We start from the raw sequence: 69,447 nt of genomic DNA, 5'->3' as shown, positions 1-69,447 counted from the left end.
CAAGGGGACTGGCTCATAGACTTTGTCTCCAACAGACTGATCCACAGAGAGGGACCACTGGCACAGGTGAGGCTTTTACAGCCAGAAAGGGCCACTTCACCCAAAATACTACAAGACATACTGTCACTGCTCTTTTATTTGTTCAGGTTTTGAACTATCTGTCTTCATATTCAGTATTTATGGTGCTGCTGCATCTAGCAATAGTTACAAGGTCACAAAGAACAGCTCAAACAGCAGAGAGTGACTCATGGAGGCCGTGGGTGTCGGCGTCCTCTTCGTTATGGAAAATGTCGGTTTAATTGGGACTATCCATTGTAACACTGTGTGCAGGTGGGTGAGTGGTTGGGAGCCATGTTTAACTATTTGAAACACATGCCGCGCTACCTCATCCCCTGTTACTTCGATGCCATCCTTGTGTCGACCTACGTCACAGCCCTGGATGCAACGCACAAACTCATGTCGAGGTAGGAGACTGCAAAATTGCATTGTTGACTGACGGCAATTGTAAGGCCTGGCTCGGTGCACAATGAGCACATGTCCTGTGTTGCTGGAGCTGCTGATCGCCCCCCCCCCCCCCCCTTCCAAACAGCTTCATCCAGAATGGCTCCAGCTTCGTCCGTCACCTGGCGCTGGGTTCAGTTCAGATGTGCGGCGTGGGACGCTTCCCTGCCCTCCCTCCCCTTTCCACCAACATCGAGGACGTTCCCTACCGCATCAGTCCAATCACCGGCCAGAAGGAGCAGTGCTGCGTCTCACTGGCTGCAGGTAGCCTAGCAACACACACTTTACACATTAAAGTAAACTTAAAAAAGGGGAAAACTGTTCTCCCTTTAAGAATCCATCCATCACTTCATGGTTTTATCTGCTAAAGTAGGCGGGCGGTCGCTTGTGACCTAACTGCCACACTGACTGACATTCTTCAGGTCTTCCTCATTTCTCCTCTGGGATTTTCCGTTGCTGGGGTAGGGACACTTTCATCGCTCTCAGAGGACTGATGCTGCTCACTGGGAGACACACTGAGGCTCGGTGGGTGTGTGTGTGTGTGTGTGTGTGTGTGTCAGTAGGTGTGGTATTCTGGGATTCACCAATATGCTTTTGTGTCTCATCTCTGAAATGAACCCCTCTGTCTCGTGGTCTCCATAGTAACATCATCGTGGCCTTCGCCGGAACGCTGCGTCACGGTTTGATCCCCAACCTGCTGGGCGAGGGTCGCTGTGCTCGATACAACTGTCGCGATGCTGTGTGGTGGTGGCTGCAGTGCATCCAGGTAGGCTGACACATCCATCACGTCTCCTCTGGAGAGCATTTAGATGCTTAGTAACCTGATTATCCAGGTGAATGGAGGCACAGATGTACGATTAGTATCAAGTTCTAACGACGTTTCAGTACTTACTGTGATGATTACTCATGTGGGGATTCTTGAATCACTGAGTTTGGTCTGACCTGCTTGTTATAAATTGGTGCTGTATAAATACAGACTGATTGATTGATCCTGTTCAGGACTACGCTACCCACGTGCCCCAAGGGGATGAAATCCTTGGCTGCCCCGTCACACGCATGTACCCGACTGATGACTGTGATCCCTGCAAACCTGGAGAGGTGGTATGTACAGCACACACACACACACACACACACACACACACACACACACACACACACAGGTTAGCAGTGCGTTCTGCTGTCTGCCACAATCTTTTCTGATTTTAGTTCAAATTGTTCAAATCCTACTCGCAGTGTCAATCATGTGTGTGTGTGTGTGTGTGTGTGTGTGTGTGTAGGAGCAGCCTCTGTATGATGTGATCCAGGAGGCTCTGCAGCGCCACCTGGAGGGAATTTCCTTCAGAGAGAGAAATGCTGGATCCAAGATAGATCAGAACATGAGAGATGAAGGTAGGAGTGTGTGTGTGTGTGTGTGTGTGTGTGTGTGTGTGTGTGTGTGTGTGTGTGTGTACCAGCCACAGTATTTAGCAGCTCTTCCCATCTCTCCCAGGGTTCAGCGTGGCCACTAAGGTGGATCCTGCCACAGGGTTCGTGAGTGGAGGAAACCGCTTTAACTGTGGGACGTGGATGGACAAGATGGGAGAGAGTGAGAGAGCGAGGAACAAAGGCATGCCTGCTACTCCAAGGTAACACACACACACACACACACACACACACACACACACTTCTTGCTGCTCTTTGAATCAGGTGTTATTTTGTGGTCGCCCCATCAGCTGCTCCAAATGTGAGGATTTGTTGTTTTGCTGTTTCACATCATCGTTCTTATGCCGTTATATGCTGGAGTTTCAGACTGTCGGTGAACCAAACATGACATGTGTAGCAGTCTCTTACTGGGATGGGCAGGCCTCACTACTTTCTGCTGCTTTATAGACTAAACCATGACTCAAGATCTGTCAGTAATGAAAATACCCGTTAGCTCAGAATCATCTTCGGTCTCCTTTTTGCCGTCCAGAGATGGAGCAGCAGTGGAGATAGTCGGTCTCAGCAAGTCAGCTGTTCGCTGGGTTGTGGAGCTCCATTCCAAAGGACTGTTCCCCTATGATGGGGCTAAAGTCCTCCGAGATGGTATTACACACACACACACAGGTTTGACATAGATTTCAGACACAGACTTGTCTCCTGCACTTGTTGTGACTGACAGCACTCCTGTCTCTGGGCTCCAGGTGCAGAGGTGTTTGTCTCGTACTCCCAGTGGAACCAGCAGCTCCAGCAGGCCTTTGAAGCCCATTACTGGGTGTCTGGGGACCCAAATGACCGCAACGAGGAGCGCCCTGACCTGGTGCATAAAAAAGGCATCTATAAGGACAGCTATGGAGCGTCCAGCCCCTGGTGTGACTACCAGCTGAGACCCAACTTCACCATTGCCATGGTGGTGGTAAGTAGACAGAGCTGTGTGAGGACTCTCTCCCGACGTCACCTGAGTCCTAATTGGCTGGCTGACGTGCTCTGTGTGTTGCAAGGCTCCAGAGCTGTTTACCGTGGAGAGAGCCTGGAGGGCTCTTGAGGTGGCTGAGCAGAAACTACTGGGACCACTGGGAATGAAGACACTGGACCCTGAGTAATACACATCCTCACACACTGCCAATACACACCACAAAGGTTGTGTGGAGACACGTGGTAGCCGTACTGTGTCATCCCTGCTGGTACAAGTCACTGAGCGTGCGGTAGCAGCAGTGGAAGGATTTCAGGCTCATACTGACGGAGCATCTGTGTCGTCCTCCTAGTGACATGGTGTACTGTGGAGTGTATGACAACGCCCTGGACAACGACACCTACAACCTGGCCAAAGGCTTCAACTACCACCAAGGACCAGTGAGTGTGACGCTCTCCTGAGTTAGGCTCTCACTGCAATAGCTTTTCAAATGAATGTTTAGCTTTGGCAGTGGAGTTCAATCTGTGTGTGTGTGTGTGTGTGTGTGTGTGTGTGTGTGTGTGTGTGTGTGTGTGTGTGTGTGTGTGTGTGTGTGTGTGTGTGTGTGTGTGTGTGTAGGAGTGGCTGTGGCCGGTAGGCTACTTCCTGCGTGCTAAACTCTACTTTGCCAAGAAGCTGGGAGAAGACACCTACAGCAGAACAGTCACCCTGGTGAAGAACGTTCTGTCCCGTCATTACACCCACCTGGAGAGGTAGGACGATCCACTGTGACACTTACTCAGGGCTACTTCTCTCTGCCCCCCCCCCCCCCCCCCCCCCCCCCTTCTGCCCTCTTTTCATGTCATATCCACATTTTTAAAGAAATCACAACTTTCTTTTAACTTGACAATGAAAACAGAAAGCAGCTGGTATTCTGTTGGGGGTGTTGCTGAAGCAGTTCACATGAGTGTCTTGGTGTGTTCTGTGCTACCACGTCGTTCTCTGACCCCCCCATGTTTTCTCAGGTCTCCATGGAAGGGTCTGCCAGAGCTGACCAATGAGAACGGCCAGTACTGCTCGTTCAGCTGTGAGACCCAGGCCTGGTCTGTGGCCACTGTGCTGGAGGTCCTCTATGACCTCTAAATGCTCCCCCCCACCCCCGTCCCCCCCCGTCCCCCCTCCTCCCACACACATACCCGCAACCCAGCGTGAAGCTGTCTTACTTCCTAGTCCTAACCTCCTTGGGCTGAGGTGTCGCTGAAGAGGAAAGTCACTTTCAAACAGGAAACACAGAGCAGCACCCCCACATGGGGTCACACACACCTCGGTGTGGGGGGGGCTACCTCCGACTGGATGCTTCAAACTCCACTTATTTACTACAAATCTATGACAGTCACCATGAGACACTTTTCCCAGAATGCTACCTGTCTGTCCGTCTGTCTGTCTCTCTGCCCTCAGTCTGTAAATGACCAGGACCGCTGACATCACTTCCTGTGCTCAGAGTGGGTTCTGTTGCTGCAGTCATGTCCTTTGAGAAAGATGGTGGGGGCGACGTCACGTTTCCGCTCTTTCTCCTCCGACATGAACGCAGCACGTCTCCAGCTCCAGACGCTCAAACAGCCAAACGAGGGGCAGCTCCAACTGTTCCTTCTCCCCACACCAGCAGAGCCGAGTGCTCCCCCAAGGCCAAATCCACTGTTACCACCTGACCGCACTGACTGTTACTGTTACTGTTACGTAGCAGTAGTCAAAGGTGACTCAGAAAGAAGAGTGAACGGAGTGACAGTGATCCCACCCCCATGTCAGCCCTTTGACCTTCTGTTCCACGGAGGTCACCCACCCGTCACTGTGCCACCTCGTGCCACATGTGCACCTCCTCCAGGTGGTCCCGTCCCGTGAAGCACACAGCGCTGAAGCCTCCACCCGATGCCTTTACACATCCTTAATGTCTTCCAGCTGATCCCACTTCACCACTTTGTAGACCGAGGTCAATATTTCAGCAGTGGATTTACATTCACCAGTTTTGTGCATGAACGTTGTCTTTGTGATTGCAGAGGTTTGTAGAGCAGCTTCCTCTAGTGTGTAGATGTTTGCCCCCCCCCCACCTTCTTCCAGCTCCACATAACACATTTTAAAGGAACGTGACACACCGGTGTTTTTCTCAAGCGCAACCAAGAAGACACCCAGTGTGAACCGTAGACGTCGCTGTGTGTGCTCTAACCTGTTGTCTTAACATCCTCACATCATCTAGTTTCTAGGTTCCCAAGTGGACACTGAACATTTGAAATGGTGCCTCAGTGTCCGGTGAGGAGGCCCAGCTGGTTTCTGTTCAGCGTCCACATGTGGAACACTGTGTGAAGACTGGAAAACATACTAACACTGGTGCTGCACCACAACCAGGGGAACCTAAGAAGGGAAAAACTAAAAGCACTCACAGTGAAGTTGTTTAGTGTAGCAGCAGTGGACAAACTGCATGTATGTGTCACAGAACCGTTCAGTCCAGTCATGTTGGACAGGACAGAGCTGTGTATCAGCAGGTTTATTAAAAGATCGGATACACCACCACCACCACCACTGTGCTGTGTACCTGCTGTCTGTCCTCTGTCATGTTCAACCTGCAGAGCTGCAGACAGCTGTGCTGAATAAACTGTTACAACCTGGACGCTCCTCCTCTCTGTGTGTGTTTGAAGGATCATTCCTTTATTACAGACGTCACAGGGACTTCATGTTTTCTGTTCATGCTGATTTATAGAGCTCCAATTCACATCAGTGTTATCTCCAGACTCTTTAATAAGAGAGAGACCAACGATTCAAGAATCCCCACGTGAGCAGCATCAGATGTGATATTAGGAAACAGTGACAGGAAGAACTCAAACAGAACCAGGCTCATGGGGGGGGGGGGCATTCTGTCGGGGTCCGTGTAGGGTGGAGGTGAGAGAGAGAGAGAGAGAGAGAGAGAGAGAGAGGGTAGCAGGAATTCCTGACACATCCTGTATTAAATGGCTCATGCATTAGTTAACCGTTACTTAATGAGTCAGTGTGACGTTTATTATATAGTATAGTACTGTATAGTTCCCCCCCCACCCCCCCCCCCCTCAAGTTCTCTTGCTCGTTGGTGATTTTTAAGATGCTGTTTTATTAAAACAGGTTAGCTTGAGTTTGCCATGGTTTAAAGTGTCATTCAAACCATTAAACCACTAAATAACATGTTCTACTGAAGAAGTTCTGTTCCCTGAAACGATGAATCTTTTTCTGAGTGTGTCAGCAGGAGGCAGACAGACTGAGCAGACTGAAGACCAGCAGAGCTGAGGAGGAAAAGACCTGAGGGAAGAGAGAGAAACAGACAGTTAACCGGTCAGGCAGGCAGACAGGCAGGCAGACAGGCAGGCAGACAGTCAGCCGGTACTCACCCCGGCTGCGGAGCTCCTGTCCGGCCTCAGAGTACTGCTGTTCAGCTGAACCCAGAACGTGGTGTAGTCCTGGACCAGAGAGGCGCTGCACAGACAACAACAGCAGCACCGAGGACATGAGAGGCTGAGAGGAAGAGGAAGAGGAGGAGGAGGAGGAAGAGGAAGAGTAGGGAGGCGAGCACCAGAGAGAGAGAGAGAGAGAGTAACTTTGTCTACCTGAAGTAGATATCGCCATAGTTACTGTTGCTAGGTGCTTCCCAGGTCAGCTGGACTTTCTTCCTTGAGGTTCCTGAAGCCTGACTGACACTTGAGTTCTGCACACACACACACACACACACACACACACACACACACACACACACACACACACACACACACACACACACACACACACACACACACACACACACACACTAGTTAAATAGGGAAACATTCATTTTAATATCCACAGAGGATTTACAATATATATGTGATGACAGAGGTTTGATTTGATTACACGAAGGATTGTGTGTGTGAGCGAGGCAAGATAGTAACTGTTTGTTACCACAATATCTGTCATCATTATCAGCAGCATGAGATAAGATAAGATAAGATAAGATGAGCCTTTATTTAGCATGCAACAATAATAACAACATCATAACCTGCACATACAGAACACATGGGCTGATGTCAAAAGACTGTCTACACCTGTCTACACCTGTCTACACCTGTCTACACCTGTCCACACCTGTCTACACCTGTCTACACCCATCCACACCTGTCCACACCTGTCTACACCTGCCCACACCTGCCCACACCTGTCCACACCTGTCTACACCTGTCCACACCTGTCCACACCTGTCTACACCTGCCCACACCTGCCCACACCTGTCCACACCTGTCTACACCTGTCCACACCTGTCTACACCTGTCCACACCTGTCCACACCTGTCTACACCTGTCCACACCTGTCTACACCTGTCCACACCTGTCCACACCTGTCCACACCTGTCTACACCTGTCCACACCTGTCCACACCTGTCTACACCTGTCCACACCTGTCTACACCCATCCACACCTGTCTACACCTGTCTACACCCATCCACACCTGTCCACACCTGTCTACACCTGTCCACACCTGCCCACACCTATCCACACCTGTCCACACCTGTCTACACCTGTCCACACCTGTCTACACCCATCCACACCTGTCTACACCTGTCTACACCCATCCACACCTGTCCACACCTGTCTACACCTGTCCACACCTGTCCACACCTGTCTACACCTGTCCACACCTGTCCACACCTGTCCACACCTGTCTACACCTGTCCACACCTGTCTACACCCATCCACACCTGTCTACACCTGTCTACACCCATCCACACCTGTCCACACCTGTCTACACCTGTCCACACCTGCCCACACCTGTCCACACCTGTCCACACCCATCCACACCTGTCTACACCCATCCACACCTGTCCACACCTGTCTCACAGCAGACTGGGGGGTGGCTCAGTACTGTGCTTGGCTTGCAGGAACTCTTCTTCAACTTTCCTATTAATAAAAGTTGGGTGTCATGTTTTTTCAGGTGTGCAGGACTTTGGGATGTAGGCAGCCATTGGTGCATACCTCCATGTTCTGACAGTGCAGTGCGGTGAACAGGGTGCTGTCGATGTTGGTGAACTTTCCGACAGGCCACAGCAGAGCTGGAAGCACAAAGCAGAGATCATTCCACTAAATCATTCCAGTAAATATGAAAGAACAGCGAAGAATCGTGTCCTCGTGATGACCACCAGATCCCTCCAAAGACGGCACGACAGTTACTGCTGGGACTACGAAGCACGCACAACCTGAAACAAACCTGGTTACCATGGCAACCACATCTGCAGCATTCACCGTCAGCACAGACTCACACCACAGTACCACCTCTCCTCTACATGACAGAGTGTTTTACCAGGTCCCTCCCTGCTCCGCGCCTGCAGCAGGAAGCCCTGGAACTGTACGGAGCTGCTCTGCATCACCTCCAGCGTCACTGCAGGAGCACAGAAGACCACGACACTGCTGTTAGAGACATTACACTACAAGGACCCTGTGTGCACAGACCGGCTGCACGGTGCAAACACTAAAAACACAAAAAACAAATGTGCGTCACCATCTCAGCTTGGCTAGTTGACATTTGGCATTAGAATGATTGTACTGATTTATTTAGTGAGATTAGTTCAATGAGGTTCCGCGTCCCTAGAGCCAGTCTGCAGTGCTGGGGCCCAGCCACAAGTGGGGGAGTTGAAGTATCTTGGGGTCTTGTTTGCAGTGAGTGGTGGTGAACTGGAGCATGAGATGGACAGACGGACTGGTGCAGCAGCGAAGGAGCCGAGCCAGAAGGTAAAGCTCTCGATTCACGCTCAGACATCTGGAGGGGCTCAGAGCGGAGAGGCTGCTCCCCCTGCTCAGTTTGGCCGTGCGACCAGCTCTGGGAGGAGTCCCTGCTCTTCCAGATGTCCTCCATTTAGGGACGACGGAGGCCACTGTGCCCTCAGGGACCTTCACTGCAGCTGAAATGTTTCTGTAGCCTTCCCCTGATCTGGGCCTCAGCACGAGCCCCTCTGAGCTCTGCAGGCAGCTCCTTCTCCTCACGGCTCGGACTTTGAGCTGACGTGACTGTCAGCTGTGAGTCCTCAATAGACCAGTCCTCTCCGAACAAGCTGCAGAAACATCTCAAAGATGACCAGAGAAACGGGAGGCACCTAAGCTGAGTCCTTGTGGGGAGTTCAGTGGAGACTGATGAGGGAGAAATGAATTGAGAGGATTGCAGCAGAAGGCTGTAACATACCAAAGTGTGCCACTGTGTTTGTCAGGTCACCTGAATACATCCAGATGAGCCTGTTGACTCCAGAGCTGCAGTCATCTCACATTATTTGACTTGACTGATTGAGGTACTGTGGTAGTTATGCACAGTATCATTTTTCTTTCATTTAATGCATTGATGTATTGATTGATTGTTGCTCCTGGGTGTATTTAGACCATGTTTCAGAAAGCACTTAAGATATTTATGACTAATACACCCTGGTAAGTGTGGCATGTTCACATTTACAGCGCATGACACTGTAACACTGTACACAACTCAGAGCTGTTTCATATGGATGGATTTTTAGGTTGATGCCTATTTCATTGGTGTCCTCGTGATGTCATCAATCAATCAATCAATCAATCTATTTATATAGCGCCAATTCACAACAGCGTTATCTCCAGACTCTTTCCATAAAGAGCAGGTCTAGACCAAACTCTTTAATTAGAGAGAGACCCAACGATTCAGGAATTCAACATTAAGGATTCAAGAATCCCCACATGAGCAGCATCAGATATTAGATTAGGAAACAGTGGAGGAAGAACTCCCCTTTAACAGGAAGAAACCTGGAACAGAACCAGGCTCAATGTGGGCGGCTTCTGTAGGGGTCTGTGTTGGGTGGAGGTTGGACAGAGAGAGAGACAGAGAGAGAGACAGAGAGAGAGAGAGAGACAACACAAACAGTAACCAACATACTAACAGTGACTACAGCACTGACAATAGGACTGTGACTAAAAGATTAGCAGTATGATATTATTGAAAAACAAGACGAGTGGACGACGATCTGCAGCAGTGATTCATGAAGCAGAGAACCACATCAGCAGGACCAGGACCAGGATCCACAGGATCCACAGGATCCACAGGAACCAGAGAGATGAGAAAGCACAGGAAGGCTCCGGGGAAGATAGCAAGTTAGAGGCAGACATTCAGCGGACATGAGACATAATGATGGAGAGGAAGAGGAGGAGAGAGAATAGAGAGGAGCCCAGTGCACCATAGGATGTCATCATTAGACACCCGGCATCTGGCAGAAGCAGAATCTAGTAATAGTGGTAATGCCCACAGCATTACTTGATGTTTCAGGACTGGAGTGTAGATCACCAGACGCTCACCTGTAATGACCCCACCAGGCCTGTAGGTAGCACCAGATGTAGACAGTGTGAAAGGGGGGCTGCTGGCGGAGGGGGTGAAGGGCGGGTGTACGGGCATCATGTCGTCACAGGAGTACGCCACCGAGCCGTTAGGGAAGCACACACCCTCCTCCACACAGCACACACACAGCACTGCTGACAGGAGCACACAGGCTGTCCGAGGCATCTAGAGCAGAGCAGAGGGAGTGTTAGTCTGACATCAGTCCCACCTCTGACACCCAGGTGACACCAAGTCCTCCAGGTTTCTGGACCAGATGGTGGAGTTATAGATCAGATTCTGAACTCCTCCCCTCAGCGATGGGCTTTGTAGAAAACAATGTCAGGACTGTTCTCCTGAGTAGGTGGTGGTTGTCCGATCACATCAAAAGCTGCCCAGTTCCCAGACTGCCTCTCAGTAGAGTGAGGGCAGGTTAGATCCCTTCTTACTCATTATTTCACAGAGATAGTCACTTTACAAATGACTTTAAAAAACAGTTCAAGTTACATTAAAGCTGCTTCAACAGCCCAGTCATTACCACCTTTTTGTTTCTACACTGTTGCCCATAAAGCTGGAATCAAATGTTTTTTACCTCTTCTCATGAAATAATTGTGACTATGTGATTTATTCTTGATAAATAAAGTTTATATCTTCTCAACCTTACTGATCAAACTCTTCCAAACACATCACAGTGAAACTTAAACCACAGTGAACCTTTGCAGACTGTGGATTCAGGCTTTAACTAGATTGGGGGTATTGAACAATCATTCCAACGTTATGGGCAGCAGTGTGTTCCTGTGAAATGAAACGTGAACACACTTCTTGTACAGAGAGAGCAGAAACACCGACAGATGAACCTGAACATCCACTTCAGTCAAGTCTGATTAAACGTCCTGTATTTGGTCAATTATCTTACAACATGGGCGTCAACATCTTTTTCAGTCCAGGTGGAAGTACTCACCTCGTCTGTGGAGCTGCTGAATCTCTCTCGCACACAGTTGGGAATCCTTTACGGTTCTAATAAAATGAGTCCAACTGTTCAGAAATCTTGTCCGAACTGGAACATGAAATGAGGAGAAATCACCTGGAGGTCTTCGTCTGCGACCACAGAGCCAAAGTGTCGACTGGAGAGCAGTTCAGATGACTAATTGGTGAGCAGTCGTGTGTGTGATTTGGTTTCACCAAGGAGGGATCCAGTGGGATCCCATGTCTTGTTGCCATGACGTTGATAATTGTGCACGGTTGGAGGGGTGAGGATTATTCTGAACACACACGCACACTCACGAGTCAGACGCATGCCTGTAAAAACAGCTGAGCTTTAATTCTTTATATGTGGTACAGTGAGCAAAAACAACAACATGAGCATCTCTGTGGGCAACAACAGGTACACAGCCCCCCAGGAGGGACCCACAGTCACACCTGCTCTCAGGTGTACACGGTGTAGCAGACAGGTGACAGTGTTGGTTGGTGTGTCGTGTTTGTTCTCCAGTGATGGGTCTTCATATGCAGATGCTAATTTTCACAGCACTTTCACTACATTTCCCTCCAAGAGGACAGTCCTTGAGAAGTGCCCTGGACTTGTAGTATAGAAAACTGTATCATTTCCAAAGGACGTTCCAGCATCATCAGAAATATCGTTTGTCGGCTTTCTCGGTGGCACGAGATGACAAACCATTTTATCTTTGCGTGTCCCCTAAAAACGTAGATCACCTGGCTGACCCCAAAGACCCAACGAGAGCAGGGCCAAACATCTGAGCTTCCGACTCTGACGCCTCGAGAAGGTAAAGATACCTTGAAGAGTCACTCAGATCTGTTCATGTCTCTGTAGGTGTCCACGGCCCACAGTGGGAGCGGTCCTTCAGATGTGCTGCATTCAGGAAAGGCACTCGGCAGTTGATCATAAAGAAACAGCTCCAGTGTATAATGACTTCCATTTCCACCTGTGGTGGATGTAGCTACACTAGCAGTTGCCCACTTCCTTCAGTCTTTAGCTAAGCTAAGCTAAAACCCTCCCGGACACACGTGTGTCCTGGACACACACAGAAGGAGCTGATGCCTTCTCATCTCCTGCTGGGTGAGTGAACAAACCAGCTCTCTGTGCAGTCTTTTGTCACACAGCAGGTCAGTTTAACAGGCCCAGGAGATCTACAGGCTGTGTGAAAAACATGTAGGGAGCCTTCAGTACCCTCATGGACCTGTGTGATGAAGTGATGTCACTTCACTCAGCGATGGTGGGACTACAGGAGTCAGAAAGAAGTGAGGCGAGCAGAGCTCTGCAGCCTGCTGCTCATCTCTGCTGCAGGCTGCAGAACACAGCCAGACCTGTTAGTGGTTGACAGCACTGTGGCTCATGTGGGCGCCAGGTTTTTGTAAAGATCATCTTTGTTTTGGCATTTTCAGCTCTACCAGACAGCGACAGCAGAGAGAGAGGGGCTGACACCCAGCACAGGGCCCAGGCCATTCCTGAACCTGGACCTGAACCCGGGCTGCCACAGCAGCGCCAGTAGCACACGCTCCACCAGACGGCCCACCGGGGTGCCCCCCCCCCAAAGGATACCACTTTTGATAAAGACGAAAAATGTGTGTCATATAAAAAGAGGACGTCTCTGGTTCTGCTGCATCAGTGTTGATGGTTTTTAGCCCATGAGGTAGACATGTGGAGAACTCTTCTCTCAAAAGAGTGTGTTTGACTTGTTGTTAGTATATGAGGCCCAGCTCCTGTAGATGTTAACAGAACCATCACTACTACAGCCTGTTTAATTTCTGGTCCTCAGATCACTGTTCCAGCTGTTTGGTGCTGCGTTGCAGGAGGAGCAAGTGACCGCAAGAGTTGGCAGTCACTCTGCTGCATAAGTCAGTCCAGGGCAGTTGTTTGAGTGGCAGATAAAAGAGCACACCAGCAGCAGTACAGCCTGACACACCAGGGCTGGGGGGGCTCACTCACATTCCCCCCCCGGTCCAGTCTGTCCTGTAACTACAGGAACCACAGAGCTGCCTTAGAGCTTCCATGGGCTTTGGATGCACCCTCTTCAGTGGAAAATAGCACCTTAAGAAGACTTGGGGGAATGGATAGATTATAGATATTCACTACAGGAAGCATCAGTTTCACTGGGAGGGGAGGTATGGGAGTCCAGGGACGAATGGATGAAGAGTCCTGGAGGGTTTTTACCCAGTGAAAGACCGGTTTCCTCCTTCTATTTTGGAGGTAAGAAAAAGCCCAGTGACGGTGACAGTGAAGCTAATCCATCGTCACAGTGCTGGGGAGGAGGTGTCAGATTTAGTGGCATGCTGGGTAAATGATCAGGGCCTCCGTCACGTGGAGCAGAATGCCTTCAGTACTGTCAATAAACTTCCTGTTGGAAAATCTTGGTAGAGAGCAGCAGCTGTTCTATGAAGCAGGTTATCTTTGGTGGTGATGATACTACATGCAAAAACAGATTCACTTTTAGGAGCAGTGACCACAGCTTGACCTTTGACATCAGGGACAGAAGGAGTGACAGGTTTAAACTGAACGTTAGGAGGCCTTGTGCTGCTAGCAGCAGGCTTCTGTGTAGCACCAGTGTGAAAGCAGTGTGACCTTTGGTACCAGTGGTTTGTGTCAGGGGGTTGAGGTGAAAGGTTGTCGTAAAGACTTCAGGGTCTTGGGGCCTTACAGGACTGGCAGCAGGCCTTTCTGTAGTACCAATGGGAGCACAGTTTCACCTTCAGGACCAGGGCACAGTTGGCCGTTGGTTTGTCTTGACAGGAGTCGTCGGCTGCTACCGATGCTGCTGCTGGATAACACACAAAAAATATAGAGAAAAGGGGAAAGGGCTCCACTTAATTCATTAGGGCGCTGCAGGAACAGACATCTCAGTGACGCACGTAGAAGTTCATTTATCCCTGAATGTTGCATCACCTACAGGAAGTGTGTTTGTTATTGTACCTGGTGCCTCCGTCGGACAGCTCTGGATTTCACAGCTCTGTCTGGCTTCTGGCTTGAGGGCAGAGTCGCAGCTGTGGCCCCTGGTTACCAGCTCCTCCCCCTGGTAGCACTTCACTTCTCGAACCTGGACGCCACTCCCACAGGTCTTACTGCACTGGGGGGGGGGCACGAGGAGGTGGGACTTTTCACTTTTCTCATATCATACATATAACTGATGATGAGACAGACAGATTCACTACAGCCGGACCACAGACGGCAAGAACATCCACTCATGATCTGAGACAGACAGACAGGCAGACAGACAGGCAGGCAGGCAGGCAGACAGTTACCTGGGACCAGGATGTGGTGAACCATTTGGAGCAGGGTCTCTGGAAGCAGGAGGAGCTGGTCTCTGGTTTGTTGGGTTGGTCACAGCTGCTGTCAGGAAACTCTTTGAACACACCCCCTTCCAGCCCAGCACACACCACCTGACGCTGCCGCTCACCACGCCCACATGTGGCATTACACTAGCACAACAAACACATGGGCAAATACACACATATAAACACACACGTACACACACGTATCGCGCTTACATCGACTGGTTGTTGTAACTGTTACCTGCTGCCATTCCTGTTCCACCCAGTGGGGGGCGCAATCTCTGTCGCCACAGGGGTAGATGGCCAGCGGGCGCAGCGATTGGTCACACTGCTCCTCTGACATCACGACCCCACCTGACGATCGACACATCACTGCACGAACCATCCTTCCCTCTCCACACACACCTGAGCACTGACACAGAGACAGACATTTGGAAGTGGAAGGTAAAAGTGGAACTCGATAAACTAAATACTGAGTGAGCTGTGTGTGTGTGTGTGTGTGTGTGTGTCTGTGTCTGTGTGTGTGTCTGTGTGTGTGTGTGTGTGTGTCTGTGTGTGTCTGTGTGTGTGTCTGTGTCTGTCTGTGTGTGTGTGTCTGTCTGTGTGTGTCTGTGTGTGTGTGTCTGTGTGTGTCTGTGTGTGTGTCTGTGTCTGTCTGTGTGTGTGTCTGTCTGTGTGTGTCTGTCTGTGTGTGTCTGTGTGTGTGTGTCTGTGTGTGTGTGTGTGTGTGTTAAACTCACAGGTCCCCAGTCAGAAACCGTCCATCTTCTGTCGCAGGGAGGACCTTCACATTCCTGGCTTTCTATTGGCTGAGACGACTTGTTACACAGTTTCATTTCCATGGAGCAACGAACCTCCCGAGTCTGGACCCCCCGAGAGCCACAGCGAGCTGAGCACTAACACACCCAAGGACACATACACACACACATACAGTATGTCCACACACGAGCAGTTCAGTGATCCTCACTACTGGAGCCCTTTTGTTCATGATCCCAGTTTTGCACATGTGGTGTCACTGCCTCAACTTGTGAGAAGGTGTGTGGAGAACATCCTCCGTCTCCCCAGTGGTGCACTCAGTCAGTCAGTCAGTGTAAGAGGGAGCGCTTCCTTCATTCCCACTGCAGTCAGACTGTACAAACTTTCCCCACTGAGGGATCAAGAAAAGTTTTATCTTTATCTTTATCTTTGGTCACAGTCCAGGGTTCGAATCTCCAGGCGACCAAGTCCTACTTGCCAACCATGCAGCGTGTTCTCATCATTTCAATCAAGTCAGCGGCATCTTTGCTCATCTGGTCTTCTTTTCTAAAAATCTAACATTTTTGATTGCTTGTGATCAGTTTTCCTATTTTCATCCTTTCGTCAGAACCCACTGAGCCAAACCGTCCCCTCACCGATCTGGAGGAATTTTAACACATCAGTCGGTTTTCATCCAAGAAGCTACAAATGTAGCCATGAGAAACAGTCTTCACTACATCAGATGTTTCTACAAGTGGTCTATATGAATAGAAAGACCTCGTGTATATACGGTACATTAAAACCTCAACAGAGCATCAGCATATAGTGATAAGTTTTGCTTCTGGACAGTTAAATAAGAAATGACAGAAATTTAGGTTAAAAGTTAGGTTAAAAAATGTATTTGTATTTTGGCTACTGAAATGATGTGCTCCAAGATTTGTACTTTATTTGTTATTGTTTATTGGCTCCTCCCTGCAAATCTGAGTATGTACAATGCCTGGAACAAGTCTTGATTCTGAGGTGGAAACCTTAGAAGCTCGGTTAACAGGATGCACACTGGCAGTTGGAGGGCACTGGTTTATCTGTCTACTTATCTTTTCGCTGCTTTGATGTCTTGAAACCTGAAATTGTTGTAGTCAAAGTTGAAGATGGTATCAAATCACCGTCTCTTGTTGGATGTGAGTGCAGACAGTACCATTTGCTCTGTGGCTTGCTGCATTACCTCTGACCACTCAGACACCTCCCACTGGGGTCCGCAGCTCTGGCCAAGGCAGACCTTCCTGCTGGCCGGTTTGTGAAGATCATGCGACAGACACAGTGAATCGTAGACAGAGGAGTCCAGCCCGGGTGACAGCATCTTCCAGCAGCGCACAGTACGATACTGAACGCCCTCCCCACAGGTCCGAGAGCACTCACTCCAACCACTGGTCTCCCATCTGAGGAGAAAGAGGTGGGATGGGGCAGTTGGTAAGGACTTCGGGGGAATGTCATACACTTCCAGCGATACTTTGTCTAGTTATTCTTTCTTTTGTCTGTAGAAAAATGAGACAATGCCAGTGAAACTTATGTGTTATCGGTCGTTGCAGATCAAAATTCCACCTTGGAGTCCTGATGCAAACTGTTCTGCTCTCTGATTTCAAACCTATTTCCACTAGAGACCTCTTAATAGATTAACGACGTTCTGCCTGTCAGGGTCCCCTGTCGTCTCTCTCCCTGTCTCATCAATCAGTCCCTCTCCTCTAGATGCATACCTGACTACTTCAACACAGCCAGTGTCTTCCCGCTCCTCAAAACCTTCCATAGATTTAGCTATTTACAGGCCCATGTCAAAACTTCAGTCAGTCAGCCTGTCATTCAGCCAGCCAGTTAAACCAGTCAGGGCAATACCTTGGAGGACATTCCTTCCCAGTGCAGAACTCATGTGTTGGCTCAGGTCTGGTCAGAGAGTCACAGTAGCTGTCGTCCACCTCAGTACCGTCGTACCGTACGCAGAGGGCATAGCTAGTGGTGATACCTGCCAACACACACACACACACACAGACACTGTTCACACACGGCCCTGCACACACACATCGACAACATGAAATCTTTGTGCAGCACAAAGCCGGTAAAGAGGGGGATGAACAGCAAATGAAGATAACACAATAAGAAATGAGTGAGCAGAGATACAGAACCTTGGTGGACAGACTCATGGCTTGGGTAAACAATAATGGTCTGTTAGGACATCTCACTGTGCACCATCACACCAACACAACGGACACTTACCAAAGAGAGAGAGGTGTCTTCAAATTGTCCACCATGTTTGAGCTTTACAAATCATTAGTGTTGCTGTGGTTACTTGAACTTTGCACACTGACTAAGAACTGGGTTTTCTGTGTCTGAGGTGTCCTGCTATGCAGTTGTAACAGACACCTGCCACATCGACCTCATGCACTCATATTCTAGAGCCATGGTAGGCCAGCTTTGAGGCGGTGGATTCATAGAAAAACCAGAATAGATATGGCTATTATCATACTGGTGTATGCGTTTACCTGTTGTACAGGTGGAGCTGCAGGGAGCATAAGCAGAAACCTTCCAGCGATACATGTCTGCCAGGCTGATGTCTGGGTCCAGACCCACATCAAAGTCATTGCTAGAGAGAGACAGACACACAGACAGACAGGCAGGCAGGCACACTTTTCAAGCCTGATATTTTCCAGTTCATTCTATAAAAGCCCATGATCAATCAATCAGTCTATATTTCTTGACCATGACATGACATCTTACAGCATGACAGTACGGCTGTACAGCTTTTCCCTCATACCTCACTGTGTTGGCTGCCTGGACGGCAGAAACCTGCTGCAGCTGTACCAAGATGGCAGAGTGTGTGTCTGAGTGGATTTCCAGCTGCGGATCTGTGTGTATTTCTGCGTCTGTAGCAAACGATGCATCAGCTGCTGACTGCGGACCAGTGAGTGTGTGTTTAGCAGAGTGTGTGTTTGACGGCATGAGGGAGTGTGTCTGGTTGTAATGGACATCCTCCAGTAGCAGATGGGGGGTGTCTTCTGGCAGGGCTGCAGAGTGGACACTCTGACTGCCTGTGAATGGATATAAACAAATGAACTGAGGCTTTCAGAACATCCTGACAGCTTTGACAAGAACTGAAGCATGTCAATGAAAAAGGTTATTGCATACACATAATCATTTTACAAAAACCTGCTGCATAAAAAACTCTAATATTCTATTCAGATATAATGTAGTCTGTTTATGGTCGAGGCACAGCCACAGAGCAGCACACTGGAGGAGCTGCTGAGTCCTATCCCACACCACTGAGTGGTGATGCTAACTCCTGCACAAACAGAAGCAAAAGTCTCTGTTCTTTCAATCAGTTGTTTTTAAAGTATCATGGAAAAACATCTGTACATATTCTAGGTAGAATGTCTTATCTCTATTGTCATAACATTCCCCCTGTGTATCACAGCATAATATTTCCAGCATAAAGCACAAAAACACAAGTGTTTTAGTTCTGCGTATTAAGATGAGGTTTTTAAATGCTAAACTATGAAAAAAAAATGTTCTTTGTCTTTTCTACCTGGGAAAGAGAGCAGTAGAGTGTTGTCATCAGTACTGGATGGCTCGTCAATCAAGTTGGAGGAACTTCCTTAATGAACAGAGAAACAGATGATGAAACATATACAGCTGCACTCAAACTTATTCAAGCCCCGCTGCAAATTAGGTGGATTGGCAAAATATACAAACACTCAGCTGTGTTCGATGAACAACTCAAACAAGAACAAGTTTGGCAAACTAATATTACAGGTGGTTTCTCCAAATTCAACACAATCTGCCACTTTTAATGACTACTGCAGTCTCACCCCCCTGAATAGAACCCCTCATAAGAGCACTCATTTGCAAATCAGGTGTCTCAAGCACACCTGATGTAACTAATCAAGACCCTCATTAGCTGCATCAGGTGTGTTTGCGATAGAACACATCAGATACCCAGACTGGCCAGAGGTTTGTTCACAGTGATGTTTGGTTGCATGTGAGAAATATTTGTAAGTAGATTGTCCAAAAGGTTAAGAGAGGAGATCACTGCCCACTACCTGGACGTGGCAGAAAGAGGACGGCTGCCACCACATTTCTGAGGAGGCAGGAGGACAAAAACCCTCAAGAGACTGTAAAAAACCTGCAGTAAGACTTGGTGGCAGCAGACACTGAGGTTTCAGTTTCTACAGTAAGACACATACTAAACACTGAAGGCCTCCATGCCTGAACTCCAAGAGGTACACCACTACTGACTCAAAAGCAGGAGACAAGTAAACTTCAATATGCTAAAACCATATAAATAAGACACAGAAGCCTTTGGAGGACAAGATGGATTCAATCAAGTGTCAGGAAATCCAGGAGAAAACCTCATGCTGTCTGTGAGGAAGCTGAAGCTCGGCTGTCACATATTGTATTGAATTTGGAGAAACCACCTGTAATATTAGTTAACCAAAATTGTTCTTTTTTGACACGAGTTGTTCATTGAACACAGCTGAAAGTTTGTAAATGTTGCCAATACATCTAATTTACACCTAATCTGCATATGTATAGACACAGTATGTTAATGACACACAGACAAGCACTGAGAAGCTAAACAGAACACAACACAGTTTTGCCATTGTAAGGGCCCAAAGTGATTTGTTTGTGGAAGCATCACTGGGGGGCTGTGTCAAGAAAGTTGTAATAACTTCCCAGATATGTCCAACAGACAAATACAGCAGCTGTCTGCTGGCACTGGCCAGGCCTGCATCAGGGCTACACTGATAAATCAGCCGGGATGATTTTCTGGCCATAAAAGCTCATCATAGATCATGTCCTGGTTTATATGTCTCATTCCATAGTTTGTCTACCGGAGAGAGATTCATCAACATCAGATTCTGTACATATCATGGATTCATATCTAATGTTTATCAATGACAAAAACTATGTCACCACCAAACTCCACAATCACTTCTAGAGTGCATGAGTGTGACACTTGGCAGGCCGGTGAAGGCATCAGAAACTAATTTTTCAAAGCAGCTGTAGTGGCCAGGAGTCAATATATCTTGTGTCAGACAGACAGACAGACAGACAGACAGACAGACAGATGGACACACATACTGACAATCCCACCCTAATCTAATCATTGTTTTTGGAAAGCTATATCAAATCAATTTTTAACTCTTTTCATCATTTTTGTTCTGAAACACTTCCTGTTGGCAGGTTCTTTGCACCAATGTGTTCTAAGAAGTGAAAAGCTGAGTTATTAGAAGAGAGAGAAGCCTCTGACTCACGGTAGCCAGATAGCACTGGGGGTCCCTGTTCCTCAACATCATTATGGGTGTATACATTACTGGTGACATCGGCCGGCTTGTACACCAGCATGGCAGTTGGCGGGGGAGGACTGGGTGTCCTGATCTCCCACACTACCTCCTCCTCCTCTTCCTCCTCCTCCTCCTCCTCCTCCTCCTCTTCTTCCTGCAGCTGGATGTCTGATTGCTGGCTGTTGTAGTGATGGACGGACACCATACCCCCTCTGCTGTGATTGGTGGCGCTAAGCTGATCCGCTCTGACGTCCTCATTTACCTCGTTATAGGTGAGGTTAAGATGGGAGTGGGAGGGGCCTGAGGTGATGCCTTCTGCAGTGATGTCATGAGAAGTGCGGGGAAGGGTGAACTCGTAGGTGATGTGTGGGAGCTTCCCATTCAGGTTGTAGTACTTCATGTCCAAAGAGAAAATCACAGGTTAACCACTTCATCCTGGAATCAAAACCCTTCTTTAATTATAGTAATAAGAGACACACATACACTTGCCGTGTGTGTGTGTGTGTGTGTGTGTGTGTACTACCATAACATTCAGGCCGTGAAGTGTTGGTCCCTGTGCGATGATATACTCCAGCCCATCAGAGAATACGTTGCTGGGACGTCGGTATTTAAACACCGTTCCTGCCACAGGGAAGTTTTGAGGATTGTCGAACACAGTGTTGCCGTTGAAGAAAAAATGACCAGCTTCATCTGACAGGGCTGGATTGGAAGGGAAACATCAGAGAAGGACTAAGAGAGGGATATTCAAAACTGGGCCAGAAGCCAAAAAACACACAGACAGAGGAGTCGTTTTAAGATGGTGGGAGCTAAATTACTACTGTTTCTGTTTTAGACAGACCAATTACCAAATTAGCCAAAGTTAGGCAAGAAGATCAAGATGTTTGCTGTGTAGTCGGTGCAAACATTGTTGATTCAAAGCTGTTGATTTCACGCTCAGTTTATCGACCTTAAAGAAGTTGTACGTTCTCACCCAGGATGTTCTCAGTCTTATGTCTCTCTATGATCTGAATGTCTGAAGCTCCAGCTGGGATGTTGGTGATGAACACGTAGCCTGATGACAAAAACAGCTACTTTAAACACTGGCACGATTGTCTGTGGTGAACTAACTGTCATCAGGAAACATTGCAACAAAACTGTGTACTAAATGAAACCAGAGGCAGACACCAGCATGCCTGGACTGTGTAAAATGTCCCAAACAAGCGCTTGTGTCTGGACCAGGACACCGAGATCAACAGTCTGCCTCACCATAGTTCCATCTCAGCTTCTCCACAGTTACTCCACCCGATTCACTACAAATATATTTCCCATTGAACTTCTGCAGCACAAAATAGCTGGAAGATACTACAGACCTGAAGAGACACATAAAGGCATGCCTCAGTTAGTTACTGAGGTAACTAACAATACCATTACCTTACCTTTTCACGTGCATCAACTTAGGCTAACAACGTCACAACTGGCAGTGGTGTAACGTTATGTATTAATAGCATTTCACAACAGCAGCGGCTGTGCTGAACTTAAAAGCCAGTAAAGTAGCCAGTTAAACTCGGTAACCTTTAACTTAAGACTGCTTTGTTTAACTGATTAGTTTGTTGAATGAAGTCAGTCATTCACCCAGGGCCCTCATCTGTTCAATGGTGTTGGCTCAAAATCATTATGCATATTAGAAAGCGTGTCTTATTTCACAGCCTGTCATTTTGTGGCTATTTATCCGTTACTTTATTTATCCTACAACCTTTTGGGTGAAATTTTCTTCGAAGGTAGTTTTCTGAACTAAAATGTAATGGGTTACTTTGACTGAGCTGAGACTAAAATATCTACAGGAAAGTCCACTAACAATTGAAAATAAATGGAAGAACTACATGGCTGACAAAACCAACACTACTTCAGCGAGCTGGTGTTTTGAGAATCACCAAGACGAACTGCATCTATGCAGTTCACATTGACGGTAGTATTGCAGTAGTCTTTGTGACGCTCTGTTAGAAACAAGCCATGGACATGAAGAACAGTGAAATCTGGTGAGAGGGCTGCTGATCACCTTCAAAACCAGCAGCTCACCTATGAGTCAAATACAACATATTCAGTACTGTTGTGTCACTGTAGCCAAATTCAATACCAGATAACTTGACTGAATCATAATGGTACATCTGTCTACATGTGTGTTTGTGTGTGTGTTACCTAACTGTGTGAGTGTCTTCCTGTATGACCCAGAGATGCGCTGGCATGACGTCCCGTCGCCTCCACATACTCCACATCTGTCGACGGCCTTACTGCTGTACAGCTCCCCATCACAGCCTACAGGCTGGAGGAGAACACTAGTCACTTATTTGGAGGCTTCGCTCATCCAGACAGTCCGTTTTTCTCATCAACAGGAGAAACTGGCTTTAAATGAGTGAGAATGATTAAGTACATATAGTTTTTACAGAGAATCAAATGACAACATTGTCTTGGAGGGTTACCTGACATATCCCCTCTATACAGACTCCGTGGTATTTGGTATCGTGACAGAAGGTACCATCGTGGGCGGGAACTAGCAGCTGTCGCTCACCGCTGATTGTCGTACACTGCAGGTCACATGGCTTATTGGAGATGCTGATGTAATCGGCTACACAGGAAGTTACATATTCAAAAGTATATTTACTTTATTGACACAACAATATGGGATTTCTGTGGAATCAAGTCTACAACATGCAATTAGTTCATCATTTGGGGTTGTCCAAAGGCAAAGTTGCAGAGTGCACCTTTAACTGAAGACAGGTGAGTACACTCACTCTCTGACATTGATGGATTTAGTAAGACTTAAAAAGTCCATGTGAGCAGTCAGACTCAACGAGGCGCCAACCATTTACTTTTATTTATTTAAGAAAGGAGAACATGTAGGTTGTAAATGTGAAGGTTCATAGACAGCTAGAATAGTGTGGGGAGAAGCACTGTGGTGTTTAACATAATGATGATATCTGAATGAACAGGCAGACACACACACACACAGACAGACAGGTGGATATGATACCTGGGTAAAGAGGTATCCACTGGTAGTGTCTTCTTCCAAACGCTTTAGAATTGAATTGGGAACACTGGTGCTGTTTGAAGCTAACACTGGGGCTGGGACAGGGCTGAGGAACAAAACAAGTTTACTGTTTTTACTCATTTTTCCAATTAGCCTGCGTGCTGTGAGGTCAATGAATCAGTAGAGTATCAATGCGGCTGCAGCATCATACCTGGTTTGGACAGAGCTGGTACTGTTTAGGAGAGCCAACACAAAATGAGCTGTTTACATTGTGGGTGGTGGACAGCCTGAGACACACACACAGGATACAATATAGGATACAGAGTATAACATGGTTAATACACACTGACAGCACAAATGATGCACAGAATAATGCAGTATGTGTTCATGTACAAGAACACTTGACGTTTAATGAGGAATGTTAGTGGCCTGTAAGTGTAGCAGGAGTAGCTAATAACAGTTTCAGTCCAAGTCCAATGTAAAGAAAAAAACTATTTTCAACAGACTTGAGATCAGAGATGTCAGACTGTGGCTCTGTGTTCTAACCTTATCACACGTTAACCAACGCTCTGTAATGAACGCTTTGTTTGGCATGTTTGCCGACTGATTCAGTCACCAGAGGACTGCTGACATTCAAGCAGGAGGAGAAATGGGCAGTAAACATGTATGTAACCATAACCAGTCACAATGTGCCTGAACTCAGGAAGAAAACTACTGACGTTACAATAAATGGTTTGATAGATAAACAATGGTTTAATCTTTTAAATAACATGCACACATTCCCTGACTTCCCAGGATTTGCCCTGATAAATTATCACATTTCCTGACTTCTTCTGCTGAAATAGACTTTTCTTAATTCCATGTCTCTGCAGATGTGACACATGACACCACGTTCTGTGACACAAACGCTGGTTAACAGGCTGTTTTTAATGACGGTTCCAGCCTCTGAGAGCAGGCCAGCAAACAACCTCACACTGGGTTTGTCTTCATCGTGTTTAGAATTGATGAAATATTCTAAGTGAATCACCTCTTAGTGATAGCAAGGGATTGAAGTGCCAGTAACAACTACACGTGAGGGCTGAGGAGAAGGGAAGAATGTTAGCACAACCATCCATTTCCAGAACCTTTCCTCCGGTATACCTTCTGTCATGCCCGCACACAGCGTGTGGGACAACCCCCCCGTTCCTACTGGATTGCTTTGTAGAATAAACAGTGATTCGCTGATTCATTTCGTGTTCGTAATGAAAAGTGAGCTTGTTGCTGCTGTGAGTAGCTGGAGTGGCTGCCACTATGAGCGAGCAGTACTTCAATACACCTCTCAGACACTTGGCACACATTCACACAACACTTTCAGAGTGCTTCACACTGACTCCTGCTAATGTTATCCTGGTTACTGTCTCACACTAACACCAGACTTATTACCGTTACTTGCTCATTTTTTTAACATTAACCTAAGCACCATTATTCCTTAGTACCTTCCAGTTATCAATATTGTCAGTCAATACCATAATAAGAACAATGGGTCAAATGTGTAACACATAAGACTGCCTGACTAAATAAATAAAATAAGGTGTCACTTGTGGTGATAAACCCACCTCCAACTACGAGCTTCATGGCACACAAACTCTGCTCTCATCAATAAACATATATTGCTCCTGTGTTTAGTTTGCTGTTGTTGTGTTCTGTACTATGAAGTATGGTCATTCATGTCCTCAGAGGAAACATGAATGTGATCAACGTTAGCTGACTGTGAAGAACAGTACCAACAGGAATGTGTTTCTTGACGGTAAAAGAGCTAGAACCTCTTCATTCATTTGAAACCAGCTGATGGAAACACATCTAAGGGGTCTCAACATGTGGTAACATGGAGTTAAAGCATCTGTCTTCCATTAGCGTGTTAAGTGCACCCCTCCAGACAACTCCTCTGTCTGTCTCTCTGTCTTTCCTCAGCCCATCCTCCTTCACTGTTTAGGCGGTAAAGTAGGAGGGACGGCAGGAAGAGGTGAGCAGGAGGTCACTATGTGAGAGTGTCACATCTAATTGGTAGAAGGTGATGAGGGTAGGACAGGAGAGGAAGGGGAGCGAGGAAAAAAGCAGGAGGAGAGGAGAAATGGGGAGGAGGTGAATGTGCTTGGGAGGAAGAGGAGGAGAAGCGTATGGAAAAAAAGAAATGGGGAGGAGAGAAAAGGGGTAAAAAATGGAAAAAGAGTAAAAGGAGCAAACATGAGAAGAGAAAATAGGAAGGAGAGGAACAAAGACAGGAGAAAGAATAGGGGAGGAGGGCAAGAAGGGGAGAGACAGAGGGCCAACAGTGAGGGCAGAGTGGCGTTAATCTTAGTTGACAGAAACTTCCGCAGGTCTGACAGGGGGAGGTCAAAGGTAACAAGATGGCTACGAACACACACATTCACACAGTCAGTGCTCCAGCCAACTTCTCTCTGTGCAGGGCCGTGACTCTGCTCGCTCCCCCACAGCGTGTCAACTGTACATATGTTCCCTCTGGGTCTGTGTACGAGACACGAGCCCGTCGTCAGATAGCAAAGCTCTTAATGTTCACTTTTAGCATCAAACTACGTCTTTCCGTCTAAACACTTTGGGCTTTACAATGCCAGCAGTTGCACAAACAATGCAAGTGGCTCGTAGTCCACCTGTGCTGGTTTGGTTTGGCATCCTGCAATGACCGTGCTCATTTTGCCATAAACTTGCTAAGACCACCTCTTATCGCAAACGTATGTGTGTTTGTATTGTATATATGTATATTGTATATCTCTAGAACTCCAGTCTGTCGCATCTACAATAGATAGGAAACAATTTGCCTAATTACACGGACAACGTGTAGCATTACGCTCATAAACCCAACATGAAAGGAACACTGTATTATCTGTGCTTTGGGACTTAACAGTTATTTATTTCTCATAAATTAGTTCAGACTGCATTTAGTTACCCAGTGTAAAAACCAAGATATTCAGAAAGGAGAGTACTGCTAAATATTCATTTGTGTGTGTGTGTGTGTGTGTGTGTGTGTGTGTGTGTGTGTGTGTGTGTGTGTGTGTGTGTGTGGAAGCACATAGTTGTCTCTAAGCACATTACCTCTGTATGAGGCAGTGTCTCTCCTGACTCCTCACTCCTCCTCCACAGCTCCTGGAACAAGAGGACCAACTGGACCACTCCCCCCACCACTGAAACACCTCCTCCTGGCAGAAAATGCAAAAAAGCAGTCGGAAGAAACAAGCCGATCAAGCGTGTCATCTCCACCAGGGAGGGGTGCGACATATCAAATTGCGGTTTGGGATTAGCTGAATATTTTCCAGCCTTCAGTCAAGTCAGACAAGAGAGCGGTCTGAGGTGATGAAAACCTGCGGTGACTGGATATCTCTGCCACCGGTATGTCGGCGATAGGTATGGAGCTTAACGTGGAGCACCTATGACCTAAACCTAAACAGAAGTGTGTGAATGCTGCCTGGCAGGACACCTGGTCCCCCCATCCCTTATCACATGGTGATATTGGCCCTAGCTGCAAAGATGAAGAGTGTGACTTATTAATGACAGTCAGACATAAAGGACATTTACCTCTGACAGGAGAGACAGTGGGACAGATTGGCAGTGTGTGGTTACAGTACCTTGTTGCTTGTCTGTTTGACATTCTGACCTTCAAAGCTCTCTGGTTGTAGATGGATGCTCTGCTGCTCCACCCTCCCTTCACTTCTGTCCTGACAGACACACACCACATACACAGACACATACACATGAAGCTGGAACACATCTACTACCATGTACTAGGGCGGATGCACCGATGGATATCTCCATTTAGCTGACCGGACCCTTTAACTCATCGGCAACAGTAACCTCCCCTGACCATGGAAAATCTATTTGCCGAGCACTGCAGGTGGTTAGCTGCCGTCAGAGCCGTCGTGGTTGGTGAGCGGTGAGGTCAAACAGAGCTACTCCTGTCTCAGCTGACTACACCGCTGCAGAGAAATGAAGATAGTCTCAGTTTGGGGTTTGACAAGGGTCACATCTGTTTAGTCAATTAACACTAAATCAGTTTGATGGGACGCTGGTTGTTGGTCACAAAATCTGTGTGTAAAGATTTCTCAGTGAATTATCTTAGAATAAGGAACTCTATTTTCAGCCAGGTTTCCTCTAAGCAGCCCCCTCCCACCCCGCCGCTACCCATCCATTGGTTCTGTTTACATGCAGAGAGACAGCTGCCTTACTCCGTGCTTCTCCAGTCTCAGCTGTTACCTATTGCTTTAGTCTCTTAGTCTGTGAGCATGTTCGCTTACTTGATAAATGTTCATTATTTTGAGTATTCAGAGACCATTTGAATATTCAGTGCAATAACAAAACAGACTCAAACAGATAAAAGGCAACGACGAGCGGTTTGATTGGACTGTGGAAACAAGCTGATGCTCTCCAGAAGGATTCATTAAGCAGCCTTACACTGGACGTGATGATGTTTGACTTTTTTGGATGCCGACCATGCTGTGAATGCAGCATACAAATGGATCAGTTCATCGGTCAAACATCGGTACCTCAATGTGAACACGGAGGAAAGGTAAATCACTAGAATCAGTGCTGAAACTTCACATCAGCAAACATTAGCAGCTTTCTGAAGCAAGAAGGTTACTGGTGTCTCTTGTGTGTCCATACTTCACTGTGGTGTCCAGCCACCAAATGACTGCTAATGTAAAATCTACAACGGCCCAATCTGCCCCACATCGATCTAGAAGTGGAGATTTGGTTTGCCATGATTCAGGGGGATGTGATCTGCTTCGAGTTGAGTCTCAGTTATGCGGTATTTTTTAATCTGACAAACACACACACACACACACACACACACACACCAAGTCCTACTACTGTGTTGTCTCAACAGGGTCCTTAACAAGCCCACACAGGCTCCTTACTCTGTCAGATCACCCTCTGGCTAATTCAAAACTAACACACACACACACACACTCAGCGCTATCCTCTGAGTGATTTTGAGCTGAAAATGGACAATAATAGCTGCTTACAATCACAGCTGTGACAATCAAAAGGTGTCTCAAAGTAAGGTTTTGAGCAAACTCTTAGAATCTGTAAAGTGTAATGCATTTCTTTCAATCAAATTTGGCTACGGCGGTTAGACAGCCCATCCTGCATGGTCACATTTATGATGGAAATCTACGAAGTCTCGTAAGATAGGAATGTTTACAAATGTTGGGTTCAAAATGACTGGTAGGTACAAAAACTTTTGGAACTGGTCCAGTAGATCAGCACAGCCAGCAGGCGAGAGCAGCCAGCGAGAAGGCTGCAACGTAATCCTTTGGGACAACTGAGCTCAGCCAAAGGAGGTCCAGTAAAAGTGCTCGTTTTAGCCACCGACAGGCTCAGAGAAGTTTTATATCATTTAGAAACAGTGGCACCATGACGTGAAATGTAAATCGCCCTGCACTGCTCTTTAATAACCAAATTTAATAATAATCAAATAACGTTAGCGTTATTGGTGTGAAAGGTCCCTTTATCAGTCAGGCTCTAATATGGTGCCCATTCTGACTTGAGATGCATCAGTCCAGACACAAGGTCGTCGACTACTCTGAAATGTATTTGGTTAAGTGATATTCTTTGATTACAAAAGTTTGTTAGTGTGGCTCTTGGATATGAGGCTTCAATCGAAAAACCAAGATACCTTTTTCACAAATACCAACACATTTGAATGTGAGCAGACATTATTATGTAGTATGTATATAAAGATAAAATATATATATAAAAGTTTTAGATGTTACGCCAGTTGTGTGCTCTACACAACTTTCCATTTTTACTGTCGCCATCAATTCAGTATGTCGACAATTTCCAACACTCGGCTTCCCATTCAGAGACACAGCCTCCTCCTACGAGACACCCTGATGGGCTTCCTGTCCCCATGTTGCTGTCTTCACTCAGTCCAACAGTCAGACCTCCTTTTGGTCAGGCTGCTCACTCAGCCCCCAGTGAACAAGGAGGCAAATGGCCGGTCACTGATGTAACTTTCCAACATTCAAGGCAGAGCTGTTGTCCATCCTGGAATTTATGAGAACAGAGCTGCATGTTTGCTTCCTGGCAGATGATGTTCCTTTGACAGACTTATTTATTAAATCACTTATATGCAACGTGAAGACAAATGGATTTCTCCTACAAATAAAGAGCTTTGTAGTTTAAAATGTTGCCTGTAGAGGGAATGAACGAGGATAAATTCAACATCATAGTACTGAATATGGACCAAAGGTGTCAGTGAAGAAACCCATTGGTAATGTCAACACTGCTTACTGGGGTTTCAACGTGCAGCCGTTCATCCAATTATACTGAGTTACAGTTAGATGCAACTATAATCTAAGAGAACAAATACAGTGAGGAAGACTTTTTCCTGAAGCATTTATTTCTCATGCAAAAGAGAAATATGAGGGTGAAGCAGAGCTCGGCAGAGAAGAAGACAGGTCATGTAGTCTGATGTGGACGGCTTTGAGCTAAATGTGAGCACTTACACAGGGGTGCCACCATTCTTCACCATTAGAACTGGTCTACACCAAACTCCATTTACAATTTCCACAATTTAAGTCATCTCGCTGCTGCCTCGTTTGCGTCCTAATGTTAACACACGGCCGGTTTACAAGCGGTTACCGTTCAGTCGGTGACTCAACACGCGTCCGAGCATCATTGAACTCAGTATCCGCTTTAGTCGGAGGTTCACCGAAGGAAACAGTGACAGTCCCGCATTCGGTAACAGTTAGCTTCCCTTCACGCACAGTTACTCTGCGGTAACAAGCTCTTTCGAAGCCCGAGCTACTTTTGTGACTAACCCTTAGTTCAGACATTGCGCTTGTTGGTTTAAACCTGAAACCTTAAAACCTGAGTGAGCCCCTGACGATAAGAGTGACAGACTCTGGAGAAACCCCTCTCTCCCTCTCTCCCTCTCCCCTGGAGCAAACTACCCAGTCCCCCTTCAGAACCTCCACCCCCTCAGCAAATGGACACCGCGAGCTATTTACCTTAGCGGGCCAGTTGATGGTTAGCGGGAGGACCGGGAGGTGCAGCAGGAGGAAGGAGCACACCGGGAGAGCTAAGCCTCCGTTACCGAACATGGTTCATTCATGACATGGACCGACGGCACTTCCCCTCCCCTCCCCTCCTCTCCCCTCCCCTCCCCTCCTCACTCACTCCTCTCCTTCGGCCCTCCCCCCTCCTCCCACTCAGACCCCCCTCCGATGTAGCCACGCCTCCTCGGCCCGCTCACACGCGCGTGCACAAAACACTCAATTCACCCTGAAGAAGTTCCACTACTAGTACTAGTAGTAGTACTATTACTACCATTACTACTATTACTACTATTACCACCACTACTACTACAACCCTATTACCACTACTACTACTACTACTACTACCACTACTACTACTACTACTACTACCACTACTACTACTACTACTACTACTACTACTACCACTACTACTACTACTACTACCACTACTACTACCACTACTACTACTACTACTACTACTACTACTACTACTATTACTAATACTACTACTACTACTACCACCACTGTCAAAGCAAAAGATGGCTCCTCTGAAGAATCTAAAACATCAAACCTCTTCTGGTGTGCTAAACACTTTCTGGTTTCCTACAGAACTCCATGTGTTCCTTCGTAGGTTTGATGTCTTCAGTATTAGTCAGCAGAGAAGAACATGATATAGATGGTAAAGAGAAGCCATTGAGTGAGAGGCTCTTGTCCAAACGTTGGGTCCTGGTCCTGGTGCTCCTCTGTGCTCCTCTGGCCCCCCATGGGTCGCTGCTGCAGATCATCTTCTAACTAACAGTCATTACCCATTATTAGTCTTCTATCATCATTATCACCATTGACACCTCTTTATTGACATGTTGTTGTCTGTGATCAGTAGTTATTGGGTCAGTGCTGTGGTCTGTACTCTTATACTACAGTCTGTGGTCAGCTGACAGTGACCGGGGCCCTGCTGCACACCCACATGTAGTCACTTCAGTGGTGGTTTTAGTAACCTACAGTTTGAAACACGGTCAGACTGAGACATATTTTGACCTGCGACTGATCAAATCAATCTTTAGCCCAGTGGATCCATTTCTACTGAGTCTGCCAGAGCACCTTTGTCAGCCAACACCAGGGTTGGTACCAGAGGCCCAGCCAGAGAGGAGCCTGGGTGGATGGAGGAGGGATGTGGAGGAGGCCAACCAGCCCTCCGCCCGCTGCCACCTCTTCCTCTGCCTGTAAGGAACGGATCGTACAAAGACAGGAGGTCCCTGATGATCAGAGAACCCCCATGTAGTCTTGTTTCGTGACATAACGCCTCAATTTCCCAGACTGCATTGCTTCTTGTTCAGCCGCCATATTGCTTTCGCCTAAACGCGCTGGCTGGATCGGTTCATACCCACAACTGAAAATGTGAGTATCGAAACATTCATTTTTTATTCAAGCTAGGAATAATTCGATTATCCGCCCGTATCTGCATGTTATGGCCATCCGCGTGCGATTTTTGCAACGGTTTAAATATTGGGAAAAGGGTTTGTAAGGCATGTGTGTGCTTCCACAGGAGGCTGTGCGGCGGCTCTTTCTCTGTTGTTGTTTTTCCCTCTGTCAAAGCGACAAATTACATCCACGGCTCCCTCGCTGTATTTTTCATATTAGCATTTAGTAATGTTAGCTAGAATACGTAAATGGCCACGAAGGAACAGCCTGCGCTCCTCTGTCTTCTGTCGGCTACGTGCACGGACCATTTTAAGCTGATTTATCCTCTAATGTTAGCCTTTCGAAGAACAGCTAGCCTCCGTGGTAGCTAGTTAGCATTAGCCGAGCCCCAGAGATTTTACATGCAATCTGTGCGCTGCGCTCAGTCTATCAACTGCGACCACTCGCACACACCAATAAGATAGACCGGAGAAAATGTCAGTGTGTAGCTGCTCCTGGTCTGGCGTCTTATCCAGAAAAACTAACGTTATATAAACCCCAACAAGCGCAGAGAAGATGTGTCTCATTAGAGCCGCTAACGTTAGTTATAACACACTGGGCTTTGTCGATTGGCATGGAGGGAGGGAGGGAGGGATGGAGGGATGGGTGGAGGGATGGATGGATGGAGGGATGGATGGGTGGATGGATGGAGGGATGGATGGGTGGATGGATGGATGGAGGGATGGATGGAGGGATGGATGGATGGATGGATGGAGGGATGGATGGATGGATGGGTGGATGGAGGGGTGGATGGAGGGATGGATGGAGGGATGGAGGGATGGATGGATGGTTGTGGCACAGAGTTTAACGTGTATGCGTGATGGTCAAGACGTCCCCGGGGTTGCTCTTGTTTTTCTTGACATTTTAAGCTGATGATGAAGGAGCCGTTTGCCTCAGTGTTCAGTGTGGACCACCCCTACTTTGTCCTGCTGTCTGTCTGTCTGTCTGTCACATGTGTGGCGGCATGGCCACACAACTGGGCAGTCTGACAGTGCATTTGGCACTATGGCATTAAGGTTTCTTGGCTTACCTCTTTGTCTCTTCTCAAACACTGGAGGTAGGAATGTAGCACCACCAGGCCCTGGTTGGTGCAGGTTTCCCCGGTAGGACATGTTGGTCACCTCTCAAAGGTCTGCAGGGGCACTGACAAAGAGGCTAAAAACATTTGTTGGAGCTGTCAGGTGAAGTGAAAGAGAGATTTGTATTATTAAAGACAGATTCCAGTCCTAATTGCCTGCCCATACTCTGGCTCAGGAATTTCACTTTCAGATATCTCTGGTCTTTTTTCAGTAATTAGCGTGACCAGTGCAATTTTAAGGCTTAAATCTTGGTAGATGAAGTGTATTAGCAAAGTAGCCCGACTCTTAAAAACACAAATGATCCCAGTAGACAGCCATGATGGAGAACAGCGCTGTCAGATTGAAATGCTCCAGTCTTCTTGACTAGAGTGGTGTCGTCGTAAACTTCCCTCTCCTCATCCGTTTGTGCTTCCACTCTAACTAAAAATCCATTTGCCTATTTTAGAAAATACAAATCGCCACAGATGAAAATCAAATGTGGATGAGAGAAAACAACAATGCAGTGAACGTAGGTTCACTAGGGAAGTCTTTCTGTCTGTCAGAGTGTTTATTTCACAGCAGTGTCATCAATGAAACTGTCCATTCATTGGACAGTAACTTTCATCAGAACGGTCTCAGACAGCGTGACCACAAAGTGACAAAAACAATGTTGTGGTAACTGAGGGAGAACACCAGCGAATGGGTCCGCACTACTTCAGAATATTCTTGTATGACAGAGCTGTAGGTCTATGGATGCAAAACACACGCTCCCAAATGTGGCTCCAGATTTCACCAGCTTTAGAAATGGAAACCTGTTCCTGCAGGCTGTTTGTCTTTCTGTCCAAGACCTGTTCACTTCATTGTTATGCAAGCTGCTGTAATGCTCAAATCTTAAGTAATTCACTCTGGCTCGTGCTCTATAAAATACACAAGACAAAGCAAATGAAGTGGGTATTATGTAAATAAGCTATTACTGAAGTAAATTAGACAGGGCACCTATATAGAACCATGTTTCACCAGTGCTCACACCTGCTAAGTGATCATTTAGTGAAATTATTGACGGGGAGCTAAACTCAGACAGGTGAGCAGGCCGATCATTAGTTGCGGGGCTGGTGCTTCCCATGTCTAAGTGTCCTTGGGCTAAACCTCAGTGTGTGTGAATGATGAATGAAAGTGTTTTGTCTGCTAGCGTAGAAAAGTGCTACAAGTAGAGTCCATTTACCATCTATTAGCAACAAGAAAATCCTCCAGTAATCCTCACCAGGGGTCAGAAATTCATCCTGGATTTCCAAGAAAATCTCTGTTTGTGTGTTGCAGTGTTGCAGTGATGACTCAGACGGTTCAGACCAATGGGGTTCAACCCCTCAGTAAGACCTGGGAGCTGAGTCTGTATGAGCTACAGAGAACACCACAGGTAACAATACATGCCATGACACTTCATTCACACAAGTGTCATGGTACCACAACTCTATCGCCTTTTTAAGCATCTTTTCAGATTTCAATCGAGCTCCCAACATGTGTACAACTGCTTCTGGCAGACAAATACCTAAAACCTAGATCTGCTGGTGGTATAATTATCCCTGTTAGACAGTTATGAAGATCTGAAGATCCAGTGCTCCTGAAAACAGAACACTGAGCTGTGCAATAGGAGCTAAAAACATTAAGTGAGGCCTGTGGGCTGTATCTGTATCAATGACACGCCAGGCCACAGATGGATATGTCAGTCACCCCATGGACCACCACGATCTGACATTACAATGCAGTCTGTATCCAGACATGTTATCTGGATGATCTTGTCTTTGCATCTACACCTGATATTTTGAAGGTGTTCTCATTCCCCTCATTGAGATCAGATCTCTGTCCCCCAGAGCAAAACCTGAGCGTGAGTGATCTGCCGATGAATAATAGTGGGTCCCACAGCTGATTATATTGAAACATGGTGCACATTTGTAAAGAGGGGTGGGATCCTAGCAGTACAACTGCTATCAACATGTCTCTTTTCTGTGGGTCTGACAATCCACATCTCCACTCTGTATACACAGTACCTGCTCAAATGATGTACGTGTTTATTTGCATACAGAGGGGGGAAGAGCATCTGGACACATACACACAGTCAACTCTCACTCCTCTTCACTCCTTTATCCAACAAAACAACGGGCGAGAAGTGTTGGGAGGAAATGTGGACTTTCCTCAGCCGGTGCAGACTATCCATTATGGTTGCTTCACCAGGCCAGCCTTTGTTTTTCACAGCCCCCCTGCTGTTGTCAGATTGCTTTCAGACCGATCTAAGGTCCAAACCCAACGTAAGCCAGACTGCCTCCAGATGTGATCGGTCAGATTTGATCACATTCCGATCACAGCGCATTTACACCTTCCATTAATCTGGTTAATTAATTAACGTGTCTGGATACATAGTGCATTTTAATAGCAGGTGTCAAAGGGTCTAATCTGTACTAACCTTCATCTTAATCTGTTTCGTACTGGCACAGGAGGCTATAACAGATGGACTGGAGATAGCAGTGTCACCCAGGTCCTTGCACAGCGAACTTATGTGTCCTATCTGTCTGGACATGTTGAAGAACACAATGACAACCAAAGAATGTCTGCACCGCTTCTGCGCTGATTGTATCATCACAGCTCTGAGATCTGGGTGAGTTTCCCCATGCAGTAGAAACCAGGAGAGCCCTCTCTGTCTCTGTGAGGGTTTCAGGTCTCTAATGATCTCACCCTGGGGGGAGGGGGGGGGACACACCAGCTAATGCAGAGAGAATGAGTAGTGAAGTAGTGGTCTGCACATCAGACAAGAGAAATGTGTCACCATCTTATTACCTCACTAGCGATGGAAGCTAATGTCACTCTAGACTAAAGTTGATGCTGAGTTGATACTAGAGCGTATAGTTTATATCAACATGACCTTTTTATGTAAGTCTTAAAACGACATGCACATGCCACAGTGTACATTGAATGCACCGTTAGACATTATTCTACTAATCAAATGTTTGAGCCCACATCTACAGAGCCCTGGCTTCATCCCACCTCCCTGTATCAACCTACTGCTCCCGACAGGTTGTACCACTAGGCGCTGGTAAAACCGAAGGGAAATATACTTCTTAAAACAAGACGATTGCCATAAACTATTCGATTTTTTTTTAAATAAACTTACAGCTATTCGAATATTTGAAAATTCAGGTCCACAGAAGGTCACTGTTGAAGTCAGATTCACATCTGCTCAGCTCTGTACAAGCTACTGTCATCAATCATTAGATTATGGCAAGTGACATGTTAATGCATTGTTTGTCATTCAAAAACCACATGAGCTTAGACAGCTACCCCCTTAGTCCCCCCTTATGTAGTTCGCTTGCCCTCTGTCTTGCTAAGTGTCCTCACGCAGCCTGAAGCCCCTCTGCACATTCAGGCTCGACTCCTATCACTTGTTTGATAGTAGTATTCTACATTGTTGGACAGAGGCTACTGTCTATGAGTATGTAATGCTTCAAACTGTCTGTCCCTCCTGTGCAGTAATAAAGAGTGTCCTACCTGTCGTAAGAAGCTGGTGTCCAAGAGGTCACTGCGTCCAGACCCTAATTTTGACGCTTTGATTAGTAAGTAACCACACAAGGGTTCAAGGATGTTAAATCACTGTACGAATAACCTGAAACTGAAAATGGTTCCACTTAAAGTGAGTCTAAACGTTGTATAGGAACATCCCAGAGTCTTGTTTCATTTTCATTCACTCTATTTTAGGCAAGATTTATCCCAGTCGTGACGAATACGAAGCTCACCAGGAGAGAGTGCTGGCCCGCATAAGCAAACACAACAACCAGCAAGCCCTGTCCCACAGCATAGAGGAGGGGCTCAAGATACAGGCCATGACCAGGTACACGCGGCGAGCTCGGCACACGCACAATGCAAATCCACACTTTAAACTCCGTGTGCTGCTTCAATCGTGTTTGCATGTGTTTGTGTCAGACTGCAGCGTGGTAAGAGACACACGGTGGAGAACGGCAGCGGAGCGGAGGACAATGGAGACTCCTCCCACTGTAGCAACGCTTCTGTCCACAGCAACCAGGTATAATAAGAATGATAATAATGTTTAACACAGTATATATATGTACAGCATGTATGCATTTATAGTCAGCTGTTATGGTGCTGCCACTGGAAATATACAATTACACAAGCATGCTTGTCATCACATGGTGCCACGCACTTCAAAATGTACAATATCTACAGTTAATTACACACATCTATACAATGAGTTGTGCAGTTAGTGTTGTCATAGACCAGTGTGACGGTGAGACACTGGAAGAAACGTAGCTGTTGAAATGCACACTGCTTCGAATGACAGCAACAAATCAGAATCAGCTTCATCCACCAAGTACGTGAACACATACAAGGAATTTGACTCTCTGTTCTCATGTCCTCACACGGACAGACAGACAGACAGACAGGAAAACAAAGGACAAGATACAGTGGGCTTGGATTTATGTTTGACCAGTGACATGTTAGAAAGCTGTTTTATGGAACACAAAATCTAACTGTGAAACACGCTCTGTGCAGTAACCCTGTCACAGCCAGCATCCACTGTAGCTCTATATCCTGACACTATGACTGATGTAGTCAGAGCTCATCAGAGGGAAGGATTGTGGGTAGAAACTGTTGGCGTGTCTGGTCGTTTTGGCGTGCAGCGCTCTGTAGCGTCCCCCAGAGGGGAGAGGTTGGAACAGGTTGTTTCCTTTTCTGTGATGGGTCTGGGCGACTGCAGAGTAGGACTGGATCAGCAGGAAGGTCGTCCTCTACTGAGCCTTTCTGAGGATGGAGGCCATGTTGGGCCAATGCTGATCGTCCGGGTGCTGGATGTGATGTTCCCCAGCTTCACCTGCTGCCTCTGGTTTGGAGGGAAGTCTGTGATCCGCTGCCACGTGGGGGCCGGCACAGTGAGCTGGCTGAGTTGGAGCAGAGGACTTCTGGGATGATGGGGGTCGGGGGTGATTGTTGAGTGTTTGAGGCAGGAGGGACTGTGAAGATGGAAGTCTGCGCTGACTTCAGCTCCTGATCTTCTGTCTGTGACTCACGTACTCCTCACAGATTCAGAGTGCAGGTGGGGGCGTCAGTTGAGTGGGGTGAGAGGGAGACGGGGTGTAGGTGGTTGTGTGCTTATCAAACCTTCAGTAAAACCCATGCAGGTCGGCGGCCAGTTGACGATTCTCCAGTGTTTTGGGGGGAATGAGGGTTTTTCAAGCCCCCCCCACAATGATGCCGGGTTATTGGCTAAGAACTGCTCTTCATTTATTCTCTTAATTCATAAGAGTGTTATCTCCAGACTCTTTCCATAAAGAGCAGGTCTAGACCAAACTCTTTAATTAGAGAGAGACCCAACGATTCAGGAATTCAACATTCAACATTCAGCAATCCCCACATGAGCAGCATCAGATGTTAGATTAGGCAGCAGTGTGTCCAGGGTCCTGTTCCCCCGTCTGTAGGCCCCTGAGTTTAGCAGTAAACCAGGGTTAGTTATGCACTTTATGTGCAGGAGGTTTTAGTCTACTTCCACATGTCCTCACTAAAACTGATGGAAGAGATCAGTGTCGGTGAGATTGTCCAGATCTGTAGCTGCACCGTCAGAAACACTCTGCCTTGCTGGTCCATCTCCTCACTGGCACATTTTAGTTTCTGCCTGTAAGTGGGGAGAAGATGAACCAGACCGTGATGACAAAGTCCCAGCCGGCGGGCAGCTGGGGGGGGGGGGGCTTTTAATGCGGTGAAGCAGTGTCTCTGGTCTCGGGTCTGTTGTTCAGTCAGCACACACCTGCTGACTGGCAGCTTCTCTCAGCTTTTCAGTCTGACAAGTAAGCAGCTCTGTTAAGAGCCGCAAACACAGTGTTACCTCGAGCTCTCACTGGGCTCAGAGGCTGAGCACTGTGCCAGTGGGTGGTGTGTGTGTGCTTCGTGCTGGTAACTGCACTTCCTCTGCCATCATTGTGCGACTAGCTGGCTAGCTTTAGCAGCCAGGATGGCTAGACTTGTGGAACACTACACTCCTGTCCTGTGAAGGAAAGAAATGGTCTTCAGCCAATGAAAAGAGTTTCTGAATTAGGGCTGCATGAGTTCTTTAACACAGTGACATCTCAACACCAGCCTTTGTTTATGAAGAAGCACCCCCCCCCCCCCCCCCCCCCCCCCCCCTTTTCCTGGGATGGGGTTTCAGTGAAGTACAGGCAGGTGAATCTGCTAAAAGTACTAGAGTGCCGAGGCTGCTGGCCATCTGAGCGTGCTACTTGCTGGCACATTTGCAGAACTACAGGATGGGATTCTAAGCATCCTAAAATTAGACACTTCACAATCCAAACTCAGCCTAATGGAACTTTTCCCCTCAGGAGGCAGGTCCGAGCATCAAACGCACCAAGACAAGTGACGACAGCGGTCTGGACATGGATAACGCTGCTGAGAACGGGGGCGGGGACTCTGTCATCGATGGCGGTGCCAGTGAAATCGAGCTGGTGTTCAGGCCACATCCCACCCTGATGGAAAAGGATGACAGTCACAACAGGTAGAGTGAACACTAACACCCACCAGGGCTCGTACATGTCTCACAGATGAAGACCAGGGGCGGACTGATGTGGACAGACCAAAGCACAGAGGAAGAGACCGTTCTAACATCTCATAGCTCAGAAATGTGTTCAACGATAGTTTGGATTTTTTTTTTTTTTTTTTTCAGCACCAATGCGAGATTGATATTTGTTCAACTGTACTAGTGCTATAACTGTGTCTGAATAATTACAGGGGGGTTACAGTGGGCTTAAAATGTAGTCATTGGTGTCACATTCAGCAAACATCCTCTGAACTCTGAAACAGAGCCCATGTAGGACACGTGACCCCCCCCTCCATGTACTGGGCCGAGCCGCTCATTTCCACATGTCTGAATGTGTGTGTGTGTGTGTGTCTGCAGTGTGGAGTTTGTGCCTCGCTACATTAAGACGTCCGGTAACGCTACAGTGGATCACCTGTCTAAGTACCTGGCCGTCAGACTGGCTCTGGAGGAGCTGAGAAGAAACGCGGAGGCCAGTCCTGTTAATGTGGAGGCAGCTTCAGAGAAACAGTACACCATTTACATACCTACTGCTGGAAACCAGTTCACTGTGAGTACACTCACTGGCAACACACACACACACACACACACACACACACACACTGATCTACACCCTCCCTACCACTCCCTAAACCCTCATGGACGTCTCCACTGTGTTCACAGGTGCTGAACGGGTCCTTCTCCCTGGAGCTGGTCAGCGAAAAGTACTGGAAGGTGAACAAACCCATGGAGCTCTACTTCGCTCCTACTAAAGAACACAAGTAGACGCATAAAAACACACACACTCACACACTCACACACACACACACACTCACACTCACACACACACACACACACACACACACACACACACACACACACACACACACACACACACACACACACACACACTCACCGGTAGGAAGTGAACACATGGACTTGGCTACACCTACGCACACACAGAAACAAGAGGAGAGGAGTGTGTGTCTGAAGGAGATGAGAGGGGTTGGTGAAACCCTCCAAAGGACTTTTGTAAAAAGAAAAACCTTGTTTTATATTCTCTGTATCTTTCTCTGTGTCTCTTTCTATCTCTTCTCTCTGTAGAAGGTAGCAGATCAGTACAGCAGCCAGCAGGGCGGTCAGATCACTGACTCTGTCCACTTCTGAAAACCAGGCTCCTCAGTCTGAATCAGCAGTGTATTGTTTCTCAGTCCAATCATCTACTCTGCCTGCTCTGTCTTCAGTAAACCCCCCCCCACCCCCCCAGGCTGTGGGCGTTTGCTCTGTAAAACAAAAACAAAGTGAGAGAAACGTGGTGAAATGTTTGGTCGTCCATCCCAAAGGTGCTTTCAGAGAAGAGAAGCCCCAATGACTGAAGGATTCATATAGCATCTAAAAACCCGGTCACTGCTGAGCACTTCAAGTTGGAGTTGAAATCCCACAGAAATCTTTGACTCTGAGACCCATCGGTCTTATTTCTGTGCTTTGATTCAGCCTCTTTTGAAATGTTCAGGTCCTTCTCGCTTTTGCAGTTTTAAAAAGTCGACGTTTCCTCACGAGCTCGGAGTGTGGGACCTTCACCACCTCCGTCTCATGATGTTCTGAGACAGACGTGGCTTTTTGGATCTGTTTGTTTTAGGATGTTTGGATCCTGAAAAAGGTTAAATGGAGTTACTGGAGAAATTCAGTAGTATTTCAAAGTCAAGTGTGTCAGTGTTCAACATCACATGATGGAGTGATTAAATCTCCCAGTTGGCTTTTGGTTTCTTGTGAAGTCATGAAATCGTTGCTGCCTTGTCTTTGCTTCCATAGACAGACGTCCCTGCAGCCTCTTGAGTCATCACACTGTGTTAGGGGCCTTTGACAAACGCTACCTGGTTAAATGTGGGGGGGCATCAGATGACCAGGGCTCCGGTCACTGTGGGACTATGATGCTAACAGTGTGAACGCTAAGAGTCAGCAGGGCGCGTCGCTGCTTGGTCTGCGTGAGCCGGTCAGGGCAGGGTGGGCGGTGGGGGATCGGGCTCTGGGCCCAGCTGGACTCACTGGGAAACCCTGAGGAGTGGTGGAGAAGCTCGGAGCTGTTGTCTTGATCTGCTGCCAGTAGGAACTGTCCTCTAATATCTGTGGCTGCTCTCTAGGGCGCGTCCTTTTCTAAATGTCTTTTTGTAACATGCAGAGGGGGGAGTGTGTGTGTGTGATAGGGGGGAGGGAGGGAGGGGGGGTTTGCAGCATAGACAGTCGGACCAGAAAGTATTGACTCTCCCTTTTGCTGGAAGGTGACTGTCTGTCACAGGAATATGTTCTCGGCACCACCCAGCCTGTGTCCACGACCAGCTCAGACATCACATGACCAGCTCAGACATCACATGACAGGTTTCAGAGGGGAACACTGACCGTTTGTTTCAACTGAGGACAGACGGACACGTGTGCTGTCAGTTTCCATGTAGCTAACTGAGGAGAACAGGAACCGCTGAGTGGTGAGTGAATGTGAAACACATTAGGACCATAAATGTCCTCTTATGTTGTTTTTTTTTTTAATTCTGCATCTGATTTGGTACATCGTCACGCCATAAGATCCCCGACTGGACAAACCACAAGTGTTACAACATGCATGTTTCAAACGCTCTATGTCACCCGCCTGTCTGTCTGTGACGAAGCACCACTTTGTATGTTTTTGTTTTTTTGTTTTTGTACTTACCATGTCAGAGAAATGGAACGTTTGCATGTGTGGAGCTCGTTGTGCTGCTGAGCCGTGTAGCAAAGAGGATGCAAGTTCAAACGAGGTCTGTGGGCAGGACGGCCACCAGAGGGCAGACACGCTGACCAAGAGCATCTGAAGGGAGGCCTCGGCAGCCCACAGCAGTGTGGGAGCTGTGTCCACGTAACATGAAGGGGGGAGTTCTGATAGAAGCCGTTTATTGGATGGAAGAGTCCCGCTGCAGCACCTGAGGGGGGGCAGTGTCAGCTGATGGTGAATAAAAAGATACAGTTCTTACCCACCAACGCAACTCAAGTCATGTTCCTGGAGAAGTCATGAAGTATGTCACTACAGTGTAAGAAACGGAGTCTATTTCAGGACCTCCTTGTACTCAGAAACCACCTTCACCCGAGCACTGCTCCTCATCATCCTCACCATCTCTGTTCATTTCACCTTTTGGATTATTGTGTCAAAGAAGGAACTTTCTCATTTGAATTCTGCTGACTACCAGTTAATGTGCCAACTCAGTGAAGCCTGTCGATGAACTGAATGTCAGTGTAGCTGATGCACTGAACCCGTGGGGGACACCACAAACCTGAGGGGCTGATCACAGTTCTAGCTTTAGGAAGGAGAAGGTTTCACAAAGTAAACTGCCCTGATAGGAGCACGTCACTCCTGTCTCATTCGGTCTTGTGTGTCAGATTTGCCGTCTGTGTGTGGAAACTGTATCCTGCATCTTTCTGTTTGGACAATAAACCTGAATCTGTGTGTTCAACATGGAGCACAGTGCGGTTCCTCATCTTCTCTGTGTCTGCTTTATAATTCACCCACAGTACGTTCACAGCATCTCTGGAGCTATGATGGACTTCTTCTTCTGTCAGCACAAAGGAATTCAAATGTGTGTTTCTGATGTCTGAAAGTGAAACTGGCCTAAGTGCCTGCTAGCACTCCTGCTAGCACTCCTGTTAGCACTCCTGTTAGCTCTCCTGTTAGCTCTCCTGTTAGCACTCCTGCTAGCACTCCTGCTAGCACTCCTGTTAGCACTCCTGCTAGCACTCCTGTTAACACTCCACCTGTGAGTCTGGAACCACAGTTTTGGTACTTTAGCCCGAAAAATGACAAGTGATCACATTTGCCACTTAAAGTTTTGCAACAGTAATTAATTCTTTGATTAGTTAATCAGCCAAACTGAGAGACGGGACAGTGATGAGTGGATGCTCAGCTTTAGTTCTGATGTTTAATTCAGATATAAAAACAGAAGCAGTGAAGCCTGGAAGCCAGGCTACACACAGCCATGTGGAGGAAGTAGAAAACAAATCATTACTGAACAAAGATGTTCAGAGTTAAAACAGTAAGGGAGAAAAGAGCTGCAATCCCAGCATGCACTGGGCATAAGGCTGGGAAACACTCCGTCAGCAGTCTATGATGGTCCATCCATAAGCAATCCTCAACCTGCAGGAGGAGGAGCTGTGACGCAGTCTGAAGGGGTGGGGGGGCTGACCATGTGCCCCAGTGAAGCACATGAAGTGTGTGTTATCTCTGCACAGCTGACACACAGACAGCGTGAGGTGCCAGCACCTCCCTGCCTGGCGGCCAGCAGAGGGTCCGCCGACAGGAGGAACTGCAGGAAAACAGGAGGAAAGAGCTGCATCAAGGAGACACTTCGCTTCAGTCGAAACAGAAATGGGAATCGTGTCCAGAAGCAGAGAAGAAGAGGCTTGGTCCCGTCCTCCGCTCCGGCGTTCTGCCACATTACTGACCAGCGTCTGTGATCAGATGGACTCGGAGACCCTCAGACGGTCCTCCTGGCTGTCAGGACTCGAACTATAGAGCCCACTCCTCCCACCGCCAAGGCCTGTGGGTTCACACACACACATACATCAGGGACAGGGTGCTGTAGCAGTGGGCAGGAAAGGATCAGTTAGGTGATAATTAGAAGACAGAATAACAAATCCCATGATAAGATCAACCTCAACACACAGGTATGGTGTGTGTATCACAGCCTGATGCATTTCTTCCTCTACTGAAACATCACTGTTGCACTGGGTGCCATGTGCTTTTGAAACCAGTGAAATCTGATTTTCACAACCTTCCCTGGTCGATCCTTTGGGGCAAGTGCACTAAAAGTGCGTGTCTTTGCTACAGGTGGAGCCAAACCAACCCTTTAAAACACCAAAGTCACACAAGGTCCATCTCTAATACGATATCTGTCTAACACAACAACACACACACACTGACTGATGGAGGCAGCAGCAGAGCAGCAGCTCTAAAATCCCTGTTTTAGTGAATGTAGTCTGGTGTGTGTGCTGTTTGTGGTTAAACCAAAAGGATCTTCCAGGTCTCTCTCTGTAGGGATCCTTTCCATGATGCTGTCACACACTTAGAATAACACTCTGAGCCTGTCAGTGGATCAAACTAGCTCTTTTAGTGGACCTACTGTGATCAGGTGCAGTTGTCCCAAAGGATCACGTTGCAGCCATTGCAGCCCGTTTGGTGTCTGCTGGCTGAGGTGATCTACTGGACCAGTTCCAACACTTTTACTACCTACCAGTCACTCACACACCAGGATGTGGACAGAGAGGATCATGGGTACAAACAGTGGAGTGGCCCTTTAATGATACTGCGTCTACATGAACAATAAGTTACTTTGTTCATCTAAAAATGCTTCATTAGGAACTTGTTCCCTGTTGTTATCACAAACCTTTTCATGCCACTGCAGCAGTGCGGCGCTGCTGTTGTCAGAGGGCTTCTCAAAGCCTCGGTAGATGTACTTCATCAGCAGGTCCACTGCAGCTCTGTCCAGGGAGCCCACAGCCTTCTCTATGTCACTGCTCTTAAAGCTGCTCAGCACTCTGACCACCAGCAGCTCTGCCTGCTCCTGCACACACACACACACACACACACACACACACACACACACACACACACACACACACACACACACACACACACACACACACACACACACACACACACTTCATGTTTATATCTAAACCACGTGCAGATGTTCTAGAGAACAAGCCCCCCCACAGGCTCTATACATTGTGTTTCACATGGGGGGGTGGAGAACACATCTGTACCTTGGTGCTGTGGTTCTTGGTGCTGGTTGGAGGGTTCTTCAGCACAGCCTGCAGTGCTGCGTTCAGGTTCCCCTTGAAAAACAAGAGTCAAGGAGAAACACGTGCATTTATGTTTCCACCTAAATCACTGCACAGAGCGGGGGGGGGGGGGGGGGGGGGGGGGTTACAAGGTCAAGCATGTGTTCATGTGTCTGAAGCATGTTAATAAGGCCTTTATGGAGGATGGGGAGGGGGGGGGACCTTTAGTCTGTGCAGCCTACAGCCGTACTGTGCCCCCACTGTCCCTGTGTTAGGGCGGGGGGGGGTTCCCATTCATCCACTGGGCGCTTCCGGCACGACAATAAATCTCACACACACACACACACACAGGTTAGCCTAGCCTAGCTAGCTTAGCTACTCTGCGGGAACGTTCCTCCAGCCGTTCACTATAAATGCTGCTCAGGGAACGACAGCAGAGAAGCAGGTGGACCAGGACGCCCCCTGAACGCCCCCTGAACGCCCCCCTCCCACGACAAGCCTCCTCTCTGTGTCCATGGTTCGCTGGTCTCGGTGTGAACACTGGCCCGAGCCCGCTCCTCCATTCAGGGACTACAGGTAAAGGATATTGTCTGAGCAGACCGTCCACCTCCGCCTCGTCCGGCCCGCCCTGACTCTCTCCTCCGTCCTCCTCGTCCACAAACTTGTTCTCGTCGTACTCATCCACGTCCACCCTCCTGAAGCGGTCGGACACGGTGCTTTTGGCCATGCTGGACACGACGCTGCAGCCCGTCTATGGCAGGACTGATGGGGGGGGGGGGGGGGGGGGGGGGGGGGCTGTGCCGCTCTGCTGGCTCCTCCTCTTCTTCTTCTCTGGGTTTCTATCCGGCTGCTGAACCAGCGGGCACGTCACTCAGCGCCCCCTGGCGGCCTTCCTGTGGACTGTTGCTGTAGAAAAAACACTGCAACACCCTCCCTCTAATATCCCATAAAGAACAATGAGTTAGAACAGCTCAAGGCCAAATCCTGTGGTGTGTGAATGATGTGAAAGGCTGCACTACACATGTAAAGTGTAAATGGACCCAAACTTTGCTCAGCATCCACCAGGGCAGTCCCACACATCTAGCCTCTGTGTGTGTGTGTGTGTGTGTGTACTCACACTGCCATCGCTGCCCCTCTGACAGCATCCAGCATGTCAGGCAATTTTGTCACATGTGAAGCTTTGTGTGTTCTTGTCTCTCGACTTAATTTCTCACAGTCCATTTGCCCACGTTTCGCTCTGATGACGACGAAGATGAAAAGCTCCAGAAAACTCTACAGCGTGTGCCTCCCTGCCATCAGTCAGCTGTTACGCTTTTAAAAGGGGAAAAAAGGAAAATGCTCATGTCTGATGTGCAACAAAATATTACACGTTAAATTCACAGCCAAGCTGAGGTGAGGGCTGCTGACCTGCACTCACAGTGTAGATGGGAGATGTTTGCCAGTTACTGCCTAAAGTCACTGCAGTATCGCTCTCCCTTTAAACACAGGCTGTATCGCTGTATTAAATCTTTAAAAGGACGTCCGAGGTCCCGTTGAGTGATATCAAAGATGTTCAGTATGTGGTGCAAAACATGACCAAGATGTGATCATTTAAATATTTTATTAAATCTGCATTAAGTGATTATGTCCACGAGGGGGCAGAAACAGTAAAGTCCCAGCAGTGCTTCAGCAGGGGGGGGGGGGCTCATCCTGGGAGGAAACTAAAACCAGTCATACGGCATTTTCAGCAGCCTACAGCCGGTGTTTATCTGCAGTCTGGGCCGGGGCGCTGCCTCAGTAAAACACTGACGTACAGCAGGAATCTGAGAGCCGTGGTGCTGCCTCTGGGTTGGGTGGTGCTGCTGGGTTGGTTGGTGCTGCCTCTGGGTTGGTTGGTGCTGCCTCTGGGTTGGGTGGTGCTGCTGGGTTGGTTGGTGCTGCCTCTGGGTTGGTTGGTGCTGCCTCTGGGTTGGCTGGTGCTGCCTCTGGGTTGGGTGGTGCTGCCTCTGGGTTGGCTGGTGCCTCTGGGTTGGACTTAATGTGATGGATGACAAAGCTTGCTATGCTGTCTATATTTAACAAGTTATTTCCAGTCTCCACCCACCATATGAACCACTGCTCTGCCATGTCTTCAGTCCACGAACACATCACTGCCACGCAGCCCTCTGCGGTGACTCATCAGCCCCTTCTTTTCTTCTTTTAATGCTGCAGAACAGTCCAACATGAGCCCCGCTGACTAATCACACACTCCGTCTCCGTCCAGCCACGAGGTAACAGGAAGAAGAACTGTGTCCAAAAGAATTCAATGTCACCGATTGTTTTCTTGGTGAGGAAGTCCACAGCTTCCTCTGAACATCGGCCTAACGCACTGGGGTCTCTGCTGTTGATTTGACTGTTTCTCAGGAAAACAGGCTGCATCACACGTGGAAAGGAATGCTTTAATTGGAAACCTGGAATTAATTCAAGAAAGTACTTCTAGAAAAAACAACAGGCCACTTCCACTACTCAAGTGATACAGTCAGAGGCCAACATGAGGATCGCCTCTGTACAGATACAAAACGATAGCTGCATCAATAAAACTGCTTGGAAATAGCGATCCGAGACATGAGAATCAAATCACTTGCATGCACTTGAATATAAAGTCCGTTACATATAGGCAGTGTTAGTGCTGAGCAGTGGAGCTGCTTCATTAGTACTTCAGACTAAGTGTTAACACGTGGCAGCTCAGTGAGCAGAGCTAAAACAGCTACTGAGCGTGCTTTAAGCAAAGAGCCTGAATTTGCTGCCGTCCAGGGGCGACACCATGAGCCGCGCCGAGCCCGGGGAATGGAGGGGCCGCCTGCTGTTCCTCCACAGCACCGAACACACCCGGAAGAACAGGAGGACACACGCCAACACCAGCAGCACCACTGACGGGACACAGGAGAGGAAGAGTGAGCCGCTTTAACAGTGCAAATCACGTTAGGACGGCACAAAGGAGACAGAATGAGTGTTTGTGGAGCTTTAAGGCTGTTAAAACCATGTCAGTGCGTCTGTTCGGCTCTGGTGTGGAGATGGACGTGGAGCCAGTGCTGGTGAGGTCGCAGCAGCAGCGGTAGCCGCTATGTGTAACTCACCCATAAACACGGCGTTCGGAGTGGGGTCGTCTGGGTGGAAATGTTTCCAGATGTTTCCCACCAAAGCCACGATCACCACAGGGTAGACTGTCAGGATGTTACGCACCCAGCGGTCCAGCACCCAGTTCTCCAGGATGAACCTGCACACAAACACACGGGGGAATGGAGGACTCACACTGAACAACTGAACATCACTGCTATTCAGAAGTCCATCGGCGTCTCTCGTCCAATCAGAGCTCACCATGCTACCACCTCTGCGAACAGGATGCACAGAGAGGCCGACGCTGCCGTGCTGCTGTCTACACCCCACAGGTGGAGCACCAGTGAGAAGTTGATCAGAGAGGCGATGGATGTCCATGTGGTGTAGAGAGCCAAACCGTTGTGGACCTGATCGTGGGAACACGTAGAAGCAGACAAGATGACATCACAGCGGGGGGGGGGGGGGGGGGGGGGGGGGGGGGGCAGACAGCGGGGGTTTGTGAAACAGTGACAGTGATTGCCGTACCAGTATTCGGAGGCAGGCCAGGTCTTTGCCGTGGTACGTCTGCAGCCAGAGCCCATAGTAGTCCGTGGCAGAGCAACAGAAGAACAAAGCGCTCAGGTTGGAAATCACTATCATGATTAGTACGACCAGAGCGGCGAGCATCAGCCTGCGACACAGAGGGACAGACGCACAGGGGCCATGAATGCACCACATCAGCACCGTCCACGTCAGCCGGTCAGGAACACAGACTGTGACATCACCCGATGGTTTGTGGGCCGCCGCCATCTTTAAAATCACCATCTTGATTTGGGATTCTAGTTCCCACCTCAGATTGGTTATGTTTGGTCATGACCCTCCTCTGATTGGTTTGGTGAGCAGGTAGCCCCGCCCTAAAGACTTCTGTTTGGAGCCAGTGCATCACAGACTAAATGTGGGTCCATGCTTATGTAGTATTCATTTGAGGGCGTTTCTACCCCCCCCCCCCATCCCTCATAATGCCCCTTACACAAATGCACTTTCCACTCAGACTCTTTCTGTTGCTTGTATAAAGCCATCTGCAGAAGGAGAAGACGTACTCTCTGTCCCACAGCAGCAGCCATATGATGTTCATCGCCATGTTGGACAGCCAGCAGAAGTAGAAGGCGTAGGGCAGCAGATACTGAGCCCAGCATCTGTTCACAGAGAGACAAGAGTCAGTCAGCGGCTTCACCGTCCCATGTGGAAACATCATTTAGTATGACAGTGAATGCGGCCGTACCCTCTGAACACATATGTAGTCAGGTATACGACCATCAGGGACAGCCAGGTGTAGATGACTCCCCAGATAGAGAAGGTCCAGCCCGCTGGAGTGATGCCCGTCTCGTAGCGGGCCGACACATTACCTGTGGAGGACCTGAAGGGACCTGGAAGAGAACAGAGAGCTTCGGTCAGCGGCCTGAGGTCCAGCACCACAGCTGTTGGACGGGTTGAGTCGGGGCTCTGTTGGGCCGGCCACGCTGGGAAACCACCTCTGTTTGGTGCACAGGGACGGCGTCATGTCGCCACAAACACAAGCTGTTCCTGCACGGCTGCAGGCATGTTACTGTAACTGTGCTGTTCCATGTTACTGTAACTGTGCTGTTAAATGTTACTGTAACTGTGTTACTGTAACTGTGTTACTGTAACTGTGCTGTTCCATGTTACTGTAACTGTGCTGTTCCATGTTACTGTAACCATGTTACTGTAACCATGTTACTGTAACTGTGTTACTGTAACTGTGCTGTTCCATGTTACTGTAACTGTGCTGTTAAATGTTACTGTAACTGTGTTACTGTAACTGTGCTGTTCCATGTTACTGTAACCATGTTACTGTAACTGTGTTACTGTAACTGTGTTACTGTAACTGTGCTGTTCCATGTTACTGTAACCATGTTACTGTAACCATGTTACTGTAACTGTGATGTTAAATGTTACTGTACCCGTCCTGGTCTGACAGGTGTCAGCAGCTGTGGCTGGTCAGTGGACAGAAACAGACAGAACACTTCCAGCTGGACTAAAGGCCCTCACAGCCTCACAGGATGGTCTGAAGGGGAACACGTGGTTCAGACTGAGAACCTTTAATAAAGTGGACAGAGTGAATCAGCTCCAGAGGAAGGCCACAGACTGAGAGCTGATCCTGGGCCTGGAGTGACGCCACCCCCCGGCATGAGCCCCCCCCCTGCCCACTCTCCACTTCTCTGGTACAAACTAGTCCTGACAAAGTCTTCTGGGTCATTTCTGATGACAGACATGATCACTAACAGTCTTCAAACCTTCTTTCTGCCTTGTTATTCTGTAACCCCCCCCCCCACACACACACACACACACACACACACACACCAGCACAACTGTTTCGTAACAGTGAGAACAGGCCTGAAACACTCCATGAACACGCAGTGTGTGTGTGTGTGTGTGTGTGTGTGTGTGTGTGTGTGTGTGTGTGTGGGGGGGTCCTCACCTGCTCCCGCTCCAGCCAGCGCGTTCACCACCAGGACGCAGACAAACACCACCGAGCAGAGCACGATGACGGCGGACCGGGGCGCGCTGCACCGCTCCATCCTCCGGCCGGACTGACGCTGACTGCTGCTGAGCGAACTTTTGGCTAACTACTGGGCTAACTGTTGGGCTAACTGTTGGCTAACTACTGGGCTAACTGTTGACCAACTGCTGGGCTAACTGTTGGGCTAACTGGTGGGCTAACCTGGGCTAACTGGTGGGCTAACTGGTGGGCTAACCTGGACTAACTGCTGGGCTCCAGTGTGCTGACTGGTGGACCAGCTGCTGATGTTAGAGGGTGGAACAGATGGTCTGGTCTGTTCTGGGCGTGTCGTTTGAAGAACATTTGTCAAATGACGAAATGAAGAAACTCCAGTGTCTTTACTTTTCTATCATTTTAATTAGTCTTCAGAGACATGAACGTTACACAGACACAGTTTACTGTGACATGAAGTCAGTTTAAAACACACTTGTTGAATTCGCCTCTAACCGCTTCTGTGTCACACACACACACACACACACACACACACACACACACACACACACACACACACGGGACCGGACTGGAGGCTCTCTGCCGCCACCTAGCGGTCGGAGTGTAAACTACACCCGGGTGATGAGGGCGGAAGTGCCGGTGTAACGGTTCAACTGGTGTTGGTTTAACTGGTGTTGGTTTAACTGGTGTTGGATTAACTAGTGTTGGTTTAACTGGTGTTGGATTAACTGGTGTTGGTTCAACTGGTGTTGGATTAACTGGTGTTGGTTCAACTGGTGTTGGTTCAACTGGTGTTGGATTAACTGGTGTTGGATTAACTGGTGTTGGATTAACTGGTGTTGGTTTAACTGGTGTTGGTTCAACTGGTGTTGGATTAACTGGTGTTGGATTAACTGGTGTTGGATTAACTGGTGTTGGATTAACTGGTGTTGGATTAACTGGTGATATTCCCGTGTGTAAAACAGATGTTTTGTGACCCTTCTAACGTAGAAAGATGGGACGGGAAGTTGAAAAAGAACCCTGTGCCCAAGCATCATAATAATTGCTTATTATCGCATCCAGATAAGGTCAAAAAAGTACTATCATAGGTTCTTTTTTCATCTTGTGGATATGGTCATCGTAAACAGCTGGCTGTTATATCGACATGATTGTGATTCACTGGATGTTTCAAGAAGGCAGCAGAAGGATTTGCTTGCTTCAGTAACATCAGTAGCACAGGCACTCTGCATGCAAGGCAAGGATATGTCAAGGAAGAAGGGGGGGGGGGGGCCTTCATCTGATGTTGAAAGGGAATTCCACAAGAAGAAACTTCGAGGTCCAGCTAAGGCTATTCCAACACTGGAAGTCCGTTCAGATGCTGTGGGTCACTGGCCAGTGGTTGAAAGTGGGCGGCAACGCTGCAAACTCCCAAACTGTAAGGGCCGACTGTGTTCAAGTGCTCAAAGTGCAGCGTTCACCTGTGCCTCAACAAGAACAACAACTGCTTCCAAGAATTCCATGAGTAACACTGTGTTCTATGGGGATGGATACCAGCCCTTGGGACTGCGCAGCAAAGTGATTTAGCAGTAATAAGCTGTATTTGACATCCTGTGATGATGGAACAGCAATGATTGTACATATACTATGTTATTTAATTTCAGAGCCCACTGGCCAGTGGCTGAAAGTGAGCGGCAAAGCTGCAAACGCCCAAATTGTATTTTATTGTATATGTATGTGTAACTTGTTAAAGAACAGCCTATTGATCTGCCTGTGGACGATCTGCTGTGATTTAACATGAACTGTGAAAACCCACATCATGGTACTGAACAATGAACCATGGCCTGAGGAACACTCTGCAGATTGAGAAGCTCAGAGTCATGAATATTATTTATTTTTCTTTATTTATTATACCAAGATTAAAACATGCTCTTTGCTTTTATTAAAAGAACTGAAAACACAATGAGCCGTGATTCACTTGGCAGAGTAATGACCTTTAGGATTCCTGGAAAGAGGTCAGAGTTATAACATGTTCACCAAACTTATGAAGCCTATTGCACTCCTGCTGCCTAACTTTAGTGTTCCACACCAGTGCTTATTTGCCAAATGAGAGCCTCAGTCTGATGTCTGATCCAGAGGACAGAGTGCTGAATTTATGCTGAGATTCACATGTGGAGACTTGAATATAAAACACGACTGATGATATTAGTCTCACTGGTTAATCTGGACATGCTGCACTTTGCCACAGCAATCTGTGTTCAAACTGGGCCGAAACATAATATTACACCTCAGACTGTTTAACTGAGGCTGCACAGGTACCAACACATCACTAATCACCACGGCACAAATGTCAAAGCGACAACATGAACATGTGGAGATTTATGAACATTTACAGTGTTGTGGTCAGGCATTGACACGGCCGCCTACATTTGTTATCTGGGAAAGTGATGTAGAAACTAGATCCAGAAGCTTATACATAAATATACATTATCACACACACACACACACACACACACAGCAAACATTTGGAGAAGCCAAGTGTGCTCATTTTTCAAACGTATCCACCCCCCACATGAGTGCGCCAGCCTCAGACTGGATGGGATAACCTTACTAATGGGACGTACAGGCAGTAAGAATGCTTTTCCTCATGCGGACTGGATCCATGTGAGCTGTGGGGGGGGGAGTCGTACTGGCGCCCTCTACAGTACGACTGTTGGAAATACAGACGCTGCTGTGTTCAAGTCCACTGCAGTCTGTACATTTCCACAGGCCACTTTAAAATGTTTGTTTTGTTTTGTTCTCTCTCTCTCTCTCTGTCCACCCTCCACCCAACACTGACCCTGACAGAAAGCCCCCCCCCCCTCTGAGCCTGGTTCTGTTCCAGGTTTCTTCCTGTTACTGTTTCCTAATATAATATCTGATGCTGCTCATGTGGGGATTATAAAAAAAACCAAACCCCTCAGTAATGATCGTTTCAAAACGTACTGTCTTTAATTGAATGAGCACATTTCAAACAGGTCTTTGTCTCCATGACCACGCTACAGCGCCGACACTGCACTCCTTCCTTTAAATGCAGACTGTGTGACTAACCACTGACAGTAACGGTTACAGTTCACTCCTCTACTCCCATTAGCTACTTTATGTGTGACTCTGGGGGGAGGGTAACTCCTCGCTCTGCTGTAGTGGGGCTGAGATATTCTGTTGCAACTGCAAGTCGTGGGCAAAGATATTGAAGACAGCTGAGGAATGCTTCTACGGTGTTTCACCATCTGCTGTCAGTTTGGGGGGGGGGGATTAAAGGGGGGGGCAGGAAGGCGTGGCAAACCATAGTTATGTTTAAATAAGCCCATCACTTCTTCAGTGACCCCTGAACTGGGACTCAGTGACTTGTTAGAAGGATACATTCACTGCTGGCTCCAGTCAGCACATGGGGTTTGCTGCCTATAAGAAGCAGCAGCAGTGTGTATGGGGAGCAGACAGTGTCAGTGTGTTCTGCACCATGGACACATGACATACATGAATCATCACCAACTGCTGGAAAAAAGACAGAAACTTACAGCAAGATTCGTTGGAGCGGCGTCTGATCAAACAGTCCATCAGTGAAGCCCAAAGTGATGGCTCTGTGTGTGTGTGTGTGTGTTATGAGGCCTGAGGCTGGCTGTCCTGAGTCTCTGGGCTGCTGCTTTCATATTCTTTGTGCAGCTCCAGGGCTCCATACAGGCTCTCCAGCACAGCCAGTACTCTGCTTTGGACCGAGTCCACCTGCTCTACTGGGCAGTACTCATCCAGACTGGACCTGGAAACACACATGGTGACACATGAACACACTTCACCTCTGTTTCTGTGGGTCCAGTAGTGTGTGTGGCTGGATTATTCACCTGGACACAGTCACCAACGTCGGTTTGGGCAGAGCCTTCAGAAACAGCTGCACAGCCGAGACCAGCCTGTCGATCTCCTCATCGGTGCTGATGTGGTGAGGTAGCTCCATGGAATCACACGTTAACCCCGCCTGGTGGACCTGAGAGGGAGGGAGGAGGGGCGTGAAGCAGGAAACGGGATGAAGGATGAGAGTGAGGGTGAGGGGTTGCAAGGGGAGAGAAGTGATGGGATCAGTGATAAACACTGTAGATTCAAGCAGGCCGGCAGTGACAGCTCGACCACACAGGACATCACATGATCATCCCAAAATGACTGGATAGGTCACTTATCCCACCACATAACATACTGGGACACTTGGAGCAGAGGCAGATTGTTACCATTTCATAGTCGGGGCACAGATTCCTGGACTTCAGACTGGAAACCAGCTGGGCTAATGGAGCCATGCTGAAAGAGAGGAGGAGAATACAACACTTCATCAGCATGGTGAGTGATGGTGTAAGGGACCATGTCACTTTTTAGGTCATTTGGTTATTCAAAAAAAAACAAAAACAGCTGTTGTGTGTTGAATGCAAAGCAGTCTGGGTGCTGCAGACATGCTGTTTAAACACTGTTCACTTCATACCGTGTGCAAAAGCTTCCTCCTTCCTGTGTCCCCGGAGTAATAAATGGAAAGCAAAGTTAGATTGGTCTTCCTTTTTTTGCTGATGTGAAAAATTGATGAAAGCCATGATAGGATCTGACCGTGATGCAAAATGATCACGATTAATAAGAGCCAGGAAGCTCGGGTCCCTGCTGACTAGAAAGTAAACCAGGGAGGGATATTAGATCATCCCAGCACACAGCCACTATGCTGTCACTTGGTTTGATGGGTTGAGCCTCTCCTCAGGACTCTGTGGGGGTGTACAGAATGGACTGACGGGTCTCTCCTGCTATGCCGAGTCAAAATATGTGCAGGGAGAAGATGTCTCTACTGAACGTTACCCAGGGTCGCTGACCAGGCGTGAAACCGTCTCCTCCCCATCATCCTCCAGCAGGTCAGCGAATGCTGCTTCCAGGTCTTCTAACTGTCGTACACGACGATCCACACACTCATCGAGCTCCTCCTGGACACACACACACACACACACCTAATGTTGTTTATCAAAGCAGAACAAACAGCTAGGATTATTTTACAGATTCTTCTGTACTGTCCTCCTACCATGGGGGCCTGGTTATAGTTAAAAGTGGGGGTGCATGACTTGTGATGGGGAGGTATGACAGGAACATTTTCCTTTAAACCTGAAAATGCCATTTCCTACAACACCTTCAATAACAGCCAGTGGAGCTGCTCTTTCAGTAGAAAGCTCCATCAAATATTAGTTTTTCATTGTCTTCTGTTCTACTCTCAGCACTGAGTGACAGATTATGATTAATTGCCATCTTTGTGACATAATGCAGATATTTGATATCTGATGTTTGCCGAGACAAACTGCAAAGCTACTGAACTCATCTGGACACTTTTCAATTCAAAACCAAGCTGTTGTTGTTTTTGACAACTGATTCAGCATCATGTGCACTTCAGCTTCTAATCCACAACCCTGAAGAAGGAACAACGTAGAAGCCAAACACCGGTCTACTGGGTACAAGTGTAATCTTTGACCCATTCACCCATCAGGACCTCATGTCACATAATGACTATATAAACTCTTTCCAGCAGAAAGCCCTGAAGGAAACCTTCTTCATGCTCAGTGACTGAAAACCAAGCCCACAGATATTCAGGGCACGGTAACATAGTTAGTTAGCACATCTTAGGTAGTTTAGTTTGTAGCTGGTAGTTCGGACTGGGTCTGAACGCTCGGCTGTGAAGCAGCGCTAATGGGAGAGAGGACTTCCTGTGATCCATAATAAAATAAATGGTAAACAATTCAAGACTCCAAATTACGACCGCAGCGTCATGTTCTGCCTCCTGCAGCCCTCGGCTAAACCACGAGGAGTGTTTCAGTGGGTGGTCTCCTGTTGTGTGCTACATGTGTGAAAGGGCTCTCTGGGTGTGTGGATCTGACACGCAGGGAATTATCCAGAGTTTCCATGAGGAACCAGCTTCAGTGAGGACACACACACAACATATGACACATGATGGAACACCTGATCCAAACTTGTGTAAAAAAAAAAAAACTTCTGTGATCAAAAATTGGGGGTGCAAACACACGTTTGTTCCCCCAAGTCTAAAAGTGGGGGTGCAGCTGCTCCGCCTGCTCCATTGCTCAGGCGTCTTTGGCTCCAACAACACACAGGTACAGAAAAGAGGAGGAAAACAGTGAAGAGTCTACTGTTTCTAGGGGCTCTGTGGCTCTGGTGGTGACTAGTGTTCTGTGTGGATGTGTACGAGCCTACAGTCTCATCTCTACGTGACTATTGCCGCGTTTCCACCGGCTCGACTTGGCCCTACTCGACTCGACTCGACGCTTTAGGTAGTGTTTCCACCGGCCCTAGTTCCTGGTACCAGGTACTATTTTAGTACCTCCTCGGCCGGGGTTCCAAGCGAGCTGAGTCGAGCTGACAATGTGACGTCACCAGACTGCAGACCACTGATTGGCCAGGGAGCGGCGTCACCTGATGAGTCATGAAAGCAACTATCTTTTTAAAACCCCAGAAACAGACCAAGTGTTTTTATTATTTCTGTGAACGAGGTAAACAGATAGACGCAGAACAAACGCTCCACGTCCTTAGTTGTGTTTGTTTGTGCCGCATACAAATTACGCTACCGGAGTTTCGGCCCGCCTTGCTATGACGACCCCGCCCACGTTTGAGGTGGTACCTGGTGTAATGGAAACACAACCGTACCGCGCCGAGTCGAGTCGAGTAGGGCCAAGTCGTGCTGGTGGAAACGTGGCATATGTCTCCATCTCCACCAGGGGGCCTGTGTGTTTGTAGTGTGTGTTGCAATCTTTGGCTGAAACCCGTTCCTAAAACAGTGTCTGACCTCATCAGCATCAGGGCGGGGTCCTCTGAAGGTGTAGAGCTCCTTGAGGATGGCGTACTCTTCCTTGACACAGAGACAACATGGAGCGGAGGTCAGTTCAAGGAGACATGTTTCACTATGAGAAATGACAGAGGGATCCTACTACACATGACGTACAAAATAAAGTTGCTCCACCTTCCTAACGAACACCTGAGATGTGATGTAGTGACAGAAGTACATCTGGATTCATCTTGTTCATTTCCTCCACTGCAGGTCTTTGTACTTTCTGTAACTACCACAAAGAATATATTCCTTCACTGTGCTGTGCTACACCGCTTTGGATTGCTACATACTGTATATTTGCATTAATGAGGCTTTTTTTTTCACCTGCACAATAATAATGTGAAGTATAGCCTGAAAGCCCAATCAGTAATGGTGGGCCTAACTTGCAGGTATATAATTGATAACCTGCTTGTGTTTCTCTGCTGATCATAATTCTAGGCCTGTTTAGCTGGTACAGAGGAGGAGACTCTACCACCTGAGCTAAAGCTCCCTAAATCACTGCTGTAAACCAACTCAGCAACACAAAACATGAACTCCTCTTATCCGCCTGCAGCCCTGTTTCAAATATTTGTGGCAGCGACCCTTTTGTTTCCTGTTCCAGTTCCCTTCAAAGCCCCATGGAGCCTTTACTTTGTTGCTGTGATGTATTTTCATTCATTCCAAACTCTACTGGCCATTTCCTGTTGTTCACGTCTCCCACAGCTAGAGAGCAGTTCCCATCAAGGATAATAATTCAAACAAGTGCATAAGTCAGCTGTAAAAATGATCTGTTTTTAGACTCTTTAAAACCAATCATCATGTATTTAGTCAAACATCTGCAAGTGTGTCTAGAGAAGCTGCAGCAGCACTAACACATGAGGCGGAGGTGTAGAGGGGGGGAGATACCTGTGTGTATAATTCCTTGAAGGGATTCTTACATGAGAAGAAATCCAGATCAATGTCCAGTATGTACGGCTCTGTCTCACTGACTAATGCCGATATTCTCTGAACAACATAACCGGTGGATCCTTCATCATCAGCAGCATCATCATCGGCCCCCGTGCCCGTCCCGTTGCTGCCCTCTGCTGGTAGCTGTGTGTCAGTATATCTGAGGACAGGCTCAGAGCAGCTGGCCTCCCCAGCTGGCTCACCCTCTGTCCGGGCTCTCTTGGCAAACCGTCTCCCTGTCACCTCCTCTGTTGTATTTTCTGAAACAGCAGAGCGGCTGGCGTTAAGCAGTGTCATCCCATGTGTTCATCCCTATTCATGAATCCAATACATGAAGCCAGTGGATAAGAGACAGGAGGAATACATTCTAGTGAATGATAGAATCTGAGCAAAGATTAATCTTGGCTGTTGTGTTGGGGTACATTACAGCATACGTTATATTTGGAGTGAAAAAACTTTCAAGCCCCAGAAAATTCTAATCGTACATATTCATGACTAAATAAGCACGTGTGAACATTTAAACCACATCAGGACATCAGCGCTGATGCAACTTTGGCATTTTGGCCGTCTTGCTGTTCTGGATCTACAAGTGACACAGCCCCCCGCCCCCCGACTGTAAACTAGAGACTGAGACCAGAAACTCATCAGGAAAGTGTTCACTGAGCTGATAAATCAAGAGAAAAGTCTCATTTTCTCATTGACTTCCATCCAATCAGACCTCTGTTTGGAGCCAGTGGAGTCGAATGCAGGTTTATGGTTCACTTTTCAGACCTGGAGGCTACGTCCACGTCTTCCATCTAGTCTTTGGTTTCTGAGTGGAGTGGAGAACACTCCTCTAATCAGACTGTGTGGCTGCGGTTTCATGCGATAATGCTAAACTGACTGGTGCAGCAAAGTATGTGACGACACCTTTTTCCAACTGAGACCTGCCCACTTCACACCGGTGAGCAGAGCACAAAGGACAAAGAAACCCGGTATTGGACTAATAAAGCTAGTATTGAGCTAATAAAGCCAGTATTGTGTTAATAAAGCTTGTATTGGGCTAATAAAGCCAGTATTGTGTTAATAAAGCCAGTATTGTGTTAATAAAGCCAGTATTGGGCTAATAAAGCCAGTATTGGGCTAATAAAGCAGAGGAGTTTAATAATGTGTTTTCACACAGTCTAAAGCAGAAGTAGACAAGGGGAATCACTAAAATCCATTTATGTAATTAGTGCAGACTGATTTACTGATGCTTTAAACACATCAAACATTATTTTAAGCCTCATATGAGCTTCAGCTGGAGCTTAGGATGCCCAGTGTGAGGGCTGTGGACTGTGGGCATGTGTTGGGAGGGATCACTTCAAGGACAGCATGGACAGAGGGAACACTGCAGTGATGAATAACTCCTCCACAGTTCATTTCCTTTACAGGAGAAAAAGAAAATTGCCCACTGATGTCAACCGTGGAGGCTCAAAATATATATATATAAAAAACTTAAAATGTTTAATAGGGAAGGAAATGTATTCAAGATTGTTTGTTAGGCTTTTTAAATTCTCAAAGGAGGAGTGATTATTTTGTTTCCTCAGCTTGTTGAGCAGGTTTCTTTCACACTGAAGCCTGAAGGGAAGCAACAGAGTTCTAAATCACCTAAATCAACTCAGTTTTCTTGGTGATCACAATAATTGCCTTAAAAGCGAGGCACATCGCAGTTTGGAGCTCTGGTCCTGGTGACATGTTGTTTTGACACTGAGAGGAGTCAACCACCTAAGTGGCGGTGTTGTTGAAGATGGTGCCACTTTGGCTCTGTGAAATTGTAGCAATCATTGAAAATTAGGGATGGGCCATGATTTTTGAATATTGGCTAGATAAAAAAAAATAATAATAAATAAATCGAATAGTTAATGTGACTATCATCTTATTTGAATCCAAACGCGTGTTTCAGCAAAAAAGGGTGAAGAAAATGTCCAATAGTAAAAACAACAATGTAGTGAACTTTGAAGGAGCTCCGGCTGCTGATCTCCAAGCAGCACTGGAGTGTGTATTTTTGGCACATCCTTAATTAATAATTCTGCATCATTTTATGGGCTAAACTCTGTCAGCAGGCAGCCTCCACCATGGCTGAACCAACAGACACACAGAAACATCTCTGCTTGAATATCAAAGTAACCTAACCATTCCTGTGGCTACTAATGGTCCTGAGGTCGTCTCCTCGTCTACTTCCTGCCTTCCGTCCCGACTGGCTAAAGAACACACCTGTGAGCGGCCTGTGACTTGGTTTGACAGGGTTCACTTTGACCACATTTAGTCGGAGAGGTTTGGAGTTCTCCAGCTGCTGCTCAGAAACATACAGGCCGTCACTGAGGAAGTAGTTGTCTGCACTGGTCACTCTGCAGAGGAAGGAGAGGGCAGAACAGTGCACTTCATTACAGGCCAAGGACAAAGACTAGGGGTAAAACATGAGTAAAAGCCCTGGACCTCTACCGGTCGAAGCAGGAAGGAACTGTGCACATGATGCCACATAACTCACACACACACCACAATAAGTCATCTTTCCCTAATAGGTGTAACTAAGAGAGTGAGGGAGGAGGAAGTGAAGCCCAGTTTGTAACCACACACACAGCTTCAATCAGGCACCGCTAGTGAGAGTGGACTATGGGCTGTAGATCTGCTCTCAGGTCATGACACATGGGTTACTCCTCCTGACTGGTGGCCAGGGGGAGCCTCTGGCCATATTACATGACCCCACACGTGTGTGTTAGTGCCGTATAGGTTACATGTAAATGAACACCTAACTGTGGTAAAAAGGTGTGTGGCGGTCTGCCCGTGTATCCTACCTGATGGTGGAGGTGGAGGAGTCTCTTCCTACAGCCATCCTGTGCTCCCCCTCTCTGATCTGCTGGGCCCAGTATGGATGCAGCCACGCCACACAGGACACATGGCCAGCGTACACCATGGGCATGATCCAGTTCTCTATACTCAACTCACTGAGAGAAAGCTGCATGCAGTGATTGAGTCCAACACAAGGCATATCCCAGCACACACTGGGGCAGAGACATCATACGCCCTGGGTCAGTCCATGTTTGTTAATGACAATGACATCGAATCAAACTGCTGCGCAGAGCAACGCTGGCTCGAATGGACTGGTTGTTTGTACGTAGGGTTGGATGACTCGATGCTGTACTTTCAGCATTCATGACTTCAGTTAATCCACTTTTTGACACTGAACACAAATACATTTGGAAGATAACAGTTCAGATACTGTGTCACACAGAACACACTGCCAGCAGCCTCATGGGGACATTACTACAGTGGAAAGTTAGTTCCAGTTTGGTCTAGATGTTATAGTGAAGCAGCCTGGCTGTGGCCTCGGTTAGCTGTATGGTGTTCTACATAAACAGATGGAGATGTGGCAGTTTGTCCAACATAGCACAGAAGTAACTCAGCGTTCACGTGGATCCAGGCAGACAGTAAACCGGACATGGTGTTAGCAGTAACATTAGATTTAAGAGAAGGTGTGGTCTGTCGGCCTGATTCCACGTGAGCACAGCATTAATGACAACAGGGATCATAGTCGCTCGGTCTGCTGCTGAAGTTTGGATGGTTAAAAAGTGATCGCCCATCACCTGCTGTCCTCAGCTTAGTCAAATAGAGGCTCCATTATTACGACTATGAAAGAAAAGCCTGGTGAGCTGGTCCGTTGTGGCACACTGTGTGTCTGAAACAACATACCTGAGGAGTTTCTCCTTATCGAAGACTGCGTCGGCACACATGTTGACAGGAATGAGCAGATCAGGATGGGAGTCTAGATGAACCATCTTTATGTTCTTCAACGGGAGGTGTCTTGATGCAATGGCACGATAAATGTGGCACACCACCTAGTAAAGAACGAGTGAGAGGAGCACTTTTACCCTCTTTGACTCATTATTATGAAAAAAAAATAGGCACAGAATATTTCAGAAATGATCTTAAGACACTGGACATGTTGATCATGAACACTTGAATCGAAAACAGCAGAAAAAGAACAGAACAGGGTCAGAGATGTAGAGTTCTGCCAAAGCAGAAGTTAACAGTTTAATAGTAAATCTGGGCTCAGATCACAGGGGGCAACAATCCCAGCGACTGGGGGACAAATCTGGTTCAGGACTTCAGCTGGTGCTGGTCTGAAGAACAGAATTAGAAGTTCAGATACGGTCTGAATCCTACTTCAATCCTGAGAGGATCATCATCAGGGCCACTCTGATCATTCTGGACATTTTCTAAAGCCAGTCCCAGATGACTTCGGGCGAGAGATGGGCTACATCCTGGACTGGTTGCCTGTCAATCACAGCAGGGCTGACACACAGAGACAGACACACTCACACCCACGGGCAGTTTAGAGTCACCGGTTAGCCTGCGTGTCTCAGGACTGTGGAAGGAAGCCGAAGCACCGGAGAGAACACACACAGTCCACACAGACAGCTGGCTGCCTGTAGCTGGCTGCCTGTAGCTGGCTGCCTGTAGCTAGCTGCCTGTAGCTGGCTGCCTGTAACAAGCTGTCTGTAGCTGGCTGCCTGTAGCTAGCTGCCTGTAACAAGCTGCCTGTAGCTGGCTGCCTGTAGCTAGCTGCCTGTAGCTGGCTGCCTGTAGCTGGCTGCCTGTAGCTGGCTGCCTGTAGCTAGCTGCCTGTAACAAGCTGTCTGTAGCTGGCTGCCTGTAGCTAGCTGCCTGTAACAAGCTGTCTGTAGCTGGCTGCCTGTCGCTAGCTGTCTGTAACAAGCTGCCTGTAGCAGGCTGCCTGTAGCTGGCTGCCTGTAACAAGCTGTCTGTAGTTAGCTGTCTGTAACAAGCTGTCTGTAGCTAGCTGTCTGTAGCTAGCTGTCTGTAACAAGCTGCCTGTAGCTAGCTGTCTGTAGCTAGCTGCCTGTAGCAGGCTGCCTGTAACAAGCTGCCTGTAGCTAGCTGTCTGTAGCTAGCTGCCTGTAGCTAGCTGCCTGTAACAAGCTGTCTGTAGCTGGCTGCCTGTCGCTAGCTGTCTGTAACAAGCTGCCTGTAGCAGGCTGCCTGTAGCTGGCTGCCTGTAACAAGCTGTCTGTAGTTAGCTGTCTGTAACAAGCTGTCTGTAGCTAGCTGTCTGTAGCTAGCTGTCTGTAACAAGCTGCCTGTAGCTAGCTGTCTGTAGCTAGCTGCCTGTAGCAGGCTGCCTGTAACAAGCTGTCTGTAACAAGCTGTCTGTCGCTAGCTGTCTGTCGCTAGCTGCCTGTGGGTAGCTGCCTGTCGGTAGCTGTCTGTCGCTAGCTATGGACACAGACAGACGCCGGGCTTACATCGTGGTGGTCCTCCACTATCCACACCGGCAGCTCCTTGTAGGACCTCTTCAGCGGCACACAACTCATCACGCCGTTGGACTTGAGCTTCGGACAGTGTTGGCCGTTACTCCGTCCGTGGAGGAGCGCTTCCTCCCCAAATGGACGTCAGCTGTGACCGTGTCACACCGTCACTCCTCCGCTGCAGAGCTCGTGCTGCCACCGCTCCGTCACACGCCGTCTGCCATGTAAGGTTACACCAGCTGAGACGGCAGCCTCTCACACGGCCGCCATCAGTCACTCCACCGGAAGTGACACCAGGCAGCACTGTGGGTTGTTTTTGTGTCCGGATGGAAACAAGAGTCAGGATGAAAACTATGGTTCCTAGGGTTATACTACCTAATAATAATAATAATAATTATAATAAAATGATTATTATCACTATGCCCACTGCTATTAAGTCCCTCTAACGCATCCTATACATAGATGGCACCTTTCTAGTCATTTCAACTCCTCAAAGCACTTTAGCATCACATCCTCATTCACACGTCATTCATTCAGGAGGAATCTCAGTCGGACATTCACACACTGAAGCTGCTTCAGGAGCACGTTGGGGTTCAGGACATGCTGATACATACATTAACTCACACATACATGTGCACATACAAATATGCATACATAGATACATGTACACACACACACACACACACAATATTGAACAAGAGTCTAAGGGCCATTAGATGATTTTTGAGAAGGGCCATTTCCCAGGAATTGAAAAAAATAAAGTACTATTGTCACACAGCAGTTTACTTTGGCATACTAGCAATATCAGCATTTTATTTCTATACCTCTGCCGGGAATACAGATACATTCATACTTTTATATATTTATATTTTACTTTGTGTTTGAAGTGTATTCTTATTGTTGTTCTTATTCTTTTGGAGCTGTGTGTAGCAAAAAGCAATTTCCCCCTGGGGATTATTAAAGTAATTCTGATTCTGATTCTGATTCTGATTCTGATTTGTGTTGATGTGACATTTTGAAGTGGAGTTACAATGTGAAGTTATTCCCCTCTTTCCTGTGACTGGCTCAAGGTCGGCCATCATCAATCAAATCAAACCTGTGTGTATTAAAGGCAGAGAGACTCTCTACAGTCTCTATAACGTCACACTGGTACCATGTGACAAATAAAAACCATACTGAAAGTGCATGTTCAGGACACAGATACATGATCTGCAATGAATGTCACAGTTGCCGTTTCTCATCTACAGAAAATGTAACTGATTTTAATCAGCCACTAAAGGTGGGGTAGTTTGACAGGATATCAGAGGAGAGGCATGGCATGACCATCACAGTGGAGCTGGTCGTTGGTCCAAACCAGGAGAGAGAGAAGAAGCCTGCAGAGAAACACATCAGAAAAAGAAAAGGCTCCCATCAGTACCTGTAGTCATCACACACACACACACACACATGGAAATTCAACTGCTGAAAACATTTTCTTCTTTACCATCTTGGACCCACTCTATCAGTTGGACCAGTGCTGCTGTATGGATGTGTGAGGGGGTGTCTGCTTATATATCCACCCTTTGATCATGGTGCCCTTTGAGAGCAATGAGAGGCTTTGATCTCTCTTCCTTTTGGTTTGGACCGCAGCCCATAGGAGATGACAGCAGGGCGATGAGTGGAGGTAGCAACACAGGCAGGGGAGGGATGAGTGGAGCCAGGACCAAAGAAAGAGAGAAAAAAAAGCTAGATTTAAAGTACAGCAGCATACTTGGTGGAGGTAGGGGGGCATGAAAGAGAGAGAGTGAGAAGACAGAGGAAGAGGAACAAAAACACAGCAGGATATTTGCTGTAGATGAAAGAACGAGAGAAATGGGAGCAAATAGAGAAGACAGAGAATGTAAGAGAAAAATAAAAAAGGATCTGTGCTCAGGGCAGAAGTGATGTCAGGCATTCGGGCATTAGCTGCATTCAATTTGAGTTTTGCCTTAAAGGGTTGGTCCGCCCAAATGATTTTCTCACTCCTGGTCTGCATTTCTACATATGCTGGTATTTTGTCTTACGGATCATTTAAGTTCCATCAGGCCAGATTTAGCTTTTTCCAGCCTTCACTTACAATGGAGGGAAATGCAATGTTGTTTATGGGACTCACAGCATTAGAATGAGATAGTAATTGTGCCACCTATTGGCAACAGGGAGTAAGCAATCATCATGTGATTTACATGGAATTTTCAGGGTGCGGTTAACATTTCTTATACTGGAATATAAGACGTGACTGAAAGTATCCTAACCTGTTGTTTGCCACAGAGCATATTTTCTACAGAGCCATGTAGAACGGCTGGCAACAACGTGCAGGCGTGCACAGAGAGCTTGCAGCTTTAATTGTTGATTATGATTAACAAAACTGTTACAAAAACCGATATATACTGTACATAACGTTCTCTGCATCATCTGGGACCACAGGGATAATGACACTCTCCAGAACACAAAGCCAGCGTGGTGAAGCAGCCCCTGTTCATCTACTCCCTTTGTTACTGACACGGGAGGGCACATTTGATTCGGTCTGGGATATCGGATGCAGAATCTTTAGGGACAGTTCCAGAGTTGCTGGCAACTTCCTTCTCTCTCCTAAATATGTGCCACTTTGGGTCGGTGCACCGGACAGTTGTGGCCACCTGACTGGACCCCTGCTGCTCCTGTGAAAAAAAGCCATGCAGGCCAGGAAAGCTTCAAGTCCCCGATGCCCCACAGACTCCACAATTTTAGGAACAGAACACATTGCCAGGGTGTACAGTTCCTCCTCTGGCTCAGATGAGAGAGGCCAAGACATTCCTGAGTCGATCCTCAGCCGTTGGTTCTCTTGTCAGCAGGTTACAGGGCTTATTGGGAGGGGGGGTGGGGGAGAGCCCCTCCACTGGCTGTGTCCTTTTATCTGCCCTTGGCTTCTTCCACATTCAGGTGGTGTCTGTGCTGCTGAAATTTTGGGGAGCAAAGATGGTAATGACTGCATTTGTATTGTGTACAGGGGCGTTCACTGTGTGTGGAAACCTGTACAGCCCTGTGTAGTGCTGGGCGTCAGTTCATAGTTCACTTTAATCAATGTATTTGGGAATGTGTGTGTGTGTGTGTGTGTGTGTGTGCCTAAACAATGAGGTGCATTTGAAGATTTTAATTTCTCCCTTAACAACCAGACGCAGTGGGCATAGCTCGCTCAAGCTTCACTGTGTTTATTTTTATTTATCTATTATCATTCGCCTTTATTACTGACACACATATCACTAGTGACAGAATTTGAGTGTGTGGATTAAAGCAGACGTTCAGCTGCTTGCTGCCCACATCGTCTTCCGTCCACCGTCCCGGACCAAGCGGCGCAGTGGGAGGGTCTAACCCAGCTGCTTCTGGCGAATATCCGGTCGGCTGGATGAAATGGGACTACAAAGGCCGTCTGAGAGAAAAGCTTGTTGAAGCTTAGTGGTGATGACACCGAAGTCACGTGACCGTGGTAAATATGGACTACCTGGGCTCAGAGACCTGTTTTATCATGTCCAGTTACTGAACTGATTATTTTGAGGTGGAGGTTGCTGATAGTCCTGGTTTTACTTTGCTAGACCCTTCACCTCTTCTTCTTTTGAGTTAGTTACTATTTTTGGTTAGCAATGAAGCAGTGTTTGTATGGGGTAACATGTATTATCATTTAGATCTACTTGGTCAAAAATGACACATTTTTTATGATTCATGAGTTTTATTAGTTATGTCAATAATAAAAAAACCCACCATTGATCATCAGGGGAGATTGTATAAAACTGGTTGTAATTGGAGCGTGCACTATGCCCCCACCACACTGAGGGTGAAGCATTAATGCGCTCTGTATATGGTGACACCGACACGTCCTTTCTAGGTTTGAGTTTGTGTTTAATTTGTGGACCAAATTCAATTTTACTCTACAGGAAAGCCAACTAAGTAACCAGCTTGTAGGAGTGACTGAGTAGCTCTTTGAGTCACGTAATTCTGTGTATGCTGGTGTGTGTGTGTGTGTGTGTGTGTGTGCGGGGCATGTCTATGATGGATCACTTTAATGAAATGTGCTCAGCGCTTTTCATCCATTTACACACAGCAAACCGTTTCCCATCTCTCTCTGTCTCGCGCTCTGTCTACTGACTCTCTTTTATTCTGATTTCATTTCATACTGCCTCTGAAATGAAAAGTGTAAATTGTTTCTTCTTCTGATCAAAAGGATGAAAGCAGGGATATGCTTGGCTTTGCTGATTGCATTAGATTGGAAGTGAATAGAGCGACCGAGATTTGGAAATTCCTGAATCATTTTTGCCTCGCAACATAACATCAGGCATCGGAGTTCAAAGGCACAGATTTCAATGGAGTCCTTGGCTGCTTCACTTTTGTATGCCAGTGCAATGTTTGTGCTGTCACCTCTGGTTAGAGTGACATACCAGGATACATTGTGAGTGTCACACTTATCAGATGTGACCCCATTTGTTTACATCACATTAAACTACTTGTTCATTCAATTCATTTAGATAAAACCAAACATTTACAGAGCACAGCAGTCTGTGCAGCAGAGCTTCAAAATGTTATGGCACAAATGATTTTAATCAAAGCATCGCTGTTATATCCGTCCGTATGGTAGAATGAAGGCAAACAGTAAAAAAAAAAAGCACTCGCTGTGCATGAACCGCTTATCTGGTTTTATGGCTTCCATGTTACTCAGCAACTTCAGTAAACAAGAACCAGTGACTGTTATCTTGTGTTCCCTATGAAGCATTCATTTGAATTCCAAATGCAGAAAAATGTGGACTGTGCGAGACAGGAAGCTTACTGGTTAGTGTCAGGATGTGATGACAGGCTACCCCTGCGTCCTGGGTCCTGGGACCTGGTTGGACCTCCTGGTGAATTCCGGAATGACAAGATTCACCATAAATACTTGGGAGGAGATATTTAACAGTAACCTGGCCATAGTAATGGCTGCAGGCTGACTTTTGAAGGGATGCTCTGAATAGACACAATGTTTTTGTGTCATCAGAATCAGACTCGGCTTTTATTGGCCAAGTATGTGGATGCATACAAGGAATTTGTCTTCACTTTTTCCCCACTACACTCCTGTGTACTTACACATAAACACACAAGAAGGGAGATAAGAACAAAGTAAACACACATTTAACATTGAAGCATTGTTGTCTGAATTGTCGCCACAGTAGGTGACTGTTGTGTCTCGTTGAGTTTGTTAAGTTTAGCTCATGTGTTTTATGTATTTCAACTTCTCCCTCTCGTTTCAGGTCCCTTTACTTCCTGCCCTTGTGTGTTTCCTGCTC

General features: G+C 47.4%; 6 protein-coding genes across 8 annotated transcripts in view; 2 read left to right on the top strand and 4 right to left on the bottom strand.

The window, feature by feature from the left end:
- Positions 1–5,513, top strand: part of agla (amylo-alpha-1, 6-glucosidase, 4-alpha-glucanotransferase a) — a 25,152-nt gene extending 19,639 nt beyond the window's left edge. For both annotated transcript variants that reach the window (XM_070844632.1, XM_070844634.1), the window contains exons 22-35: positions 1–66; positions 331–464; positions 590–765; positions 924–1,026; positions 1,144–1,267; positions 1,501–1,602; positions 1,779–1,890; positions 1,991–2,126; positions 2,453–2,565; positions 2,664–2,875; positions 2,961–3,058; positions 3,225–3,312; positions 3,491–3,624; positions 3,877–5,513. The exon at positions 1–66 is cut by the window's left edge and continues 71 nt beyond it. In XM_070844632.1, the coding sequence (XP_070700733.1) occupies positions 1–66; positions 331–464; positions 590–765; positions 924–1,026; positions 1,144–1,267; positions 1,501–1,602; positions 1,779–1,890; positions 1,991–2,126; positions 2,453–2,565; positions 2,664–2,875; positions 2,961–3,058; positions 3,225–3,312; positions 3,491–3,624; positions 3,877–3,994 (1,716 nt within the window). In that variant the 3' untranslated portion in view covers positions 3,995–5,513. The remainder of the gene's footprint in view (positions 67–330; positions 465–589; positions 766–923; positions 1,027–1,143; positions 1,268–1,500; positions 1,603–1,778; positions 1,891–1,990; positions 2,127–2,452; positions 2,566–2,663; positions 2,876–2,960; positions 3,059–3,224; positions 3,313–3,490; positions 3,625–3,876) is intronic.
- An 8,336-nt stretch (positions 5,514–13,849) lies between these two features.
- LOC139214694 (ADAMTS-like protein 2) lies at positions 13,850–30,677 on the bottom strand. The gene is given in 20 exon segments (XM_070845604.1): positions 13,850–13,989; positions 14,142–14,295; positions 14,471–14,647; positions 14,742–14,912; positions 15,241–15,396; positions 16,458–16,671; positions 17,123–17,249; positions 17,767–17,867; positions 18,039–18,312; positions 18,807–18,875; positions 20,536–20,959; positions 21,089–21,264; positions 21,536–21,616; positions 22,741–22,864; positions 23,022–23,167; positions 23,573–23,675; positions 23,781–23,856; positions 26,660–26,763; positions 27,190–27,274; positions 30,574–30,677. Coding segments are annotated over 20 exon segments (3,006 nt in total).
- Positions 30,678–31,896: 1,219 nt separating this feature from the next.
- On the top strand, positions 31,897–41,391 carry rnf2 (ring finger protein 2). Its single transcript, XM_070845321.1, has 9 exons — positions 31,897–31,995; positions 34,434–34,530; positions 35,606–35,766; positions 36,636–36,718; positions 36,861–36,993; positions 37,086–37,185; positions 39,491–39,663; positions 40,063–40,252; positions 40,366–41,391. The coding sequence occupies exons 2-9, from the start codon at positions 34,444–34,446 to the stop codon at positions 40,465–40,467; spliced, it is 1,029 nt and encodes a 342-aa protein (XP_070701422.1). The 5' UTR covers positions 31,897–31,995; positions 34,434–34,443; the 3' UTR covers positions 40,468–41,391.
- A 2,214-nt stretch (positions 41,392–43,605) lies between these two features.
- LOC139214459 (actin-related protein 2/3 complex subunit 5-C-like) lies at positions 43,606–46,239 on the bottom strand. Its single transcript, XM_070845320.1, has 4 exons — positions 46,069–46,239; positions 45,463–45,536; positions 45,084–45,260; positions 43,606–44,237 (listed from the first exon to the last, which is right to left on the bottom strand). Exons 1-4 carry the CDS (start codon positions 46,205–46,207, stop codon positions 44,175–44,177), a joined length of 453 nt encoding a protein of 150 aa, XP_070701421.1. The 5' UTR covers positions 46,208–46,239; the 3' UTR covers positions 43,606–44,174.
- A 1,644-nt stretch (positions 46,240–47,883) lies between these two features.
- LOC139214354 (uncharacterized) lies at positions 47,884–51,333 on the bottom strand. The gene is made up of 7 exons (XM_070845186.1): positions 51,035–51,333; positions 49,817–49,961; positions 49,635–49,730; positions 49,081–49,225; positions 48,817–48,962; positions 48,576–48,715; positions 47,884–48,368 (listed from the first exon to the last, which is right to left on the bottom strand). The coding sequence occupies exons 1-7, from the start codon at positions 51,132–51,134 to the stop codon at positions 48,220–48,222; spliced, it is 921 nt and encodes a 306-aa protein (XP_070701287.1). The 5' UTR covers positions 51,135–51,333; the 3' UTR covers positions 47,884–48,219.
- A 2,678-nt stretch (positions 51,334–54,011) lies between these two features.
- On the bottom strand, positions 54,012–64,412 carry c15h5orf22 (chromosome 15 C5orf22 homolog). Of its 2 annotated transcripts, none has more exons than XM_070845807.1 (10): positions 64,139–64,412; positions 62,565–62,710; positions 61,670–61,819; positions 61,008–61,222; positions 58,812–59,113; positions 57,885–57,947; positions 55,904–56,025; positions 55,300–55,366; positions 54,922–55,061; positions 54,012–54,839 (listed from the first exon to the last, which is right to left on the bottom strand). In XM_070845807.1, the coding sequence occupies exons 1-10, from the start codon at positions 64,205–64,207 to the stop codon at positions 54,683–54,685; spliced, it is 1,431 nt and encodes a 476-aa protein (XP_070701908.1). In that variant the 5' UTR covers positions 64,208–64,412; the 3' UTR covers positions 54,012–54,682. The 2 variants fall into 2 exon arrangements, with proteins under 2 accessions (XP_070701908.1, XP_070701909.1); XM_070845808.1 differs by having other exon boundaries at positions 61,089–61,222.
- Between the last annotated feature and the right edge of the window lie 5,035 nt (positions 64,413–69,447).

This window comes from Pempheris klunzingeri, chromosome 15 (assembly GCF_042242105.1).
Source record: "Pempheris klunzingeri isolate RE-2024b chromosome 15, fPemKlu1.hap1, whole genome shotgun sequence".
NCBI classification, from domain to species: domain Eukaryota; kingdom Metazoa; phylum Chordata; class Actinopteri; order Acropomatiformes; family Pempheridae; genus Pempheris; species Pempheris klunzingeri.
Note: the sequence above shows the minus strand (reverse complement) of the source record. Positions and strands in the feature narration are given on the sequence as shown.

Excerpts from the sequence above, each read along its gene's own strand:
- rnf2 (XM_070845321.1), top strand. The coding sequence starts at position 34,444 with ATGACTCAGACGGTTCAGACCAATGGGGTTCAACCCCTCAGTAAGACC. Across the intron at positions 36,994-37,085 it reads AAGATACAGGCCATGACCAG|ACTGCAGCGTGGTAAGAGAC; the intron begins GTACACGCGGCG and ends TGTTTGTGTCAG. Across the intron at positions 37,186-39,490 it reads CTTCTGTCCACAGCAACCAG|GAGGCAGGTCCGAGCATCAA; the intron begins GTATAATAAGAA and ends TTTTCCCCTCAG.
- LOC139214354 (XM_070845186.1), bottom strand. The coding sequence starts at position 51,134 with ATGGAGCGGTGCAGCGCGCCCCGGTCCGCCGTCATCGTGCTCTGCTCG. Across the intron at positions 49,962-51,034 it reads GCTGGCTGGAGCGGGAGCAG|GTCCCTTCAGGTCCTCCACA; the intron begins GTGAGGACCCCC and ends GTTCTCTTCCAG. Across the intron at positions 48,716-48,816 it reads TTCGCAGAGGTGGTAGCATG|GTTCATCCTGGAGAACTGGG; the intron begins GTGAGCTCTGAT and ends GTTTGTGTGCAG.
- LOC139214459 (XM_070845320.1), bottom strand. The coding sequence starts at position 46,207 with ATGGCCAAAAGCACCGTGTCCGACCGCTTCAGGAGGGTGGACGTGGAT. Across the intron at positions 45,261-45,462 it reads CCAAGAACCACAGCACCAAG|GAGCAGGCAGAGCTGCTGGT; the intron begins GTACAGATGTGT and ends GTGTGTGTGCAG. Across the intron at positions 44,238-45,083 it reads TGCTGCAGTGGCATGAAAAG|GCCTTGGCGGTGGGAGGAGT; the intron begins GTTTGTGATAAC and ends GTGAACCCACAG.
- c15h5orf22 (XM_070845807.1), bottom strand. The coding sequence starts at position 64,207 with ATGAGTTGTGTGCCGCTGAAGAGGTCCTACAAGGAGCTGCCGGTGTGG. Across the intron at positions 55,367-55,903 it reads CGCCTGGTCAGCGACCCTGG|CATGGCTCCATTAGCCCAGC; the intron begins GTAACGTTCAGT and ends CCTCTCTTTCAG. Across the intron at positions 55,062-55,299 it reads TGTGCCCCGACTATGAAATG|GTCCACCAGGCGGGGTTAAC; the intron begins GTAACAATCTGC and ends CCTCCCTCTCAG.